This window comes from Populus nigra, chromosome 11 (genome assembly GCF_951802175.1).
Source record: "Populus nigra chromosome 11, ddPopNigr1.1, whole genome shotgun sequence".
Taxonomy (NCBI): domain Eukaryota; kingdom Viridiplantae; phylum Streptophyta; class Magnoliopsida; order Malpighiales; family Salicaceae; genus Populus; species Populus nigra.
In genome coordinates, this window is record NC_084862.1 from 4,411,302 (window position 1) to 4,480,841 (window position 69,540).

General features: G+C 35.2%; 6 protein-coding genes across 14 annotated transcripts in view; 2 read left to right on the top strand and 4 right to left on the bottom strand.

The window, feature by feature from the left end:
* Nucleotides 1-548: 548 nt before the first annotated feature.
* LOC133706224 (tubulin-folding cofactor E) lies at nucleotides 549-7,759 on the top strand. 2 transcript variants are annotated; one of them, XR_009844468.1, is made up of 16 exons: nucleotides 549-994; nucleotides 1,329-1,499; nucleotides 1,775-1,821; nucleotides 2,993-3,139; nucleotides 3,224-3,298; nucleotides 3,970-4,079; nucleotides 4,188-4,330; nucleotides 4,416-4,477; nucleotides 5,405-5,512; nucleotides 5,600-5,634; nucleotides 5,807-5,869; nucleotides 6,018-6,109; nucleotides 6,195-6,271; nucleotides 6,353-6,430; nucleotides 7,123-7,286; nucleotides 7,436-7,759. XR_009844468.1 is itself a non-coding variant. In XM_062131709.1 (15 exons), the coding sequence occupies exons 1-15, from the start codon at nucleotides 688-690 to the stop codon at nucleotides 7,219-7,221; spliced, it is 1,614 nt and encodes a 537-aa protein (XP_061987693.1). In that variant the 5' UTR covers nucleotides 549-687; the 3' UTR covers nucleotides 7,222-7,287. The 2 variants fall into 2 exon arrangements, 1 of the variants encoding a protein (XP_061987693.1); XM_062131709.1 differs by lacking the exon at nucleotides 7,436-7,759 and having other exon boundaries at nucleotides 7,123-7,287.
* A 2,264-nt stretch (nucleotides 7,760-10,023) lies between these two features.
* Nucleotides 10,024-16,568, bottom strand: LOC133668308 (uncharacterized). Of its 3 annotated transcripts, XM_062088086.1 has the most exons (8): nucleotides 16,483-16,561; nucleotides 16,118-16,370; nucleotides 15,468-15,799; nucleotides 14,636-14,821; nucleotides 14,447-14,551; nucleotides 14,298-14,369; nucleotides 14,096-14,212; nucleotides 10,024-11,495 (listed from the first exon to the last, which is right to left on the bottom strand). In XM_062088086.1, exons 2-8 carry the CDS (start codon nucleotides 16,335-16,337, stop codon nucleotides 10,242-10,244), a joined length of 2,286 nt encoding a protein of 761 aa, XP_061944070.1. In that variant the 5' UTR covers nucleotides 16,338-16,370; nucleotides 16,483-16,561; the 3' UTR covers nucleotides 10,024-10,241. The 3 variants fall into 3 exon arrangements, with proteins under 3 accessions (XP_061944070.1, XP_061944068.1, XP_061944071.1); XM_062088084.1 differs by having other exon boundaries at nucleotides 16,118-16,568; XM_062088087.1 differs by having other exon boundaries at nucleotides 15,468-15,793; nucleotides 16,118-16,566.
* A 3,023-nt stretch (nucleotides 16,569-19,591) lies between these two features.
* LOC133668425 (phospholipase SGR2-like) lies at nucleotides 19,592-33,037 on the top strand. Of its 4 annotated transcripts, none has more exons than XM_062088268.1 (22): nucleotides 19,592-19,683; nucleotides 20,052-20,253; nucleotides 20,699-20,799; nucleotides 21,199-21,393; nucleotides 22,662-22,817; nucleotides 23,070-23,141; nucleotides 23,247-23,399; nucleotides 24,243-24,293; nucleotides 24,734-24,904; nucleotides 25,995-26,144; nucleotides 27,342-27,407; nucleotides 27,502-28,038; nucleotides 28,122-28,185; nucleotides 28,273-28,394; nucleotides 28,624-28,696; nucleotides 28,818-28,920; nucleotides 29,276-29,369; nucleotides 29,475-29,537; nucleotides 30,289-30,337; nucleotides 30,555-30,652; nucleotides 31,771-31,817; nucleotides 32,322-33,037. In XM_062088268.1, exons 2-22 carry the CDS (start codon nucleotides 20,052-20,054, stop codon nucleotides 32,563-32,565), a joined length of 2,811 nt encoding a protein of 936 aa, XP_061944252.1. In that variant the 5' UTR covers nucleotides 19,592-19,683; the 3' UTR covers nucleotides 32,566-33,037. The 4 variants fall into 4 exon arrangements, with proteins under 4 accessions (XP_061944252.1, XP_061944250.1, XP_061944253.1 ...); XM_062088266.1 differs by lacking the exon at nucleotides 19,592-19,683 and adding an exon at nucleotides 19,690-19,971; XM_062088269.1 differs by lacking the exon at nucleotides 19,592-19,683 and adding an exon at nucleotides 19,690-19,971 and having other exon boundaries at nucleotides 30,558-30,652.
* Nucleotides 33,038-45,462: 12,425 nt separating this feature from the next.
* LOC133668795 (uncharacterized) lies at nucleotides 45,463-56,041 on the bottom strand. The gene is made up of 7 exons (XM_062088801.1): nucleotides 55,523-56,041; nucleotides 52,605-52,657; nucleotides 52,133-52,225; nucleotides 51,822-52,045; nucleotides 50,813-50,879; nucleotides 46,665-46,775; nucleotides 45,463-45,638 (listed from the first exon to the last, which is right to left on the bottom strand). Exons 1-7 carry the CDS (start codon nucleotides 55,941-55,943, stop codon nucleotides 45,615-45,617), a joined length of 993 nt encoding a protein of 330 aa, XP_061944785.1. The 5' UTR covers nucleotides 55,944-56,041; the 3' UTR covers nucleotides 45,463-45,614.
* Nucleotides 56,042-56,814: 773 nt separating this feature from the next.
* On the bottom strand, nucleotides 56,815-59,508 carry LOC133667846 (uncharacterized). 3 transcript variants are annotated; one of them, XM_062087525.1, is made up of 4 exons: nucleotides 59,341-59,507; nucleotides 59,191-59,244; nucleotides 59,051-59,102; nucleotides 56,815-57,234 (listed from the first exon to the last, which is right to left on the bottom strand). In XM_062087525.1, exons 1-4 carry the CDS (start codon nucleotides 59,427-59,429, stop codon nucleotides 57,154-57,156), a joined length of 276 nt encoding a protein of 91 aa, XP_061943509.1. In that variant the 5' UTR covers nucleotides 59,430-59,507; the 3' UTR covers nucleotides 56,815-57,153. The 3 variants fall into 3 exon arrangements, with proteins under 3 accessions (XP_061943509.1, XP_061943508.1, XP_061943510.1); XM_062087524.1 differs by having other exon boundaries at nucleotides 56,815-57,247; nucleotides 59,341-59,501; XM_062087526.1 differs by having other exon boundaries at nucleotides 57,019-57,234; nucleotides 59,046-59,102; nucleotides 59,341-59,508.
* A 1,771-nt stretch (nucleotides 59,509-61,279) lies between these two features.
* The window catches only part of LOC133668461 (bifunctional aspartokinase/homoserine dehydrogenase 1, chloroplastic-like), a 9,812-nt gene continuing 1,551 nt past the window's right edge, over nucleotides 61,280-69,540 (bottom strand). The window contains exons 5-18 of the mRNA XM_062088326.1: nucleotides 69,289-69,540; nucleotides 69,060-69,112; nucleotides 68,767-68,975; nucleotides 68,593-68,680; nucleotides 68,403-68,516; nucleotides 67,781-67,879; nucleotides 67,453-67,647; nucleotides 66,368-66,450; nucleotides 64,610-64,835; nucleotides 64,241-64,386; nucleotides 63,915-64,050; nucleotides 63,447-63,530; nucleotides 63,236-63,328; nucleotides 61,280-61,827 (exon numbers count right to left, since the gene is read on the bottom strand). The exon at nucleotides 69,289-69,540 is cut by the window's right edge and continues 52 nt beyond it. Coding sequence (XP_061944310.1) covers nucleotides 61,582-61,827; nucleotides 63,236-63,328; nucleotides 63,447-63,530; nucleotides 63,915-64,050; nucleotides 64,241-64,386; nucleotides 64,610-64,835; nucleotides 66,368-66,450; nucleotides 67,453-67,647; nucleotides 67,781-67,879; nucleotides 68,403-68,516; nucleotides 68,593-68,680; nucleotides 68,767-68,975; nucleotides 69,060-69,112; nucleotides 69,289-69,540 — 2,024 coding nt within the window. The 3' untranslated portion in view covers nucleotides 61,280-61,581. The remainder of the gene's footprint in view (nucleotides 61,828-63,235; nucleotides 63,329-63,446; nucleotides 63,531-63,914; nucleotides 64,051-64,240; nucleotides 64,387-64,609; nucleotides 64,836-66,367; nucleotides 66,451-67,452; nucleotides 67,648-67,780; nucleotides 67,880-68,402; nucleotides 68,517-68,592; nucleotides 68,681-68,766; nucleotides 68,976-69,059; nucleotides 69,113-69,288) is intronic.

The window sequence follows — 69,540 nt, forward strand, 5'->3', positions numbered from 1 at the left end:
ATAGCTTTATCATGAACTCAAACAAATGCTACAATATTTTTGTTATTTTATAATTAAATAAAAAATAAATTTAATTGAGTTTATAATTTAAATTATAGGTTTAGTTGATTTATTAGAAATCAGATTTTATAATTTATTTTAATTGTAAGTATATTTTTTTAATTTATTTAATTAAATACATAAATTAATTTTTTAATTTATAATTATGATTGTTTATATAAAAAAAGTTCAAAAAAACTACAACATAAAAATATATTATATTCTTGGTTTCTACTATATTTTTTATTATTATTAATATGAATATCTAGATTAAATTGTATATATCTAGACTAATTTTATAAATTTTAAAATTAATAATTATATAAATTTTCAATAACCTTAAGTTTGTAAGTTTATAAAATTTAAACGGAGAATATTTAGGAAATAAATTCAGAACGTATCAAGTTAAACTCCTTCAAAATTAATTAAATGCAGGATATTCTTTCTAAATTTTAAATTTTATTTTTAATTTCACCAGCATAGCCACACAAGTTTCAGTTTTTTTGTTTTAGGAAAAATAGAAAACGGAAACAGAAAAAGAAACTGGCAAAGATATCAAATGACTCCTTAATAAGCTCGCTGCAACATTAGATGCTGCCGTGCGAACTGCGAAGCAAACAGTAGTTAGTCACTCACACCGAAAGAATAATGCAAAGCTCCTCTGATTCGAGCACCTTCAAACTTGACCAGCGAGTCCATTCAACCAATGATCCACGCCGAATCGGTACCGTCAAGTACATAGGACCCGTGGAAGGCCATCCTGGCACATGGGTCGGTGTCGATTGGGACAATGGAGAAGCCAAACACGACGGGTCATTGAATGGAGTCCGTTACTTCGAAGCAAGGTCTCAACTTTCTGGGTCATTCGTTCGGGCCCAGAATTTGACTGCGGGCATTTCGTTTATAGAAGCTCTCTATATCAGATACAGAGACCAACCAACTCAAGAAGATGAGGGTATGCCTGCTTCTTCTTTGGTTTTTCTTTATGTAATTATCACTTTTAGTTTCGTTTTAAGTTTTGGGTATTGTAGTATTGCTTAGCTAAGAATGAGAACGGGTAGTGAAGTTTGAATTCTTTTCACTTACAAGAAGAGGGTATGTGTTCTTTTTATGTAATATCCCAGTTTTGTGTCGTTTTTAGTTTTGAAAGTTGTCGTTTTGCTTGACAAATAATGTCAATGGATTCTAAAGTTTGAATCTTTTTGTACTTGGATAAAGAGGGTAAGTGTTTTGTGTGTTTGATAAAGAAACGAATGCTAATGGATACTAAAGTTTGGATTTGTGTGCAGATGAAATGTATGTGCTTTCAGCTAGTAACAAAAGGGTATCTGTACAACTTGTTGGTAAAGAGAAGATTCAAGATAAGCTAAGTAGATTAGAAGAATTGACTGGTGCTTCCCTTTCTTATTTGGGTGTTAGCAATCCGGGATCCCCTAATGAAATCAGAAATATAGTGCCAAGTAAGTTGGTTTCTCAGATTCCCAGTTGCTGCCTTTATGATTTTTTATTTATCCATTACTAGCTTAGGTGCCATTGTTTAGTGAATGCTAAAAGTCTTGGCCTCATCCAAGTCCAGAGAGCAACCACTTTATGTAAAAATGTTGAATGTAAGAACTGCTTTCAAATTTGCAATGCATCATATTTGGGTGGGGTTGTCAATTCATAATTCAGTAGAATGATTAATAATGCAATTGTTTATGTTACATCTTATATTTTTTTAATGGTTCTCTTCCAGATCTAAAGGAACTGGACTTGACTGGAAATTTACTTTCAGAATGGAAGGTATATTTTGCATCCTATCTGATGCTACTTTCTTTTTCTACAGAAGAGATTTTAAATCCAGAAACTTGCATTTCCTGTACTGCTTTCTGCTTTTTGAATTTTAGATTGTTCTAATCCAATTTGCTGCTAATGTCTTTTGAGCTAATTATAGATTGTGCTAATAAGTAATTTTAGATGCCATCTGTACATGCATAATACTTTGGTTTCTATCAAAGAGTACTTGTTCAGGTCACAATTATTGATTAAAAAAATAGAATTAAAATCATCTTATTATCATACTTATTTTGTCACATGACAGTATATTTGCTTGTAACTGAATATCCTCACTTCTGTGATATCTATTAGTTGTTTCTTTTATGGTTAAGATATTAATTTTATTCTCTGAATTGCTTAGGTTATTTGAGTTTGCATGTAGTATGCTATATAGTGTAATGTGTTCTGCTATGCGTTGCAAACAATCAGAAACTAAAAATCAATAATGATAAACCATTTCTACTGTATTTTTTCATTTAATAAGTTGAAGGAAGGTCGTTAAACACTTTGGAAGCAAAAACCAAGCAACTAAGGAGAAAGGAAATTACAATGGACAAGAGAACATAATCATACAAAATGAAATGGAAACTGGAAACAAACAACTGAAACTGTAAACAGGAAGCAAAACAAACCACTACCAAACTAGCGGACCACATCAAGATACTAGACTCGGAGACAAAACTAAGCAAACTAAGGGGATAAACCTGCAGAAGAGTGAAGAGACAGCTTTGCAATGCAGGAGAGAAAAGGCAACAAAAGGAAGAACAACACTTTTGACTTCAAGGGTGCTACAATCAAGGATGGGGGAAGACTGGAAGAGAAACCATTTCTACTGTATGTGATGGAAAAATAAACCATTTGATGAACTTGACTCTTCATTATTGAGTCTTTAATAGCTAAATGTTCCACTACATTTGGAAGTGCTCAAAAACATGATTCTTTTATTATATTGAATTAGTTTGAAAATTTCATTTCTGAATTGAATGATGACTTTGATTTATATTTTTTCCAACTCTAAGATTGACCTAGTGTTAGGAATTTCTATGTGTTTGCTGGATCCTTTTTCTGCATGACTGTTCAATAATTGTGAAGCTTTTGCTGAATAACCATCATCTCTTGTTTGGATTAATCCTTGCAGGATGTTGGCATTATATGTGAACAATTACCTTCTCTTGCAGCACTCAATTTGTCTAACAACTCAATGTCCCATGAGATTGTTGGTCTACCACCACTAAAAAGCATCCACATTTTAGTTTTAAACAATACTGGCATAAATTGGACACAGGTGAATCAGTTTTTTTGTTCAATTTTTTCCCTATATATGAATTTAAGAAAAACTCTCAAGCTAAGTGTAATTTTGTTGTTGCAGATTGAAGTGCTTAAAGATTTATTGCCAGTAATTGAGGAGCTACATCTGATGGGAAATGGCATAAATGCAATAAAGGTAGTATTTATTGAATATCCTACTTTGTTTCTTAAGCGGATGGATAATATGTTTCAACTTTGGGTTTGTTGAATATCCTACTTTGTTTCTTAAGCGGATGGATAATATGTTTCAACTCTGGCTCATATAAGACTGCTATTTTATTAACCAATATAAGAATTCAATCAAGCTTTTCTTTGACAGGAGTTTGCTCACTCATACTCTACCTTTTAATTTGTCTGATCATCCATGTTCAGAAACTGCCCCTATTAATTCCCATTAGAATGAAATAAGGACATAATTCATACATGCAATGATAAACTGACCAATCAAGCCCAAAAACTTCCTGAAGGAAATCCTATAAGTCCCACCCCATATCACTATCGGTCACTCCCACCGAGTCTGGATTTCTACCGCTGTTCTCAGATGTAGAATCCTGTTAGCCTCATTCTCTGTTGCAAGAGTGAAGAAAAAGAGAGCAACAATCTTTGGAGAGACTTAACATTGTATCCCTCTAATTCTTCGTACTAATGACTAAAAGTTACATCTGGAGAATTGTTTAGATTAGCAGCTTAACAAGACTTACATATACCTTCAAAATTATAACAAGCTGTGAAGCTCTTTTATACACTAGAAACCTCTAATCGTTGATTTTGCAACATCATGCTTATATTTGATTTTCCATTTTCTAGACAGCATCTTCATCCATTGTTCATGGATTTGATTCTTTGCGGCTACTGAATTTGGAAGAGAATTGTATAGCTGAATGGAATGAAATTGTAAAGCTTTCTCAATTAAGAAGGTGAGAAAGGTTATGTTAGTCCATCTGCAATTTTAGCATATGATTTTCAATTTGGGCTTGCTGAAGGACTTGATTGTGGTCACAAGTTACAACATGGTTTATGTGCAGTTTGGAGGAACTTCATTTAAACAAGAACAATTTGAACCATATCTTTTATCCTGATCATGATACGATAGACAAATTGGTTGGTGGTGATGAATCTCATGATCAAAGCTGTATACCTTTTCAAAATTTACGTTGCCTTCTTCTTGGTAATTAGTTAAAACTTTTTGATGCTATGATGCTTCCTTTATCTAATGTGCAAAATTTTCTGATCTTACTCATTTTTTGCTTCAGGAGGTAACAACATTGATGATCTGGCTTCTGTGGACTCATTGAACTCATTTCCTAAATTGATTGTAAGACTATGATGCGAATCTTTATTATTTGCTGTATACAAGATTAGGAAGCATGTAACATAGTACTGCTATTGACGAGCTACATGTGTATTGGTAATGTTCATGTAGAGCTGGAGTGTTAGAACATGAAACCTAGTTCAACAAAAATGTAGGTTCCAAAAGAGTACCCATCCCTATTTCATATAAATGTCTTACACTTGAAGGCAATATTAAACATCCACGGAGGCACACCTTTATCACCTACAGTTTGATGATATTATCTTATTTGGGTAAGTGATGGTTTTACAGCGCAGAACTTTAGTCCAACAGTGCTAATTTATAGAATACTTTGCAAAATTTTATTTAGTTCTGGATGATGTGAATCTTTATTATCTGCTCTATATCAGATTAGGAAGGATATAACACAGTACTGCTATGTTTTATGAATTCAGTCTAGTAGCTCCTAAAACAGATGATTCATAGAAATATCACTGTTATTCGATATGTTTTCTTTTGGTCTGTGCATTGTTATGATATTTCCAAGTTGTGGAGAAAAATTTGGAAATTCTCCCTCCCTTTTATCCATTTATGGTTTGGCAAAGTGGATAGTTCTATCTGAGAGAACAAGTTGATAGAATGCAGGACCAATGTATAGGCAAGCATGTTTCTCCCTCCTCCTCATGTTTCCTGGTCGTGCCCTTTTTTTCTACTCCCATCTTGCAATTACTTATTGATTAACCAAAATGATGATGATGATTTCATTTTTCTGTTTTTTTTTTTAAAAAAAAACCTACTGGTGCTTTCTACTCTTGGATTTTTTGAGGAATGGAAAAATGGGCAACATAGAAAAAGTACATTCCAAAATATGATTGTGAATTTTAAGACTCGTCCGCTGTATTCTATGGTGATAATTAGCCTTTGCTCTCATACGTCTTGTTTACGGTACAGGACATCAGGCTTTCTGAAAACCCAATTGCTGATCCTGGAAGAGGTGGTATCCCAAGATTTGTTTTGGTTGCACGATTAGCAAAAGTTGAAATCTTGAATGGAAGTGAGGTAAACTCCAGAGTACTATGTAACCATTTTTTTTTCTTGGTGAGGTTGTTGTGGGTCTGACATAGTATCATCCACCATGCCTCTCAGGTAAGCACTCGTGAAAGGAAGGAGTCTGAGATCCGGTATATTCTCCTGTGCACCAATGTGTTATTTTCCTTTAATAAGAATTGTGTGGTGCTTTTACATAGCAAATTGTCTTACCATTTTGGCTTTTTCTTGCATGTTGATGATTTCAATTCTTAGTTTTTCATCTTTTACTAAGGTTTTCTTATTTGTTCTGAATATTTATTGCAGGTATGTCCGCTTAGTTATTTCAAAGTTGCATGGAAATCCAGATGAAATCAAACAGCATCCCAGGTAGTCTTAGTTCTGTAAGCTTTCGTCCAAATAGATGTTGTCAGTTCATCTGAAAAGCAACTGCCACTAAACTTCTCAATGGACATGATGGTTATTATTTCAGTAACACCTTACTTCCTGCTGATAATCAGCCTCAACTTGATTATAGGTTTGTTGAGCTGAAGAATTTTCATGGCATTGAAGATGAAAGGTCATCGGTTGGAACAACAGGCCCTCAGAAGATGGCTTCTGGACTCCTGTGTATGTATCCTTATGTTTTCTCATCCAATAGTTTCATCGAATGCACTGACTGTATACATGTTTAAATAATATAATAAAAGTGCAGCTGTCACCCTTAAATCTGTGGCTCCATCTATTGGCGAGAAACCTCCACTAACAAAGAAACTGCCAGCTGCTACTACGGTGATGTTCTCGTCCTTTTATATAAAGTAACGTGTTTGAGTAGATATTTTAAGACTAATTGAAGTATGTAAATCATTTTAGATTGGGAAGCTAAAGATTCTTTGTGAAACGTTTTTCAAGCTTGGGTCCATTAGGCCAAAATTGTTTCTTCAAGAAGAGGTTTGTCTCTACACTCCTTGTTCTTGATCACAATCTCTGTTCATGATGATAAACACCCTTGGAATATTGGTCATTGAGTAGAGTAGCTTAGATTCTCATTGTATTTGGTCATTCTTTATCACAAGTTCTCAACCTTTAAGAGGCTTATAGATTGTATTTTTCAATCTTACCCTGTTTCCATATTTCTTCTAGAGAAGATTGACAAGGATTTATTGCATTTATAAAGAAGAAAGATGCACCTTTTGTGTGAGCTTCTTTCCTTTTCCTTGGGTTGCACTCCCTCTGTCCCTTTAAACATTTTTCTTATCAGGGAAAAAACGAAGGAACCAAGAGGGAAAGGAGAACATAGAAAATATGTGTTTGCTCGGTTACTTGTTACTTTTTGCCCCCCACCATATTTTTGAGATACCATGCCTTCAAATTTTGAGGGAGGAAGGAAGCCAATTATTCTCTTTCTAGAAAGCTGCAATAAGAAAATAGAAGTGGGAGCGCATAATGTCTCAAACAATGTCTTGAGTCTAGACCCTACTTTCAGTATGGAGAACCAATGGAATTGTTTTTTTTCAAAAAAGTGAAGGCAATAAATATTCTTCTTTGTAGTTCTTTTTTTCCATGGAACTTGCCACTAGCTTTTAGAAACAAAAACGTCAAGTACTAATTGACATATATATATATATAAAAAAAAAAAGCAGGGTTCCCCTCTGCCGATATTGCTTGATGATGAGATGGCAACTTTGATGGATGTTGGAATTGGCAACGAATCAACTGTTCTTGTAGACGAAGAGAGTTAGTACAATTTGCAAAGGAGTTCATAACAGTCTACTGGTTTAATGTTTCGAAGGTCAAGGTATACAAGGTACTACTAAACTTTGTTCTACAAAATGCTTCAATTTTGCTTAGTCTTCTGATCCTGACCTGCTATACATATATTGGTTTTTGCCTAGTGAAGTTTCTTTTGTCTCTTGCTTTTGATTATGCACTTTACAATTGAGTTTTCCCTCGTAGGTATTTACATTTCAAATCTTCTGGGATTGTTTGTATTGAGACCTCAAGAAAGCTGCAAAGCTTGACTTCACACATTGTTCAAATTTCCTTTGCTGAAAAACCAATGATGGAGATGGCTAGGGATACTTGGGCCGTCTTAGGTGGTGAATTCTTTGCTCTGTCATCACCGGTGAAGGAAGGCCTGAGAACAAACCCTGTAAAACGTTGTGGTGTCTTTCTTCTCATAATGTTCTCATTTCTTCTATTTGCACAATTTTGAGAATGTGTTTGAATCTATTTTCCCAGCACTAGCAATGATCATTTCTGCTCTTAGAATGTTCGAAAGTCTGGTCATAGCAAAACACAAAATAAGCCAAGTGAAGATTCAAGAAAGATCAGATTGTTGGGATTGGCAGGACTACGAAAGAAATCTATCATACATGATAGATAGAGTACTTGAACTAAAAGAATAAGAAATAAATATAAATTAGTACCTGAAACTAATTAACTAATCCTTATATTACAAAATAATAATAATAATAATAATAATAATAAAATATCCATTCACCAATCAATCAATTGCCAGCGTTGAACATGTCAATATTGTAATTTTTTTCCATATTTTTTTTCTTTCAAATATCTCATTTTATCCTTTTAATTTGCTTACTATTTTTACTACTAAGAAGTTATAAACGAATTTAAAGACATTTAGGTCCTTATTATCTTTTTTTCACATTTTCAAACTTCCTTTTCCTTTCATTGATGTTCTATAGTCTAATTAGAAGAAATTAAACTTTAAAAATAGATGAAAATATAAAAATAAAAAGAATTAAAACTACTTTCACATTAGCGTTTTGGTCAAAAAGTTTTTATTCTTTTTTCAGTCTGAGTTTGAGTTAGAGAGAGGAGAGAAATTTGCCTGGAAACATTGAAGAGAAAAGGTGATCCGTTTAGCTATTTTTTTGTAATAAAACTCGTTGCTTTTAGTATTAAAAGGTTTTATTCAACAAAAGGAATTTGATGGTTGTGTGTTTTGTCAATAAACATGTCTTATAAAGGAGATTGTTCCGTCTTAATTTTTTAATTTGATTAATTTTTATTTTTTTAGATGATTTTGGGTTTTTAGATAGTTTAGGGTTGAGGGTGGTTTATATAGTGTTTTTTTAAGTAAAAATTGATTAAAAGATGAATTTTCAACCTTCAAAACCCATCATTGTGGTGTTTGAAGGCAGCAAAAAATGTGTTGTTTGTTTTTTAAAATAAAAAAATAAATATGAGTGGACTCCAAGAACAAAGGAATAAACAAAATCTAGGGGCTTGTTCCAAGCCTGCAAGAGTAGGCTTTTGCAAAAAGTCAGGTAACTTGGGATTGTGCGCCTGAGATTTTTTATTCTCATATTTTATTTTATTTTATTTTATATTTTAATGTTGTGTTTTTATTTATTTATTTATTTTATTTTTTAATATATGATTAATTTTTAATTGGTTTTTGTGATTTTTGTGATTTATATTTTTATGTAATTATTGTGATCTTATAAATAAAGATCACGATATTTGATTGGTACATAATTATTATTATTTTCAATTTTATTTTTCAATGTTAGGTTTTAGTAGATTTTTTAATTTATTTTTAATTTCATCATTTCATATTTGGTTGATTTTGATTGGTTTTCATGATTTGTTTCGATTTGTTTTTTATAAGGTTATTATGGTTTTAAATAAATGTTATAATATTTGATTAGTGCTTGATTTTATAAACGTTTATTGTTTTAATCATATAATTAAGTAAAAAGTAATTTAAAAAAATATTAAACTCAGTAAAGTCTATTATCTGGATGATAGATTTAATAGGTTAAGTCACAAAGGACAAGTCAATATAATATATCGATATCTCAATATATTTTAAAAAAAACTATCATCTTGAAAAAAAAATCAAATCATACTTTTATCAATTTATTTTTAAACTCAATAAATCAACTAAATGATAACTTCTCCATATATTTTTGTAAGGAGTTATATTTCACATGCAGACCATGCCAAAAAAAGAGGACAATCTTTTATGGTAAGAAAAATATTGGCATGACCCGCAGCAAATCACATGCTTGCAATAACCTAGTTTTTATTACTAAAAGTAAGTTAAAAACGGATTTGAAGACAATTAGATCTTGAGAAAAAACACTATGAGAAGCTAATATTGGACAAATAATTTGAAGTAAAATTTTAGCTAAATCTCTCGACTAGAGGCTCGGTATGGGAACTATGTGAACCATACATGGAGGCTTGCCACCTCCAATCCGTAATTCTTACGTGTTTATTCAGGAAATACATCCTCCCAACTCTTCGAAACGCAGAAAAGAAACCGAACCATCCTGCCCTGAACACCCAGTCAGAGCCTGCAGGTATAAGAGAGCTTATGAACATTCACTTCCAGCCCCCAAAATGAGGAATTTCTGCACATTGCTAACATATATTTAAAGCTCTTCTTTGTTGATTGGTTTCTCCTAGCAGCAGCAATGTCTCCCGCTGTGCTTATGATTGGTTTCAAAACGCGTGCATTGATAATAAATCAATGCATGCGTTTTGAAACAAGGGAAAGAGCACCAAACAGGTAACCAAGAAATTTGAACTTGAGCTGCATTAAATAGTAGCATCATCTTGTTACAAACTAAGATGAGCGAAGGCTTGAAGTTCATTCTACTATCAGAAACAGAAATTGAACTAAATGTCCAAAAGCTAAATCTAACGGACAATCTAGAACATTAATCGCAAATGCCCAGCACATGTCACCAACGCAAATCCACCTACAAGGAAGCTACAAAATATCATTTCAGCGTGGCGCGGCATACATCTGGGTTGAGTCATATTGAGGATAGCCAGGCTGTGGAGACACAGTTTTCCCATAACCAACTTGAGCAGTTGCCGGAGCAGCTCCATAACCAGCAGATTGTGGGACTGACTGATCATAGCTTGGTTGAGTTGGTGTTGGTTGAGCATAACCCTGCTGGCTGGCTGGTGCACCATATGCAGGGGCACTACCATAAGCAGGATCTTGAGACCCTTGATAGCCATAACCTGCATTGTTTGCAGCTTGCTGCTCAGGATAACCTTGTTGTGCAGATGGATATGACCCATAGCCCCCAGCAGGACCTTGCGCATAGCCAGCTGCTGCTTGTCCACCAGGCTGTCCAGGTGTAGGAACAGGCTGGCCACCTTGCTGAGGATAGCCTGGGCCAGATGCAGTTTGTGCCTGATTATACCCATCGGAACCTGATCCGGACCCATAAGAAGGATAGGGTTGCTGCATGGGCCCACTCGATGCATATGGATACTGCTGTTGCAGTGGTGGTGGTGCATTTGGACCATACAGTTGACTTGATTGCATAGGACCTTGATAAGACATATCTCCTGGTTGACCAGGCCTAGGAGGACCATATGACTGGGGAGGTGGTCCCTGTGATGGCATTCCAAATGATGGCTGCTTGCCATATTCCTGCTGTGCACCATAGCCTGGTTGGTTGCCAGCCTGCGAATAAGCTGGCTGTGAACTTCCATACCCATAAGGATACTTCGGTTCATCATATCCATGCCCGTAGCTCTGGTGAGAAGGGGCTGCCTGGGAATAGGGAGCTTGGTGCCCATAATCTGGACCATGGGACTGTCCATAGCTGTAATTTACCTGGGATGGAGGTCCACCCATAACAGGGGCAGGGGAATGACGAGAAGCAGGCCCAGGAATGCGAGTAGGCATTGGGCCAGAAACTGGATGATCAGATGCATGACCTCCTTGACTATAGTAATCATAGCCACTGGTATGTGTGTGAGGGCCCTGCACATTAGCAGGTCTTTGCTCCCAACCAGAACTGTAGTTACTTCTTGGGGCCATATGTTGAGGATAATCACCATAAGCTGGAGGATACTGCGAACCATGGGATGGATATGGACCCCGATGCTGATAATCATATGGCATTTTCTGGTTTGAATGAGGACCACGAGGACCCCAGTGAGCTGGGCCCGTGGGTCCACAGGGTCGATAGGACTGCTGCTGGTTAAAGCTGCTAGAGAGAGTTGATGGCCTCACAGTCTATCAAAGCAAATGACAAATAAGAAATTAGTGAACAGAACCAACTTCAATTACACGAGAAAAAGACTACAGAGAAGGCTTTTGAGTCTCTACGGAGAAAACCACATCAACTTTTGAAAGCAAAACACCACAAAGACCCAGTCACAATTCATAAGAATATTAAAAGGCATGCAAGTTTGACAGAATAAAAAATAATCTACGTAAAATATAAGGGAATTAAAAATAAAAGCAGGGAGAATCATGCTTCAATTCCTTTTTTTCTTGAAGTCAATTCAATTCAAATTGAATAACAACCCAGTAGCCAGTAACATAAACAAAGCAAAGCATCATCATAAAAAGAAAACATGGTAATATAGATGTGAACAAGTGCACAAAACATGCTGAATTTATAGAATCCAAGGGCCCTTGAGTGGTAATGAAGTCCAAGCTGGAGAAGAAGGCCCAATGAGAACCATGAAACATTATTCGATGTCACATGAACCAATTTTGTGCGAGTTTCTGAATATGTATGGGAGCAAGGATATTCCAATTAACATTTCTTTTCTACCACTGAAGGACATTTCTATCTAACAAAATCAAATAAAGAAATTTTTTAATAGATAAACTGAGCAGTCAATGGACCACCTCCTTCCATGCATTGCAGCTTCTTACATTCCCTTGAATTAAATCATTTCAGATACCCTTTTACCGTAGATTGACATGAATTCCAGTCATATTATATGATTAAATGAGAATTTACATATTCAAATATATTCTACTGAAGAAAAGATTAAGAATGACAAAATGGCATGGTTTGTTTGGAAGTTAATGTGGACAGAGATTTATATGCTAGCAGTTTACAGTTGAAAATGAAAATGAAACCACAACTTGCAAAAACAAAATCCGATTACAAAATGAGAAGCTTGTGTAGTCAGCAAAACTGGTGCAAAAATTGCATGGTTAAGATAACATCATATCAAGTTCTATTCTACACACTCATGATGATCAAGACATGCACTCAGACATCATATAAACTAGGAATAACAATTCAATGTATATTATCAGAACTCATGCAGATCCTAAAATCCTAGAGATACCACTAAACGATCAAATCATGTCAGGTAAATCAGTAGAGTAGATTGTTGAAAATACAAGGCATATTCCCAGTGATCTTTACTAGCTGAAAATGCTTTTGTAGCCACTCCAATGCAGCTTATGGAAAATCATAGAGCATATAAAACATTCCTCAAATGTTTCAGCACAGAAGCAGATGTGGATTGATAAGTGTCGTTGCAATGAAAATTTCACATACAAGGACTTCACCAGGCATTATACTTTCTTCCAACATGTGTCTCATGCATAGAACATGGGGTACTGATGAGTGGTAAGGTTATGTAATTATTATTGTGTAACTTCGAAATCTCAAAGCAATCTTACCAACTATTACCATCCTGCAATTGCGAAATTTAATGCCTGATATCTCTCTTCAGTGGATGACAGTGAATAGTGGCTGTCTATTGCTACACCAAAAAAGCAATGCTGACCCCATGGGAAAGGCAAAAGCCAAATCTGCATTTTAAAGTCAACCAGTTCGAAATCGGCACCTTGAACACAAATAAATCATGGCAACCGACATCTTGGATGGAATATACATCTTCCTAAGAGCATTCAAGTGACCTTGGAATGGATCATTCATCAATACCACAAACTCTATCTGTCATGTAATTAAAGCTCTAGCTCTCATAGAAAACTATAGAACAGTTCTTCTTGACATGGATGAATACTGACTCGAACATACAAACAAAAGAAATCATGACTGCAATTGCATCTGGCTTTGGAAAAGCAAAACATACAATCCTCAGCTCCAAGAATTTAGTTCAAACTAATTCATGCATAATCGAATAAAAGATGAACTTGAATCAGCCCAGAACTCGATTTCCTAAACAAAAGCTGAATAAACATCTCCCTATATAAAGGAATAGTCTGGTATAGAATTTATATTCTATAAAAAAAATTCTTGGACAGGATGTTGTCAAATGATTATTCACGACTACAATGTCTTCCATATATTCGCACAGGCAGCAAATCTAGGTAGACATTGAACCTTCAAATAACAAATCAGGGACTGGGCAGCCCAGGTACAGTAAAATAATCCACACAAACAAAGTAACTATTAATACATCAAATTGGCAAGTTATTAAGAGAGAAAACGTATTAGGCAATTAGACAGCAACAGATCAGAGTGCAAACATTTAGACCCATTGTTGACACAGTGCCTACACGGAATATTTCAAGATAGAACAAATCCTAAATTAGTATTAGGTTATACTTCTGAAATGGATTCACAAAATCAGCTCATGAGATCCCAGCCATGAATTGATGCCTCGAGGAACCAAAGAAAGCAGTATTTGGTGCATGCAATGATACAGATCCGAAGCTCAACCATCAAAAAGGTTCCGATACAAAATTAGATATAGGCCCATCAAATTCTCTTAATTTAATGGAATCAACACAACAATTCAGAAAAAGATGCCAACATAACAATCCTCTTGAAGCAACCAAAATTACAGAGAATTTGCAGCATATTCTACATAGGAGAAAAAGGAAATGTGAAAACAAACCTGATTCATGACATCCATTATCATTTCTCTGGCCATCTCAACTTGCCTCTTATCTCCAGTTACACGTACTGTTCTTTCTTTAGACCCATCCCCTTCTGGAAGGTGTTGAGGTATCAACTGAAGAAAACAAGGTTGTAAGGGACCAGTCATATTGATATTTTATGGGGATGATGTAAAGGTCAAGGCCAGTAACATCAACTACCTGAATACGAGCCCCAGATTTGGCTTGAAGACCTTTGATGGTTTCCCCACCCCGTCCTATAATTAGACCAACCTGGAAACAAGTTTACATCAGCATAGTTGAAAAACACAGCTAACAAGATATGCATCCAACAAAAATCATAAATTAACCTTCTCATTGGGAACTGGAATCTCCAGCTGATCTCCCACTCCAGCAGTTTGTGCACTACTAGCAAGGCCCATAGCTACAAGAGATGGGGAACCCCCAGCATCAGCCTGCAACATGATATCCAAAGTAAGAGAATAAAAAAACAGCATTTAATCGTCGAAAACAATGCCAAGTTAACTCCATTTCAGTACCTCTGCAATGACTGCATTGATGAGCTTCTCAGCACTTCTTATACTGCTTAAAGTCCCTATTAATTCCACTGGCCTTGTTGTGGATTGTGAATCAGCTTCAGAATCCCTTGTGATTTGAATTTTTGCTCCAGAATTATACTGCAGGTAACGTATAGTATCTCCACCTTTACCAATTAGAACCCCAACCTGCCCCAGCATTCACATACGTATCATAAACCTTTGTTTCAGAATAATCTTTGAGAGAGAACCCAATAATATATAAAGGGAAACAAAAACAAAGCAACTGTATCACCTACATATCACACTCATAAACTGTTTAATAAAATGGGGCAGTATATTATCCAATTGCCCCAACTTAAGCAGCATGAACAAATGATGTGCTAGAATTATCATGCCACTCTCTTAAGTTAGAGATAGCGCTAATGAGCAATTAAACTATGCCCAAACCCACTCATTTAGGAAAGTTTACTATATGTCAACCTAAATAAGCCTTAGGCTTATTCTGTTAATGGAGGAATTTTGTTGGATTTCATGTGATACGTTGAAGTTTGGCCACTCTGGGTGACTGTATGGTTTTCCAAATGAAGCACCATGCTATTTTATCACAATTTATTGTAGCAGAAATAACTTTTTTGCGCTTTCTACAATGGTCCTTCCCTACCTTCTACAGATAGGTCAACATCTCCTGTTCTTTAGAAACAATGACTGCATTATCATAAAACAAAATTCATTCCATTCACTCACATATCATTACCAATTCCCCAGCATTTTACCTGAACAAGCTTGACCAGATATCATTACACTATTACAAGAAAAAGCTTGGTTAGCACACCTTGTCATTCGGAACCTCAATTTTGCGCGATGTTGTTTGATCCTCAGATAGATGTTCCTCAGCATCCTCTAAAGACGGTTTCTCAGCATCCTCTAAAGACGGTTTCTCAGCATCCTCATCCTTGGAACCATCAACTGTAGCTTGGTCGGTATTATCAGTCTCCGGATTAACTGCATTTGTTTCTTCTTTATCAGTTGTTTCCAGTAGCTCCTCAGATGGAGGCTCAACATTATCATCCTTCTCTTGCTCATTCTCAACACTCTGCTCTTCAGTTTCTTCCCTTGCACGTTCATCTGACTTGTCTCCTTTGAAACCATTTTCGCTGGCTATTACTAATAAAAACAAAGCCATTAGAACCCACCCCCACTCTTTTTTTATAGCATTTTCAACAAAATAAAAAAAAATCAAGATTTAAACAAAACCCATTATTGATAAGAAAAAAAAAATCGAACCAACCAAAATTACATTTTTTTTCTTGATAGAATATTTCTTTTTCTTAAGAAATTAATTTATTGACGTAAAAAAAACATGAATAATATAATTCATTTCCAAATAAAATCATAAAAATAAAATAAATAAGAAATGACTGAATAATTTCGAAGAATAAATGCATATTCATAAACAGACCTAAAAACAAAAACTTCAATTACCTAACCCATCGGTTTTGCTTTCATCAGTCCTTAGCCGTTTAGTCTCAGGCGAACCACCATCCTCCACGTCATCATCTTTCTCAGTCACTTCAGGCTCCTGTTCGTCGACCGGACTTGGCTCAGCTTGTTCAAGAACTTCCGGCTCTAAATCTCCCAGCTTTCTCTTGTGATCCGACGCCACTGGAATCACAGCAGGTGCCACAACCTCCTCTGCCGCCATTACTTCAGTAGGTTGCAAGAAGATTTGAAACAACTGTCGGTAAGAATTAAGATCAGAAAATGAAGATTTGAAGAAAAAAGAATTAATTAGATCAGAGAAGTCAGTAGTAAAATAATCAGAGTGATGGGATATGGTCACTGTTTACGGGATAGAGTGTGGTGAGGTTGCGCGTATAGGATAGCTATCATCAAGAGAGTGAAGAGAGGGTTTAAGCCTAAGGCTTTTTATATAAAAATAGAGTGGTGGATAGGTAAATGTTTGCGTGAAGGAAGAGAGAGATCCATTGGTTTTCAAGGGTTTGAATGTTTATGGGCCCATGTTTTTGCATTGGGTCTTGGGCTTTTTTGATTTTTAGTTTGTGACATTGTTTCATTGGTATTAGTATTTTTAAAAATGTTTTTTTAATTAAAAATATATTAAATTTTATTTTTTATTTTTTTACATGATTATATAAATATTATTAAAATATACTTAAAAAATATTAATTTAATTTTTATTCAAATAAAAACAATTTAAAAAATCTTTGAAAAACAAAAACAAATATCAAATATTAAATATGTATAAATTAGAAAAGGGTGTCCTTTGTCCAATTTTTTTATTTGTAGGGGGGTTACTTTTTCATTTTTATTTATTTATTGGGGGAGGGGTTTTTTTTCATTTTTATTTATTTATTGTTGAATGGATTGCTTATAAGGTTTGGGTTGAAATATTTGGTTCTAAATTTTAGTGTTGACTTTTTAATTAAAACGAAGGATTGTGATGTTATTTAATTAAAAAGAGAATTTCATATAAATTAATATGGATTCCGTACTGAAACTTGTTAATAAAATTTCTTTTAATCTCTCTAATTAATTGTAGTTGAAGATGAAATTAATTGAAATCAAATACGATAAGAGTTATTATATATATAAAAAAGTTAATATAATGGTTGTGTTTTGAAATACGGGTTAACCTACGTTCTCAAGAAATTTAAAATTAATTTTGTAAAAAATTAATTATTTTATATGTTTTATATCATTTTGATGCGCATATCTCAAAAATTATTTTAAAAAAATAAATAAAATATCATTTTGATGCATTTCGGAAAAGTACTTTAAAAAACAATTATAACCACACTTTCCATAACATATGTATTTCGTCTTTTTTTTATTATTGTTAATTTATATATATATATATATATCCATTTTTTAGATGATAATCGGTTTTTTTTTTGGGTTTTGTGATTAATTAATGAAGAATAGATTGTGATTATGAAAGAAATAAAAAAGTGTTTGATATAAAATCTAAAATCCTCACTTGTGTGTATTTTTTTTTCTCTCATTTTTGCCCCTTTCTTTCACTGGTGTTGTCATTTATGTTGACGTTTCTTCTTCTTCTTCTGTTTTTCAATCAATAATCCCTAATATAATATTGTTTTTACTATATTTGATATTTTTCTTGTGTTTATCCAGTATTTATTTTCAGATTAAGACTTGATCTTATTTTATTTTATTTTTTGTTTTTTCTTGCGTCTGCTAGCATGTATAAGTCTTTGTACTTGTAGAAGTTTTTAATATATTGCTAATATTTCTATTTTCATATCATTTAGCCAAAAAATACATGCCAAGTGGAAGATAAGGTCATCAAAATCCAATATGTAAACGGGTAAATTCATAAGGATTGCAAAAACTATGAAAAATAAAATGCTAAACAAGTAAATTATAGAAATGGTAATTTAAAATAAAATTGCTCGTGGGTTAAGTTAAAAATAAAACTATAAAAAGTAACAGAAAAATAAAAATTAAAGAAATGCGAATAAAAACTAAACAAAAGTAATATATTAAAAAATAAATATTGTGGGATAAAATCTAATGAATCTCAATATCACTTAGGTTAAATCTAGTATAAATAGATTTTAAAATTTAAAAAATATTATCTGAAAAATATAGAAAGTATAGAAATATGGATACAATGGGAATATATATATATATATATATATATATGGCTGACCATTTGGGGAAGAAAAAGAAGGAAGAAATTTGTGAGGAACAAACAAAAAAAAAAACCTTGTGAGATTATATCAATTTTTATATCATCTCTAAAGAAAATTATATTTTAGGATTGATTAAGTGAGATTAAAGAAGACAAAGGCAAGGTTTTAAAGAGTTTAAAGAAAATAATAATAATTTTTAATTTTACTTTTCAAATCAAATCAATTTTCTTTAATAGTAATAATATTTTTTTAAAATTTAATAATAATAATAATAATAGTAGTAAGCTTGGAAAACTAGTCTCATCTTCTTCTGCAAAAGACGATCTAAAAAAAAAAAAAACATAGGGAGACCTAAAAGAAAGGCATGAAAGAAAACTAATAAAAAATATAAATGAACCCATCCATATCTTTTAATCCAAAAAATAATGTGGAAGTATGACAATATAAACTCAAGAATAACAATAGTAGCTTAAAATAAAATAATATAATATAAATTATAAATTTTTATTAATATTATTGTGATTCAAATATTACAATCCATAGTGAAATGTTTTTATCTTCTCTACCTGTACAATAATATAATAAAAGTTTTAATTTTCTTTATAATAATTTTTTTAGGAAGCATTAACTTTTAGCTTAATTCAATAAGTATTAAAATCCATTTACAATTTCCTTTTCAAAAAACAAAATGACACTTAATGATGTAAACTTTCATAGTTTCTACTAAATATTTTAATTTTAATGATACTAAAACATGTACAAAATCATTTTAAAACATAAATAATTATAATTAAAAATTAAAAATTTTGTGGAGTATAGTTTATTGGTCATGTTATAAATTTGTTTACTAAAAATTATCAATTCGAGTTTTACAAATCTTAAAGTTATTGAAAGGTTATATAATTATTAATTTTAGATTTCATGAAATTAGTTAAAATATGCGTAAGATAAATCAAACATTCTAATTAATAAAAATAATAATAAAAATTAAAATTTAAAAAGTGTAATTTGCATTGTATTTTTCACTTAAGAAATCACGAAGTGAGATCAAGTAGCATACGGGGCATAAATATTAAGGCACCGTTTCGGAATGTGGTTGCGACTGTATTTTTAAAAATTTGAATTTTTTTTATTAAAATTTAATATGGTTTGTATATTTTGGATCGTTTTGATGTGCTGATATCAAAAATGATTTTTAAAAAATAAAAAAACATCGTTGACATGTATTTTGGCACGAAAAATTATTTGAAAAGCACCCGCAACCACACTGCCAAACACGCTCTAAATAGCACCGCCAAAAAATTAAGGAAAAGAAAAAAAAAGAGGAAACTGGAAGGTAAAACGGCACGCAACCGCCATTTCCTTTGAGTCCAGGTTGTTCTTCTTACCTGCCATTCAAGACCCAGCTACCTTTCTGCTTCTTCTTCAGGATTTTCCACTCTTCACCATTTTGCTTCTCAGTTCTTACATGCAATACATTTTCCACTTCCTCTAAACATTTGAACCATTTATTTTTCTGTCAATATTTTATCATTTTCCTTGTGGGTATTTGTTAAAATACCCATTTGCATTCATATTGTTTTTTCTCTTTGGTAAATATCATCTTTCGCCATTTTGAACAAAAACCATTTGGTTATTTTCCCAAAGAATTGCAATAGTGAGGTGAAGTTTGATCCTTTTGTGTGAATTTTTTGTGGGTTTCTTTTATTGAAGTGTGCCCGTTTTGATAATTTGGTGTTTAGATGGCGGATTCCAAGGCAAACCCGGCGATTTCAGAGCAAGTACTGCCTGATTTGCTAAAGAATACGCCTTCGAATATTGCAAGATTGGAGGATGTGATTGAGCATTGTAAAGGTCGTCAAAAGTATCTTGCTCAGACTGGAAGTCCATCTGATGGTGGTGATGTTAAGTGGTATTTCTGTAAGGTGCCTTTGGTAGAGAATGGTTAGCTTTTTTTTCTTTCTTTCTCCGTTTTTAGTCAGTTTATTCATATCTTGTTGTTTGCTAGTGCTTTCTTTGTTTAAAATAAATTAATTTGCTTTACCAGGTTTATGATAACATCAGAAAAGGGTAATGACTTTTAGAGTTGAAATTTTCCATTTTCAGAGTATTTAACTTCTATGAATTTACTTGTATGTAGGGGGGAAAACAAGAAGAACTTGGGAACTTAGTTGTGATTATTTTTTGCTTGATTTTGCTTTACAATTTTTTTTATTTGCTTTGCTTGGTTCTGAAATGTTTTTTTGGCTTAAACACATGGAATTGGGTGCTTGGCTTAATGTTTTGTCATTCATATTAGTTTGTGCTAATGCATGAAGAGAAAGAACTAACTTGCTAAATTATGAAGGGAAAGAAAAAAAAACCTCATTTTTTTTTGGTGTTTCTGCAGAGTTAGCTGCCTCAGTCCCACGCACTGAGATTGTGGGAAAGAGCGACTATTTTCGTTTTGGTATGAGGGATTCTCTTGCAATAGAGGCATCTTTCTTGCAGGTTATTTTAAAGACTTATTTGTTGATTTGTTGTTCAACCACCCGCATTTTATGTGTATCTTCTTCTTATTCGAAAACTTTTTCTTGAATGCAAAATGAGCGTCTATCCACTCATTTATGATGTTGTGTATATTCAGTTCAAAAGTTAAAATGTTATATTGACGTTCATTGGCATAGTTCCAGTAGGTTTTATTTTGGATATCATGTGTACAAAGCTATGAAACCTGATTGTTTACGGCAGAGATTAGAGAGTGACCTGGAAAGACCTTATGGAGAAACTAGACATATCTTCACTTCGACATATGTCAATCCTTTGGCCCTGGAATCAACCCAAGAACTTAAAAAAAAAATCAATCATTTTTACCTTTTTTGTTTCCAATTTGGATTTCATGATTCACAGAGAGAAGAAGAATTGCTCTCTAGTTGGTGGAAAGAGTATGCAGAATGTAGTGAAGGCCCAAATGGCTGGCCTACTACTAGCAAGAAGATTGATACCCAAGAAAATGCTGATTCTCCAGCGGGTGGACGAGCAGCTCAACTGCATGAAGTGGAAGAGGAGAGAGTTGGCGTGCCTGTAAAGGGAGGACTCTATGAGGTATGTAAGGCCCTTTGTTTTCATGGAAGTTTTAACTATGAAATTTCCAACCTTATTTTCAACATCTCTGTGGCCCTGTCTGTTTTTCTGTCTTCTACATCTTAATCATTTATTTTAAAAAAGGAGATCATATTGGAATTTCTTCCCAGATCAGTTTGGAAAAGAGCATCAATAATTGACAGGAAAATTTTAGCAAACATGTTGCCTTCAAGGTGGACAAGAAAGGACTTCGATTAAGAGCTGCTTGTTCATCTCTCCCTATTTGGTTATGTTAGCATATACATGGGCACAACTGTAAAGAGTTATATGTTTATGATAGGTGATGATATGCTCTGGACTCCAATTTAAATTCAGGGCTTTACAGGATCGGGCATTTGATTTTGTAGATAATGCTCCTATCTTCATGGTGCTTAGTTTGGACGGGTTAATGATAGGTTCTGTTGTAGGCTGATTGGAAACAAGTGTACAGAATAATTATGCAGCCTACCCCAATGAGAATGAGTTCCCATGCCAGAGGTTGTGAAAGTTCAGGAGTTCAAATTAAGTTTGTTTCTTTCAAGTGGATGATGGAGCTTTCTCATAGTTACTGAAATATTGATATGATGGTGAAGAGGATGAAGTTTATATCAAATGATGTTTCATGCTTGTAAAGGCTATGAAATCTGTGGACCACCTTCTTTTACATAATTCTATTGCTGCTGAGTTATGATGCCTGATTTTGTCTTCCTTTGTGCACTAGGGATAGCCAGAGGTAGTTGAGTTGATGAGTTGGTAATATTAATGATAGAGGTTAACATGTTTTCTTGGAGAATGGTCTGATCTTGTTTGATTGGAGCTTGTGGGATAGGAGATACGGTCAGGTGTTTGAGGGAGTGGAGCAATCTACTGATAGATGAAGTTTGATCATAGAGAAAAATATCCTTTGGCATTATGGGTGGTTATTTGGATTTTAAGCTGTTGCTGTGTGCCACCCGACACCGTTTGCATCATGGCTTGCATTTTTTTTACATGTTGTCACATGGATTTGCTTGCATTTTAAAATTTTACATTTACTGCCACATTGATTTATGTGTAAGAACTAATGGTGTAAAAGGAATTCAGTTCCAGTCAATCCATCTTTGCTGAGACTTGTGCTGCTAACATGCATTTGAGTATGTATGAATGATTTTCTGTTGCAATTTTTTCTTGCGCTTGGTATGATATTCAACAATTTTTGGAGATTTTTTCCTGTAAACATTTTCTAAAACTGGCCTGATGTCAATATGCAGGTAGATCTGGTGAAGAGACATTGTTTTCCTGTTTACTGGAATGGAGAAAATCGGCGTGTTTTGAGAGGTCATTGGTTTGCTCGTAAAGGAGGCTTGGGTTGGCTCCCTCTTCGAGAGGACGTAGCTGAGCAGTTGGAGATTGCATACCAGAGCCAGGTTTGCTTTCTTACTAACATCTACTCCTTCAATCCATGCTGTTTAACATACTGGATATCAATTCCTTGTCACAAATTGTTGGTTATGTCAATTAGAGGTTTGCATGAGTTTGAAAAGTGCATCGGTTAAAATCATAGTGGAGTAGCATTATTTTCTTTTAAAATGTATAGTTTAGGCGTCCAGTCTTCTTGCATTTTACTTCTGTTTCCATGATGAAGTTCTTTCTTTCTTCAACTTTGAATTTGTCTTTAGGTTTGGCATCGAAGGACCTTTCAACCATCTGGCCTTTTTGCAGCTCGTGTTGATCTGCAAGGCTCTACCCCTGTATGTATACCATTTTCTGAGAAGGGAGATTTCATTTTTTTTGGGGTTCTTATTATCCAGTGAAGTATATGGTGCACATCAGTATATGATTGAATGTGAATATAGGGACTCCATGCACTTTTTACCGGAGAAGACAATACCTGGGAGGCTTGGCTCAACATTGATGCTTCTGGCTTTTCTAGTATCATTACCTTGAGTTGGAATGGAATCAAGTTAAGGCGTGGCTACTCTGCATCTCTCTCAGAAAAACCAACCCAGGTTTATTTCTTACTTTGCTCTGACACTAGTTTATATGTTACTGTATGTATCTGTTGTCTGTGTGTGCAGTCAATGTCAGGTAAGAGGTGGTCTTTGTAGATGACCCTTGTAACTTTTGCAGGATTGCATCTTTGGCTAAGTCAACCTTCAGGTTGATGTTTAACCATGCACATCATGTTTACCATATTCTAAAACCATCGTGGTTTTGTAGTTAACGCTGAAAACAACATTTCTTACTTGCTTATGGTTCCTGCTTGGATATGGTGGAAGTGGATCCTCATGCTCTCTCTCCTCCTGTGTGTGAAGGGGAGAGTTGATATTGTATCTTCTGGTTATTGGGCCACTATTAATTAATTAATTTGATTGATGCTAATTAAAGCATACATGTCAGAATCAACTCACCAAAACTTATGGAACGCCTGTTAGGTATTTGATTCATCTTCTTGTTTCTGAAACAGTTCCTGAAAATTGTGGGAAAAAAATTCTGAAAAATTTAGAAACAGGAAGGAACCTGCAATATTCATTTCAACTGTTTAACCATCATTATAACCAACCTTTTGTGATAACCAGCAATGATCGCAATTTCCATCTAACCACCAATGACACTGCCGCCATTACGTCTCTTGCAGCCATCACTGATTACCTTCATTAGCTCACATTCATTATTCTTGTGCTTCTTGTTTTATAAACTTGGCTAACGACCCAGCTTACTTTACTATGACATGATGCTTGATATATGAATAATTTATAATTGATAAGATGAATGCACTGAAATTTCTTATGGCTGATGGAAGTTAAAAACAAATTGTCGCTTCCATTAACAGCCATTTTCTTTTACTTTAGGATGAACTACGACAAAAGAAGGAGGAGGAAATGGATGATTACTGTTCCAAGGTATGCACTATTTTGTTCTGCATGTGTATTGGACCATTTAATCTATATATCAAAAAAATGTGATGACATGATCTTTTCTTTGTAGATCTCAATTTCTCTCTTGATGTGCTTTTCAATTTTGCATCTTAATCTACAAATTACAAACATTAGGATTAGGAGAATGGCTACAAATGGCTTGTTCCCAGTCCCTCTTTTTAGTTATATATTTGCTGTTTTATGTTAACGTGAAAATAAAAATGTGGTGGCAAAAAGCTTGTAGACATACCTAGTTAAATATGCATCTTGTTCAGATTTTCCTTTTCTTTTCATAATTTGCTATAAAATAATTACTGCTTGTAATGTTGGACCCTGAATTTGTTACCTTTTTGTATATCTTTCTGCAATAAGTTTTGATAACTTTGTTAATAGCATAGGGTTTTAATCTTGTATTCTTGGTCTAGGTTCCTGTTCAGCATGTGGTTTTTATGGTTCATGGTATTGGCCAAAGGTTGGAGAAGTCTAATTTGGTTGATGATGTTAGCAGTTTCCGCCATATCACTACGAGTCTCTCTGAACAACATCTTACTTCATACCAACGAGGTGTTCAACGAGTTCTTTTTATCCCATGCCAGGTAAATTAAATACCACTGCCATTGCAAATTCAGTCTGTCTGAGAAGGTCCTAACTTTGGGACATCACTTATATTTTTGTGTTTGTTGAATATTATTGATCTCAAGAATTGTTTTCAAGGAGACATCTATTAATATGCTTACATCCAAGTTAATTATGGACAATTTCCAAAAATATTACTCCCCAAGAACTTTAATTTGTGATGTTCAAACAGTTGGCATTCTCCATGCATAAAAGATCTTTCTGACAATCTCTTATATCTTGCACCACTTTTCAAAATGGACAACTAAAATGACCTGCTCAAAAAAGAAAAATTAAATTGTCCTTCTGGGATGACATACTTTTGTGTTGAGCCCTTGATGTTCAAACTGTTGGCAATTCTCTGTGCATAAAAAGATCTTTCTGGCAATCTCTTATATTTTGCACCACCTTTCAAAGTGGACAACTAAAATTACCTGCTCAAAAAAGAAAAATTAAATTGTCCTTCTGGGATGACATACTTTTGTGTTGAGCCCTTGATTAATTGTTTATCTATTTGTATTGGTTGACTCCCTTGGGAGCTTGTGATGAATGGAGACTCCTGCCTCATTTTGTTTGCTTAATAAATTCATCAATTTTTATGTGATTTTGAGGAGCATAAGCTCTATTGATTTAATATGAATTGACAGATGTTGGACAAGGACGTCTGTAAAGGTATTTTTAACATCCCCCCTCTCCTTGAAGAAAATAAAGTGAATATGATGATTGCATTGGAACATTTTTATTGCATTACTTTAGTTGCATGGTGTGCACTCAAACCATATGGAAAAAGAAAGGGAGAGAGAGAGGAAGCAATAAAAATAATATTGCAGCTTACTTTATGGATTTATAGTGTTTATGGTTTTATGGATGGATGTTGCAGCTTACTTTCTGTACAAATAATATGCTGTAATTCCAGATTTACCAAAAAATCGGCAAGTTATGTTAGAAGTGGACATTTATATTCTGGACAATCTGTTTTAACATTAGAATCTTTGCAAACTTCTTTACTGATTCTGATTGCATGTCTTCGTGTTTGCTTCTCATATTTCACCCTCCTCTTTTCTTTCGCAGTGGAGAAAGGGTTTGAAGCTGAGTGGTGAAGCTGCGGTTGAAAAGATTACTTTAGATGGTGTACGTGGTTTGCGTGTTATGCTGAGTGCAACAGTTCATGATGTATTGTACTACATGAGCCCCATCTATCGTCAAGACATTATTAATGCGGTACTGCATACTTGATCCTTCTATTATATTTTCTTCCTTTTAATTATTAATTATCCTGCAAAGAAGGCTCATTTAAAGAATCATCCTTGGATGCTGTCATGAGATGGAGATTCCATCTTCACATATATCTACTGGAATGGATATTCAAAATCTATCAATTACTTTTCCAAACTGGAAGTTTTCTCCTTCCAACCAAAAAAATAAGAAATAGAAAATAAAAAAGGAATTAGTGAAAACAAACAAAAGCACCTCATATTGACACTACTTTTTCTGGATTGCTAGTAAAATAATTTTATGCATGTGACGAGTGGATGCTTATGGGAAAGAGCTACCTTAAGAGAACCCTGACTTAACAATGTACTTCAAAAGCCTTTTCATCTGTCATGGGTCTCTAATGCTATGATCTCAATTTTCATGGTCTTGGACTTGCAACAGAAGTTCAAATTTAACAATTTGGTAAATTGGTTTTTTTCCCTGAAACAAAAGAAGTCTCAACATTTTCAAGGCGACCATGAGAAATGCTAGTTTACATTATCTGGCATTATCTAGTCTATATTAAGTTGGAAGAACTAAGTTGGAATAACAATCATCCTAAATAGTTGATTTCCAAATTAGAACTATGGGTAACTAAATAATTATGATATAGTCATTTTTTCTTGTATGCTAGCGGTTCTACACAAGGTATACTTTTCTAATAAAATATATGAAAAAAAAAAGGAGTGGAGGGAATAAGTCAGGAGAATAAAAATTTTGAAGGAGAAATGGTGTGTGCTGTGAGGCTCATATTCAAGAATTCCTGACAATTAACAAGTAGGAAACTGGTTTCCTAACAGAGAAGCATGGCAAATAGAAGAAAATGGCAACACAGGATAAATTTATAAAGTTTTGCAGCTACCCTAAATATTGTTTGTGGATATTTTAAGCCATGTCTTAGCTTGTGAGCAGTAGATAGTCTTGATACCTGATTGATGCTAGCAACACTTCATGATAATAGCTCAAGTTCTTTCAGCAAGTGTATGTTGTGTAATGTTGTTTTATATTCCTTGTTGTATTTTATTCTTTTCATCTCTTCAACCAATTTGTTTGCAAAAAATTATAATTTTATTTGACGGGGACTAAAGTTGAAAGTTTAAAGCAATTCGGTTTCCCTTGCAAACATTTTTGGAGTTCAAGTTGATCGGTATCACTTTGCTTCAGGTATCAAACCAATTAAACCGCTTGTATTTGAAGTTCCTTAAGAGGAATCCTGGTTATGATGGAAAGGTATAAGCTCATTGTGCAATTGCTCCGTTTCTTCATCAAACTATACTCTTGATTTCTACTGAACAGTCTCAATATTATGTGAAAATTCATCAAGGTTTCATTATATGGTCATTCATTGGGAAGTGTCCTCTCATACGACATCCTCTGCCATCAAGAGAATCTGACTTCTCCATTCCCAATGGATTGGATGTATAAAGAATACTCTAGGAGTGAAGAATCTTCCCTTGATACGAAGCGTGGCACGTCAACCAACCTGGAGGATAACATCTCCAATGTAGTCAAAGAAGACAAGAAAATAGTGGATCCTGTTGAGGAAAAAATGATGAGTGGACGATCAACTTTAGTACATGAGAATGGACTTTCTGATGAATTTTCCACAATCTTGAGTCCCATTGCATCAGAGTTGGTTGGAGCTGCATCAGATTCAAATTTTAAGCAAATACGTGGAATACAAAGTCCCCATGAGTTTGTTTGTGGCTCCAGTGAAGTGTTTTCTCAGGAAAGAGATCACTTATGTGAAGCTAAAGAGATGAAGTTAGATGACCCAATGAGTGGTGTGGAGAACAGGGCAGTGGAAGGCAGTGAAAATGCCGGCAACAAGGAAAAAGAAATTAATATGCTCATGAAAGAGGTCTGCATTTTAGGTTATTTATGTTCTTTAGAATTTATTCAGATTGGTTTTCAATATGTGACTCTTTATGTTCTCGATTGCAGATTGATTCCCTAAAAGCTAAAATAGCAGAGTTGGAATTCAAGTGTGGTGGTGGAGATGCAAGTGGTGGGTTGCATCAAATCACATAATTTACTTGCATATTAGCTGAAAGAACTCATGTTTTGGTATCTCTGGGTTTTATGTGTGAAACAGAAAATGGAAAGGCAACTGAAAGCATGACAAAGCAACCCATATCCAAGAAATTGGCAGTTGGACTAGATGAAGCATCAAAGAGTTATACCCCTTATATCAAGTATACAAAACTTGAATTCAAGGTACATAAGTTCTTTTTCCTTTAATTTGTAATTTTCTTCTATCTCTATGTTGTGGTGGTATGCTAGCTTTCACCAACTCTGTGTGCGATTGCATTTCAAATTAAGACTGCAGAAGGGAGAGGAAACTTTTTTGAAACTTTATTCATTACGAATTTCACATTGTAGCTGAGACTACACAAAGTATCTGATAGATCTTGCCATTATTTTTATTTGAATGCTTATATATCAGGTTGACACATTCTATGCTGTTGGATCACCTCTTGGAGTCTTTCTTTCTCTTCATAATGTTCGGATTGGACTCGGTAATACTTGAAATGGCATGTCTTATTTGAACATTTCCTTTGCATTTATTTTTAATACTTGAAACAGCATGTCTCATTTTCAAAATCTAGTTTTAACAGTTGCTTTTCATCAATATTCCAGGGAAAGGGAAAGAATATTGGGCAGAGGAAAATATCAGTGAAGAAATGCCAGCATGTCGTCAAATGCTCAACATTTTTCACCCATTTGATCCTGTAGCATATAGGTTTGCCATTGCTGATCGATTCTCATGTGTTAAAACATTTATAATTTGCTTTTCCGCTTGTGAATAGTGGTCATCTTATTGCTATGAAAAAAGATGGAGAATGGTCTTGGGATGAACTTTTGATCTGTTTATATTTCTTCCAAACTGGGAGAAGTGTCAAACACCCCTCCCTCTGCTCTTCACTTATCACTCACAAAATCCAAGTTCCCTGTGTGTTACATTTCCTATACCTTTTTGTGTGTTTGAGCCTGGTCTCATACTCCTTTTTTTTTCTGTTTGTTTTCCTATTTAGTCGTGGTGGTCTTTCCTTAATTTGGTACAATTTATAAAAGCTATTTCAATATTTTTTATACAGAATAGAACCTCTTGTCTGTAAAGAATTTATCAGCAAGCGCCCAGTTATTATTCCTTACCACAAAGGTGGAAGAAGGTTGCATATTGGGTTTCAGGTGAGGCTCTTCAAGAAAAATAGATTGCGCATATAAGGGACTTCCACCATCCTAGGTTTTTATCTCCCTATATTCTTCCTGATTTGTTCACACTCTGTTATGCAGGAGTTCACTGAAGATTTGGCTGCTCGTTCTCAAGCAATAATAAATCATCTAAACGTTGTGAAGGTAATAAGCTCCATAAGATTTCCCAAGGTTATTCTTTCTTTTGTTTGCATGAAGTAAGCTAATCTTTGTGCAAAGTGGTACATGCTTCTTTCAATAATGTTATTTACTTAAGTGGGAAAAAGGTTAAAGATGAATTGTTAAATGCTAGCTGGTGTTGAGTATTCTTAAATCTGCAAATCTCTTGGTTTGCAAGTCTTCTCTTTACCTTTGAATCTGTGTATTCTAAATTTCCCACTCTAAACTTCACCCTGAGCTTAAATATCCCATATTGAAGGATTTTTGATTTAGAAGAGGTAAGATGGAAGGTATAAATATCCTGAACTGATTTATTTTGAGCCTTCCCAGACACTCCTTCTCTCCCAAGGCCTTGCAGTGAACCTACTACATGCCCTTTGGTGATATGTTAAAATGATAGGGTCTACTGACACAACAAGACCTACGCAAGTGACAGCACTCATGCATCAGAACAGATGTGCACATCTATACTTAGAGGGAAGATTAGGGGATGCATAAATAGACATGTGCATGCTCAATATTTAGCTAGCTATTCAGGACTACTTGAGAATTGAATTGATTCTTTATCTGTTAATCCATGTTGGAATCACTGTTCAGCTTGCGTTTGTGCTGGCTGAGTTGGTCCATGTTTTACAAGAAACATAGTTACCAATGCCTTATATATACACGCCTGGTTTCTCTTCATGTTAGAGGAGATTTTATAGGCATTGTACTAAAAGTTTTGGTATTTAAACAGGTCAAGGTGCTTACAGTTTGCCAATCAAAAATTGCTGATAGCGAAGAAGGTAGAGAAATTTAAATTTTCTTTGTTTTCATTGTGTTGCTTTTCTTTCAGTTTCTTCATACCATCGCCCCCCCCCCCCCCCCCCCCCCCCCCCCCCCAACACACACCAGCCCCCCTAGAAAACAGGAAAGAAAAGATCTCCTTTCCTCCTATAAAAACTATTTATAATCTCATCAACATTTTTTTTATCATTAATCTTTTTGTTATTTGTGTTTAAGAAGCAGAAAATGTCAATGAAAAAGAAGAGAGAACATATGGCTCAATAATGATGGAGAGGTTAACTGGAAGTGAAGGAAGAATAGACCACATGCTTCAAGTGCGTAGCAGTATATTTTCATGGTTTTGTTTAAAGCTGTACTATTATTTCACTCTGTTGAAATTGCTTAGCGCTTATGGGACATTTCTTTGACCACAACTTTGTTGTGCAGTTGGCACATGTGAGTGCATGCATGTGCATGTGGATGCACTTGAATATGTGGGTCAGCATCATTAATGCAGATGCTTTCTGAAAAATACAGGGACACAATTTTTTCTGCTTTTACTACTCTGATGAATAAAAAGAAAACGGAACAAAATTCTGCATGGGAATGTGGTTATCTACTTTTAACATCCACTGGTGTATAGATTCCCTTAATATTCACCATTTGGCTTCCAGTTTTGCATAAATGTTTATTTCATTGGTATTGGTGACAGCCTAGGTGTTTTTTTTTTCTGTTGATTTTCTATATCAATTACATTTGTTTGTTATTCTGAAATTCACCAATATAATAGGTCTAGAAATGCTTTCTTTTTAGCTTTTTTTAACAACAAAATTATTTGCATCTCATTCTGACATTTGCTGATATGATAGGTTTAGAGAAGCATTCACTACTGTCTATTTGCTGTTGTGATAACTTGACTAATTTTATACTACAGATGGAATCTGTATAGCTTAATCCCCAGATAATCTGAATTACTAAAAGCAATATTAATGATGTTTGCATTTTGGGAGGGATTTAACGTTTTTGTTTATGGTTCCACGGATCTGTCATACCACCGCTAATATGATTTGGTAGAACTGCTGTATTGCATTGGTACTAGTGATAGAATGTGAGGTGGTGTCATCTTGGCACTTCAACAATGGAAATTGATCATGGGCAGCTCCTTTCCAGATCATATATGTAATTCCATGGATGTCTAGGGATCTGGGGAACTAGGTTTGTGCTTGTGTCAGTTTGTGACATGGCCAGTTCAGAAATTGTGATGAAACAGATGCCCAAAATTTTTGCCGTACCTGATAATTTTTTTGGGGTAGGGATACAATTTAATCCAAACAAAGAAAAGTTATGTCCTGGTTGCTTCACTTTGTACAAGACTTTTAGTTTTCCTATATATCATAATTGTCAGCACATATCTGATTCCACTCCCTAACCCGTGTTTGTGTTAACCATGCAGGATAAAACATTTGAACATCCATATCTGCAAGCCATTGGAGCGCACACGTAAGTTCCTTTAACTTTGAGATCAAGAAATTTATTAAATCAAGATTTGGGATCCCTTTGGTTTCCATGTACCGGAGTATGACAAATTTTCTTACAAAATTGGTCACGATTGTTGAACTTAATGGGGATATATTTGAATATTAAGCCTTTGCTAGAAGCTTAGGACTGTTTAACTGGTTATGTTCACAAGAAGACCCTGAGTTGTTAATTAAAATGCGTAACATGTTGTGCATGTATCATTGAAATGTGTTGCAGCCATATCCCCGTAGAGAATATAATGCCTTTGGATGGGATGCATTACTTGCATGTAGGTTGTTTTATCTCTCCAAGGAGGTTTCTTGAAGGAAGTTGCATGGCTTTTGCTTGCTGTTCCCAAGTCAATTCATGTCTGTCTCTTTTTTTTTTTTCTTTTTTATAATTTGTTAGCACTGCTAGTCTGCTCTCCATTTTGTTCCTGGAAGAAAATGCAAGTGCTTTTTTTAATTGGTGAATCACGATGAACAGGAACTATTGGAGGGATCAAGACACAGCTCTCTTCATTTTAAAACACTTGTATAGGGAGATACCTGAAGAACCCAACTTACCTGCAGAATCTAGTGGAGGCACCTCAAAAGATGAGATTGGTTCCACAGGATGGTATGATCAAAGTGAAACTAATGAGGAACTCCCTTTGACATTCTCTGACAGAATGATGGCTAAAAACTTCTCAAAGAAAGCCAATAAATATATGAAAAGCCCCAAGTGCTGACTGAAGTTCTTGCTGTATGCCAGATTTAGATGCAGCTGCAGCTGCATTTAACAGGGCTTGGCCTTATTGTTTATCTTAAATGATCTTGCGCTAAATGCATCATCAGACTGGGGGCGGGTCACCAATTCTAGTGCAGCCTCAAAGATTTTAGAACGAAGTTGATATGGAATTTGAGGCGGTTGCATGTAGATGATAGTTATAGGGTAGTTACTCAACCATAGTTTCACACAGTAGATGTCTTGTTTTATGTTCTGTGCATAAAAAGAAATGCAGGTCTGTGAAAATGTAGGTTGCAAAAACTGTAAAAATGTACAGTACGAATGCCAGAACTAGAACTCTGTACCACTGGTTATAACTACTGTAACATGTTAATACGAACTAGAACTCTGTACCACTGGTTATAACCACTGTAACATGTTTATACGAATGGAAGGTTCACTGTCAACTTTCTTACTGACAGAAAGAGTGTCAATCAAGGCGTCTTTGTATCATATCAGGGTTCGTTTTATATCGTGTGCATGCTTTCTGTCTGCTTACCTCAAAAGGTAATTTCAAATTTCTGGTATAACAATTCCTGTGTGGGTTTTGAATACTTGTATCAATTTTAGTTTCATCAAGGTAAACACTATCCTGGCTACATTTGCAGCCTAGCTTCACCTTCTGGTGCAAAATCATCGAGCAATGGAAGAGATTTTTGGATGCCAGAACTGAATTTTGAGGGTAAGGTTTATTTCTGCACAAGGAACGGTAGAAATTCCTTCGGATGGTTAATTTTACTGGCAACTAGAGCATTCTTGCTGGAGGATTAATTGAAGGACTGGACCTTTAAAGACTAGATCAATAGTACTATAATTGCAGGTGTCCATCTTCTATACGTCAAGAAAGTTAATGAGTCCACTCAGTAAAATTCAGTCGTTGTTCAATTGTTCTGATTTTTAAGTCCATCACTGATTGCTGAAACATTACTTTTCTAAGTTCCTTATGAACCCCTAGTACTCTGCCAGCCAAACACTAGAGACATTATGACGCGGGACAACAAGCAAAAGAATTAAAGCCGGGAAAAGAAAGAAGCCTAGAGGAAGAAGAGGAGAAGAAGAAAGCCAAAGAAGAGAGAGGAGGAGAGTAGGGAGATGCAAAAATCTGCAATTTTCATTAATTATCAATAGTTGTTCCTGTCTCAAGATGATAGAACATATAAATAGTAAATCTTAGAACATCCCACTGGGCTCGGCCCATCAAATTAAACTGTTTAACATAAATAATAAAATAACAATGAGCATGCCCAAATTGGCTACATAAATAAAATTACAATGAAATAGACCCAAATGGGCTTAGTCCCCCAACCAAAGCGCGACGGGCTGGGCCATCCTACGTCGCCTCCGTCCATATACTCGTGTAGTTTGTGGTGTGGGTCTGGTGTCCCCACCAACTCTCCCAGGGTTAGAGAAACTCGACCCCGTCGAGTGTAATACTAGCCGACTCTGATAGTACTCCCAAAGATCTGGGTCAAGCTGCTGCAAAGTATCTCTAGTAATCCAAGTGCAATCGGAGTCAGGTCGACCCACCCAACGAACTAGAAACCGTTGAACCTCACCATTCCTGTTAAAAACAACTTGTTCATCCAGAATAGCATCAATATTATCTTTTTGTGCTGATGTTAAGGTGAAAGGGATAGAGGTTTCAATAGGTTCATTAGGAGGGGAGTTAAGTGGTAGCTCAAATGGATCATCTGGGATAGGAAGTGGTTTGTGGTAGGCAACTAGATCCTCAATATTAAATGTAGAGCTAATGCCAAAATCATGTGGTAAATCAAGAACATAAGCATTTGGACCAACTCGTTGTAGCACTTTGAAAGGCCTGGCACTGCGCGCATGTAATTTTCGATTGGCTCCCGGAGGAAACCGCTCGGGTCTAACCCGTATCATAACATAGTCTCCCACATTAAACTCATTATGTCGTCTATGTAAATCAGCTTGAATTTTATAATGCGCATTACTTGCTTGAATCTGTTTAGTGATCTCAATATGCAAATCCTGAATTCTACGTGCAAAAGACTCGGCTGACTCAGACACTCTAGCATGAAGGGACATAGGAAGAAGGTCTAAAGGTTTCCTAGGCTTGTAACCATGTACAACTTCAAAGGGACTCATGCCTATCGACCTATTGATAGAGCTATTATAGGCAAACTGGGCCGTAGGAAGAATCAGATCCCAATTCCGATTATGATCATTCACTAGACACCTTAAAAGGTTGCCCAAACTCCTGTTAACCACCTCGGTTTGACCATCAGTTTGGGGGTGGTAAGCAGTAGAAAACTTCAATTTGGTACCCACCATATGCCAAAGGGTTTTCCAAAAATAGCTTGTGAATCTAACATCCCTATCTGACACTATGGTTTGAGGGAGACCATACAATTTGACAATCTCGTCAAAATAGAGTTTTGCAACTTTGGAGGCATCTGTGGTCTTAGTACAAGGAATAAAATGGGCCATCTTAGAGAAGCGGTCGACAACCACGAAAATAGAATCATGTTTCTTTACAGTACGTGGAAGCCCAAGCACAAAATCCATGCTCACATCTTGCCAAGGGCAAGTAGGAACGGGCAATGGGGTGTAAAGACCAGTATTTTGTTTTCTATGCTTAGCTAGTTGGCAAGTTCGACATTGACCTACCAATTTGGCGACATCTCTCTTCAAGCTAGACCAAAAAAACTGGCGTTCCACTTCTGCGATGGTTTTATTCCTTCCAAAATGTCCTAAGAGACCTCCAGCATGAATCTCCCATATCAAAAAGTCACGCACAGATGTTTTCGGGATACAAAGCTTATTATCCTGAAATAAGTACCCATCTTGGAGGTGATAACCATTTATAGCACGGTGACTCTCATCCTTCAATGTCAAATATATTTCTCCAAATTCTAAACAAGATTCATACTCCTCTTTGAGTCTCTCAAATCCTGTGACTTCAACACTCATTCCGGATAACAGCGCAACCCGACGACTCAAAGCATCTGCAGCCTTATTCTCTATTCCAGATTTATGTTTCAAAACAAATGAGTATGCCTGCAAATATTCAACCCAATGACCATGCCTATGATTAAGCTTCTTTTGGGAGTTAAGGTAGCGGAGGGCCTCATGGTCGGAGTAAAGAACAAACTCTTGTGATAGCAAGTAATGGCGCCAATAACGCAAGGCCTGAACCACCGCATAAAACTCCTTATCATAAGTTGAGTACTTTTGTTTTGCCTCATTAAGTTTCTCACTAAAGTAGGCTACAGGGTGACGTTCCTGACTAAGTACTCCACCTATACCGACTCCCGAAGCATCACATTCTACTTCAAACACTTTAGTAAAATCAGGTAGTCGCATTACTGGGGCCTCCGTCATTTTTTTCTTAACCTCCTCAAATGCTCTAGTAGCCCCTTTACTCCATTTAAACTCACCTTGTTTCAAACAATCTGTAATAGGCGACATGATGGTGCTAAATCCCTTAATAAAACGACGATAGAAAGTCGCAAGCCCATGAAAACTACGAACCTCATGAATAGTCTTAGGCTCAGGCCAATCTATTATCGCTTGGACTTTCTGGGGGTCAGCAGAGACTCCTTTCCATGACACTATAAACCCTAAGAAGACCACTTGATCTGTAAAGAAAGAACACTTTTTGACATTTGCAAACAAACTTGCCTTTCTTAGGGTGGTACAAACTTGGATAAGATGATCGAAATGTTCTTCCTTGGTTTTGCTATAAATAAGAATATCATCAAAGTATACCACCAAGAACTTTCCCATAAATGGTCGAAGCACTTGTGTCATTACTCTCATAAAAGTGCTAGGTGCATTGGAAAGGCCAAAAGGCATAACTAACCATTCATATAAACCATCTTTAGTCTTAAATGCCGTTTTCCATTCATCGCCCGGACGGATCCTAATCTGATGATACCCACTCTTCAAGTCAATCTTAGAAAAGATCTGGGCTCCTGCCATCATATCTAGCATGTCATCCAATCGAGGAATTGGAAAACGATACTTGATTGTAATCCTATTGATGGCTCGACTGTCAACACACATTCTCCATGACCCATCTTTCTTGGGTGTTAACAGTGCAGGTACCGCACAAGGGCTCAAACTCTCTCGTATAAATCCCTTTTGTAACAACTCACCTATTTGCCTTTGCAATTCAGCATGTTCACTCGGGTTCATCCTATAGTGAGGCAAGTTCGGTAGTGTGGCCCAGGGACAAAATCTATGGCATGTTGAACATCACGCATAGGGGGTAAAACATCAGGTAGTTCAGAAGGGAAAACATCTAGAAATTCTTTCAACACTTCTCTTACCTCTTCAGGGGGCTCCTCTAAAAAGTCTTCGACAATCTCTTTAGCCACTACAGCAAACACAACAGCCTCCTTACAAATCTCCTTATCAAACTCCCTAGGACTTATTATGTTAAGCCCTCCTTCTTTCACTTTATTCTTCTTCTGACTATTATCATTAGACCTTGGAGGTAGCCCAATAAGTTGGATTTTTTTACCTTGAAAAGTGAATGAACAAGAATTTGATCGTCCAAAGATTGTAACGTCCAAATCATACAACCAAGGCCTACCCAAAATGACGTGCCCTACATCCATGGGGATGACATCACACCAAATTTCATCATGATAGTCAAAAATCTTAATGGGAAAAAGACATCTTTCTTTGACCGCTATAGCTGTATCATTGACCCAAGACACACTATAGGGTTTAGGGTGTGGAACAGACTTTAAGCCTAAGCGGGATACACTACTCAAGGAAACTGCATTGATACAACTACCACTGTCTATGATGATCTTACATCCTTTATCTCCACATTTAATGTAAGTGTAAAAAATAGCAGTCCTTCTCCAATCCTCAGTTCCTTTAGGTTGTGTTAAAGCACATCTAACCACACCTAACCTAGTTGTCTTGGTTTGAGTGGATATAGACCTAACACAACCTAGCAAGTTAGACTCATCATCCTCGTCATTTAGGTCTTGAAAATCATCGAGATTGGGCTCATATATCTTATCATCACAATTATCTTCTTCGACCATATCCTCTTGCCCCTTGATGAACAAAGTCTTATTAGGGCAGCTAGAGGAGATATGACCAAAACCCTGACACTTAAAGCACTGAATTCTGGAAGTTTTAGGTGCTTCATGAAAAATACCCTTACCCTTGTCTTCTCTAGGTATTTGGGAAATCAAAGGATTGGGCTTACGAGGTGGGGCACCTAATATGGAGTTACTACCAGGTTGAGACCTATAAGGGGTATTACGAGTGTCCTGACGTCTTGTCCATTGACTTTTTGTGACCAAATCATAATTTTGTACTAAGGTATAAGCTTCGTCAAGGGTGGAAACACCCCTAAGCACGATCTCTCTCATAAGGTCATCGTTTAAACCTTTTCGAAATCTACTTAGAGTCATCACTTCATCCTCCCTAATTGCGCACCTCATCCTATACTCATCAAATTGTGCCACATAGTCATTAGCAGACTTGCCTCCTTGCCTCAAGTTATTCCACTGGTCCAAAAGATTTCCTCTATAAGAACGAGACAAGTACTTTTCTCCTAACTTAGTCTTCATTTCAACCCAGTCAGTAATAGGGGGTTGACCTCTCCTATTCAAAGACTCTTCTACACTTTCCCAATAGAGCTGAGCGGTCCCACTAAGTTTCATCTTTGCAAATCTTACTCTTCTATTCTCAGACAGATTATACCAGCTAAAGAATTGATCCATGTCACGGATCCATCTGTCAAAAATCCATGGGTCAAGTTGACCCTCAAAAGTTGGGGCTTCCACCTTGATGTGCCTCATGACTCGCTCATCAGGGTCATCATAGTCTTGATAGCCTTGATTGCGGTTGTTTTGACGGTTTCTAGGATGAGCTGGTCTTTGACGATAATCATTGGAATGCTCACTATCATGAGGGTCATCAAAGTCATTGTGGCCCTGGTGTTGGTTATGGTGGCGGTTCCTACGAGGAACTGGTCTTTGAGGATTCCTATGGTTGTCACTAGAATGCTCACTCTCACTAGACGGTCTTATTTGCAAAGTTTCTATGGACTCCACCCTCCCAGAAAGGTTGTTCATTTGATTGGACAAGTTGCTCATTTCCGTTCGCATAAGTTGTAATTGTTCTTGAATATCTCTAAGAACATTACTAGAGTTCGGGTCCATGGTAGCTATGACTTCTAGATTGTGTACTAGACGACCACTACGTAAATGCATGCGAAACTAATCCTAAAACTGAGATCACCAACTAACACTTGCAAGTAAAACGCAAAATAAAATTATAGCTAGTAACATAGAAAATTAAAAATTAAAATAAAATAAAATAAAAAGAAAAATAAAATTAGAATAAAGAAAAATAATTTTAATTTTTTTTAAATTTTTTTTTATTAATTAACTTGGAGACTAAGTAATAACAGATTAAACCAAGAAAATGTGCAAGCAAGCAGTGTAAGTCCTCTAAATGCACACAAGTAATCCTAACACAATGTTTCAGTTTTCCCACTAATTTACCCAAGCTCCACAATTAATCAAGAGGATCAAATCTTCAATGCTAAACCAGCTCAAAATTAAGGTAATTTAATTTAGTTATGGGCAAGCACAAAAATATAATATTAATGCTAAATCTTGGTTAACAAGTGTTAAAAAAAAACATACCAGGAATGCTGATTTTCAATGGGTAAAAATTCTGACCGTATGATGTGGCAGTGAAGGATTACGTGGCAGCTGACGTGGTAGGATAGGCTGATGGGGACAGATGATGTGGCAGGAAAAGCTGATGTGGCAGAGGCAGTGACGTGGCAAGATCCGCTGATGTGGCAGGTGACACTGATGCTGACGTGGCGATGACGTGTCTAGGTTAATTATATTCTCAGCTGTGGTTTTCTTTCTTTCTTCCTTGCTTCCCTAGCTTCTGCGAACTGTGGCTGCTGCTGTCGGCGATGGTGCACGAAGCGGGGCTTCGTGATTCTGCTTGGGGCCGGCGGTGCGAGGGAAGAGGCGGCGGTGTCTGTGGAGCCTCTGCTGGAAGGGGGCCGTTGATGTATGGATCGGTCGTTGCTGCTGAAGGCAATGGCGCTGTGGATGGCGGGTCGCGGTTGGTGCTGATGCTGGTGTTGTTGCTGCGGTGATGCTTCTGTGGCGTTTGGCCGGCGAAGATGGAGGGTACTGTTGGGTCTGTTCCTTTGTTTCCCTTCTGTTTGCTGTCTTCCTTTTGGGTTCGTTTCTTCTTTGCAGATCCGGCAGTCGGTTCTCAGTTAGGAGTGGGGCTGCTTCTGTGGAGGCTTGTTGTTGGCCGGTGAAGAAGCTGGAAGGCGGAGGCTTGCTCCTGTGGAGGCTGTCGCTGCTAAATAGTCGCCGAAGAACAGGGACTGCTGGTGGCGAAGAACAGTGACGATGAACAGTAGGTTTTTTTGAACAGTGACGATGAACAGTAATTTTGAACAGTGTACAGTAGATCCTTGTAATTGCAAGAACAGAAGGTTTTTTTTTTTTTTGTTTTTCCGGAAGAGTAGGGTTTTACATAAATGTGTAGATCGTTTAATTGTAAGAACAATTAAAAGCCATGCTCTGATACCAAATTTGACGCGGGACAACAAGCAAAAGAATTAAAGCCGGGAAAAGAAAGAAGCCTAGAGGAAGAAGAGGAGAAGAAGAAAGCCAAAGAAGAGAGGGGAGGAGAGTAGGGAGATGCAAAAATCTGCAATTTTCATTAATTATCAATAGTTGTCCCTGTCTCAAGATGATAGAACATATAAATAGTAAATCTTAGAACATCCCACTGGGCTCGGCCCATCAAATTAAACTGTTTAACATAAATAATAAAATAACAATGAGCAAGCCCAAATTGGCTACATAAATAAAATTACAATGAAATAGACCAAAATGGGCTTAGTCCCCCAACCAAAGCGTGACGGGCTGGGCCATCCTACGTCGCCTCCGTCCATATACTCGTGTAGTTTGTGGTGTGGGTCTGGTGTCCCCACCACATTAGACAACCAAAATAAACCAGAAAACTAATCAAGTGCTAAACCATAACATAAAATTTTCTACTGTTTGTCTTCAAGGGCGTTGACGAATCCGTAGATATTTGATGAAGTAAATAATATTAACATAGCGTGACTAGAACCTTAAATCCTCCAAATGATTGGCAAAAAAACAATAAAAAAGAAGTACAAAAGGCTGTTACATCTGCATGAAACTGAATATTCCTTATGCCTCTTGGTTGAAGTCTGCTCATCTAACTAGAGTTTCTGCAGAAAGGTTCTTTTGTTTCACATTTAAAAGAAGCTTTTTTGATATTTTTCAAGAAATGGGATCTCTATTCTGCTTGGAACTAGCCGAGCCAGGTCGTTTCTGCAGAAAAAGAAAAACAGAGTAAACAGACAGGAAAACAGGTGCCCTTGATTCTTTGGACCTATTAGCTTGCAAGTTTTAGAAGTTCTTATTTAACATTCAATTCAATTCAAAGGAAAGGAAAGGAAAGGATACGTGTTCTTTGACAAATGACTTCTGTATTTCTTACTTCCTTTGTCCAGGGAATGTCCAGGCAAAGACATTTTTGTGTGGTTTAAAACTCTGAGGACAAAAGACTAGTTACCAAATATCTGGATGAATATAACTAACATTCTACTGTCTATTTTCTAACGAATTCCTATTCCGAATTGGGTGTGTAAAAGAGATCAAAAGAGGAGAAACTATGGCCACACTTCCCGTAGATTACACTGTAAGCAAAATAGTGCCTCTCCTTGAGAATGAAGTTTCCTTGTTACGAGGAATTTGGTACGAGCTCCACGAAATCAAGCAAGAATTGGCGAGCATGAAATCTTTTATAGTCAATGATGATAATAAAAGGGTGGGATGAAAAGTGAGAAAACTTGGGTGGAAAATGTGAGTGACATATCCTCGGTAGACATCTTTGATTATGAGTTTAGTTAATTGGAATACAATTAAAAAAAAAATCCTGCTGGAAATTGAGCTATCTCTCTCTCTAAGTAGGCTCAATCAAGCTCCACAAAGCTCAATTAGGTCAAGATCCAATTGAATTTGAGCTCCGATCTGATTTAGCTATTTTTATCTTATCGCAGTTTATTATTTATAAATAGTATTTTTCATCTATATTTCTCTAAATATTTTTTTAGATATTTTTTAGATTATTTTCTAAGTTGTATGTTTTCAGGTTTTGAGAGAGAGAAAAAATGACGATTCATCTGAATAATATTACATTACACTTAACATTTCTTTGTTACACATAAAACTCACTTAACAAGACAGAAAACACACATTTTTTCTCTACATATAAAAAACATTATTTTTATCTTCTTGAATTTTTATATGCTTATCACTTGAGAAAAATTTTAAATACTAACTTAAATATCGGAGTGTCATTTGTTCTATGAGGGACTTGTTTTATATGTACAACTTAGGTCTAAAACTCATTAGCCAAGGAAAATAAGCATTTTTTGTGAAGTTTTTTCATGACTTCATCAGTAACGTCATTTATGAAGACTTGAATAAAAAACTTGTTCATTCTCTTTTAATTTCTAAAAATGCTTTTTCTATAGATGACAAGATTCCAATACATGGGAGATTGACTAATCTCTTTACCACAAGAACTTCATCTTCTCTAGGTATCCAACTCCTAAAAGCACAAGTGCTCAACAACGATGTTCTAGCATTAAAAAAAACCTCACTCTCTTCAGTACAACCAATAACAAAGTCAATTTATAATGTTAGATTTACAAAGACAACTTCTATTTCAAGAAGATGTACAAAACAACATGACAAATAGGCACCATACACCAACTCTCCAAATGAGCCAATAGTCTATAGCATATCCAAGTTATAAACATGACTATCCTCATCAATATTTTTCTAAGTCTCGGTCTTCTAGTTCTCATGCTCTCCATCATAAAAAAAAAAACTTAGGTATGATGTGCATGAGATAACCAACCTCAACTCTTGCACGTCATTTCCACCAAGTGAAAGAGTCCATTTTGTTATAGAGTAGTGCTATATACTCACCTCACTAAGGAATGTGACGCTGCTAAACCTAATTTAGATAATTATGATGGCCTTACAGATCCCAGAATATATATATATATATATATATATATCAAAAGCATTATAGAGTTAGTGAAAACAAAGAGTAATGCTATGTGCAAGATTTCCCCTACAACTTTTCATGGATCTATTAGGTGTGGTATCATAACCTTAAACATGGCTTCATCTTAGGTTTTCATAATCTTTTCATGAAGCTCATTTCTCATTTCAGTACCAAAATTTCTACAAAAAAAGCACCATAAAGCTTTTTTCATGTACACAACTAGATGATGAAAGCACGATGGCATATCTCTAGAGATTTAATGAGGAAATGCTAAATATAGAGAATCTACTTGAACCCATTGCCACTGAAGCCCTAATCAATGAAGTGTACAACTATTCTTTATGAGAAAGGTTATACACACTCTCTAGCAAAAGTCTTCTTAGTGTCAAACACATGATGAAAAATTACATCAAGGGAGGAGAAACTAGTATGACCAGACAAGGCCACTTATGCTTCCAAACACAAGAAGATTCTCCATCATACCATTAACCTCTAACAAGAGCATCCAAAAAAAGCATCAAGCACAACCATGATCGTCTAATATTCTTTGAGCTCATGACCATATCTCTCACAATAACACATGTTGTTGTTTTGGCTGCCATAAAAAGAAAAGATTTCCTACAATATCCATTTACAATGAAAAATAGTTCAAACACAGGGAATCCTAACAAGTTCAATCACTTTCACTATAATCATGGGCATGACATGAAAAAGTCATATACACTCTCATAAGAGATAGAAATATTGATCTCCAAAAGGTACCTTAAAAAATTCATGAAATAGAATATACAATATGAGCAAACATGAGACAATCTACGTAGTATACTACCTCAAATAAAATAATTTTTAGAAATTATATTTCCATCATCTTTTGAATTACATATATAAAAATAGTGTATCTCCATGTCTTTAAGCATGAAGGGTCTCTATGAAATCTTCATAGAGAAGTCTTTATTATGTCGTCAGGTCTTCACGACCACTTGTCTCTAAATCCTAGTGACCATTGTCTCTAGGTCCTTGTTACCACTTATCTCCAGGTTCTAGTGACCACTGTCTCAAGTTTCTATAATCACTGTATCCAGACATTGATAAAAATCTCTAATGAATTAAAAAAAAAGGGCAAATATTCAAAGACAAGCACATACAGGTAACATTTTTATGCAAACATACATTGAAAGTGTTTTCTTCTCCTCTATAGCTTATTAAAGTCTTCTAAACATGTAAGTTTACAAGCTTTTAGAGGGGGCAAATTATACAATAAAAAAATGATTATTAAAACTTGGTTGGGTTAGGCATAACCGATCTACTCTCCTCTCTCTCTCTCTCTCTCCTCTTGGCCAAGCTTAGCTAAGCTCCACAAAACTTGGTTATGCTGAGCCCAACCGAGCTCAAGCTCCAATTTAACCAAGCTATTTTTGGCTCCCCTTGGTTTACTATTCATGAATAGTAATATGCATAACAATATTCATGAATATTATTTTTCACTTGTATTTCTTCATATATTTTTTTAGATATTTTTTAAGTAATATATTTTTAGATTTTGAGATAGAAAAAATAATGATTCATCTAAACAACATTACACTACTCTTAATATTTTTTTCATTACACTAAGAATATACTTAAAGAGACAGAGAACACATATCTTTTCTCTACACATGAAAAATATCATTTTTATCTTCTTGGATTTTACCTACTTATCATTTGAAAAAAAGCTTAAATACTAACTTAAGTAAGTGTTCTTTGTTCCACAAGAAACTTGTTTTACAGGTACAACTTAGATCCATAACTCATTAACTAGGAAAAACTAATATTTTTCTGTGAAGTTTTTCCACGAATTCATTAGTTATCCTCTTATTTGTGTCACTAAATTTAGAGGTTAAAGCATTTTAAGTGATGGGTATATTATAATATTTGATGTTATATTTGGTAATCTTGTTATATTTATGTGATGACTATATTGTGTTACCTTTTTTTATATATATAAAAAGACATTTATTTTCATCAATTATTTATTTATTTATTTGAGATGATAAACTATTTCTAAATATTTTTTAGTGTAATAAAATTATTATTCAATAATACTTTATCGATCCATAATCATTTGAGAAATCAATTGCATGTATCTAAAGATAACAAAGCGGCTAACACGCATATCTGCAAAAAAATTTAAAATATCTTTAATTTATTAAAAACAAAACTACCTCTCACTTTAATCAATAATAAAAAAATAAAAAAACTAATAGGATAATGACAAAAATAACCTTAGATCCAATGCATAAAAAATAAAACCCTAAAGGCAATGATATATTTTTACTATGTAATAAAAAGAGACAAGACTAAAACATCCATATTTGGCTGTCAAAGTATTTTTGTATAAGAGCAAACAAGTTATTTTACCGTGCATCTTACAATTAAAAACACAAATCTACTTCAATAGCATCCACCAATGTATTACTCTGAAGACATTTGTGTGATTTTACTATACAATTTAAAAAGAAAATATCCATTCTGCCATCAATCAATATAAAAATGTCAAAAAGACAGCTTACCGTCAACTATTAGCTTAGAGTTTTTTTTAAGAGTAAAATGGTAAATTCAGTATTCTCGTTCATAATAAAATATGTCTAGAGAAAGAGTAATATATTTTTTTTAATGATGATAATAATTCTCACGAAAGGGAGACCTCTTTTTTGGTACAGTCACAAATATCATGTAGGAAGGTTTGAGTCTAGGTGGAAAAGAAAAATGAATCCGTCCACAAGAATTTTGAAGCGATGAAAAAACTGTCCAATTTCATTAGCTTGGCTTAGATTATGTACTTGGATTAACAAGATGGTGATGCACCAATCATCTTGCAGTTTCAATTACAGTGTTACACTACTGGCAAGGGCTTTTCTACTCCATGTGTTCTACTTTCTACTCCATATCCTTTACAGCATCCTGCATCATAAACAGAGAAGAAAATCCAACACAAGTAAGAGACACACATGGTAACCAAATACACTAGGCATGAAAAGAACGGAAAAGAAATACCAATTTAACGAAACTCCAAGAAATTGTACTAGTAGCTCATTAAGATTCTATGCACTAGGACTTTTGGAATATTACATAGATCCAAGAATCACACCACGGAGGAACTGACAAAGCATTTTTTTGCAGTGAATGATTCATCAAACATGTTATGCAACCAGCAGCAACAGAATGCAATGGAGAAGAAGAGACAATTAGAGAGTGGACTGGATGGCAATTTTTTGGATTCAGTTATGCAATCCATTCAAACCTGAATTGCAGCAAGTAAGAATTTATCCCAGTTGATCTGCTAGTCGATACCATATATTATTTGTATGGATATAGGTCATTGTAATTTGTCATGCTTTCATTAATCTATTCTTACATTTGAACTTCCAAGTTCAGTAACATATTCTTTTGCCCTTGTCATTCATAACTGGTGTGTAATCTAATTTAAAGAGATATTATTGCAAAAGTCACTTGCACTTTATATACATTTCATTGCTATAACACCTCCATCTGTTTTTTTTTCCATTATAATAATTATGTTTGGCTGAGCAGGATTAAGTTCGGTGGCATGAGTTTCAAAAATTTTGAGAAAATATTGAACCAATTTGGCTTCAGAATGGGTTTTCTCTACTCAAAATCATGCAAGGAATGCATTACACCTGATTCAACCACCATCGAATGTGTGGCCCATATGAGGAGTGCACACAGCCAATTGTTTGTTGGATCCACTCACTACATGAATTCCATGCTATTTACCACTGTTCAGTCAGTTAATCATTTGACATGGACCATCAGCCCAGCATCAAGGAAAATGTATTTGGTAAGCTAGATTTAACTTGCCACCAGAATACACAATGCCACTACCTTCATTACCATTACCTCTACTAATAAAGTATCGCTTAAGAGTAGAAATATATTTCATCAAAGTTCTAATTAATGATATCTTACCTTAGCCAGCCGCGTTACATAAGTTGCAGCAATAGCTGTGACCAATAATCCCAGTCCAAGGGTCCAAAGCCCACCGTTACCTTCCCTTAATCCGAGCTCAGATTCCTCTTGCTGAAACATTACACAGATAACATTTAGAAAAAAAGGCAGAGAAAGAACAGTGGGGGTTGTTTACAGGGAAGCTGACAATATGTACTCTTAAGCCAAAGCTGGCGACCAGAACTGGAAATTTTTTACCATATTTAAGGTGGTATTGAATTTAAGCATGAGAGTGACTGATTAATATTTGATAGTGGACTTTGCAAAATATCCACGCTTCTTTCCAGCTAGGACCATAATAATGTCTCAAACCATCATTACCAATTAAAAAAGCTGTACCCTGTCTCGGTGTAGATATTGTATATACAGATTATTATATATGAGCAAACACAGTTAGCATCTGACAGGAATTTATTCCTTACTTCCTCACCTATGACTTCCATCAGCAGTAGAGGCTGAATTGCATCCAATTAGAAGATGCAAATCAGGTCTTTTTGGAACTAATATGGATGTATCTGTTATTGTTATTGTATCATTGTAGTAATCCTAGTAAGAGAAGACATACTGCTCTTGGAACTAAATTACCAGTTCTCTAGTTGATCATGTTCTCCTCAGTTCTTGTAGCTTGTTCCCATTAGTCCTTAAGGGGCAAGAAGGCTCCTACCAGTTGTGTCATTCTTCATTTCTCAGATAATTAACCTTGTTTCTTGCAAATGACCAAGTATCATAAATCTCTACAGAAATATAAATACACTACATGGAACTACAAATGCTTTGAAAAATGCGCCAACTACCTAACATACAATATTTAACAATCAAATTTCATCAACATACTACTATAATAAATTACAGGCAACTCATTAGCCTCCCGTCATTTTCTTTCCTTTTATTTCCCCCCTTTTTGATGGTTACATAGAACATTTTGATTGATGCCCTCTTTGGGATTTTTACTATTTTTATATTAGGAGGAAAATGCATTGATATCTCATTTTATGTTCTTTTCAATTCTACAGTTTCTTAGGTGCCTATATACAAAGCACCTAGTTATTTTATTGTCAAACAGTTTGGATGATAAATAAAAAGTATTTTCTGTGCCGCTTTCTCTCTGCTACTTGTTTTTGCTTCCCCCTCTCTACCTTCATCTCTTCTTCTTCCCTATTTTCCTTCTCTTTTCTGTTCTACATCACATTTCCTTTCACTTCTTGAAAGTTTCTGCTTCCACTTGCTTACATTAAATTCATGCTGTTTTTGAGAGATTTTGTAATTGGCATTGACACAACATATACCATGGTTAAAGTGAGGGTTCTCAAGCCCTGAAGGTACATAGTTAGCTATAGAGAAATTTAGAGAAAACTCACTAATGTTTTATTAAAATTCTGAATAATAATGTTCTCCTCAAATAAACTAGATACCCCTATTTATATTAGTTGTAAAATCCTTTATAAGAAATGATTCTTAATTAAAACTAAAATTCTTTATAGAAAAAAATTCTTGATTAAAACTTATCTAATTAATAAACATCTAGCATTAGGATTTTTAAAATAGTAAAACACAATTTAACTTAAAGTTCTAATCTAGATAAAATAATAATAAAAAGAATTCAAATACAAGAAGGAAAATAAAAATAATCTTGCATGGTAACTTCCAAGCCTTATTTGAATGCCTTTTCGATTTCTGATCATCATGAAATTTTACCTAATAGGAAACCGAGCCTTCAGAATCTCTTGTTAAAATTTTAGCTCGATCCAACAGTCAAATTAAAAGTTATGCTTGATTTACCAAACTACATCTTGGACTCTTATTAAACTCTTCAAAACCTAAATTTTTTAACCATTAATGAAAAATACAATAAACATTATTATGCCAAGAATATGGAAGAAATTTCTCCAAGTTAGTCATCTCTACTTCTGAAAAACTCATCCATGAGTTATATGCCAAGAATTGAACTTTTCCAACAGTCAAAATTTTAGCTCAATCCAACAGTCAAATTAAAAGTTATGCTTGATTTACCAAACTGCATTTTGGACTCTTATTAAACTCTTCAAAACCTAAATTTTTCAACCATTAATGAAAAATACAATAAACATTATTATGCCAAGAATATGGAAGAAATTTCTCTAAGTTAGTCATCTCTACTCCTGAAAAACTCATCCATGAGTTATATGCCAAGAATTGAGCTTTTCCACTCTAAGTGAACAAATATTTCAAATTGTAGCCAACATTTTCGCGAAGTAGCATGTCCTTGCCCGGTAAACTTCAAAATTTAATTTATGATGTGCGCATGCTAAAGAAAACTCTATATTTAATGTTATATTTTTTGTTCTTATGAAGTTCACTTGTAGTTCCTTCACACATTCTTTTTCTTCAAGCTTGATCTCATCATCATCATCTATTCCAATACTTCAACCTTTGAATATAAAGAAACTTCAAGATAATTTTTTAAAATACTTTTAGGAGAATTGTCAGAAATTACCATGTCTTTTTTTGTAAAAATTTCATCCATGAATGAAAAACCATTGTTTACCACTACCTTTTTCAACTAAGGTCAAAAGACTGAAATTGGTTGTCAATAACCTCTTTGATCACGTTATCTTCAACATGATTAGATAACTTCGAAGTTTTGCTTCACCAAACTCCTCCATGTTTTTCCTCCTTGAAGAAGGTTGAAAAATAATAATAATTTATTTGTTTATCTACATAATATAAAATATATTCATAATCATCTTATATAAACTCCAAAATTAATGATTGTCTCAAATCTTAACAAGATGATATTAAAGGCATACCAATACGAGCTCTAAAGTCTACAAATTCAAACCACCATTCTCTAGCACCACAAGAAAGTTTGTGTACGACAAGTCCTACTTTTTGATGATAAGGAACCTTGATGAAATAAAAGTAAGCTTCCAACTTTACTAACCACTTAATAAATTTTTTCTTCCAAAATCTCTCATCATAGAATGGAATCTCATCAAATTGAGGAATAGGTTTGGGGTTTAGCTTGCCTCGAGGTAAGTCTCCAAGCAAATTCCTCCTTTTCACAATCCTTGTTTGTGTTACTCGTTAGCCGAGCTAGATTTGTTATGATTGGCTCCAAACGATCTAGTTTCTGCTCTTGAGCTCGCACAACGCCTCAAAGGGCCTCCACTCCTGCATCGTGGAGTGGGTTGCTACCATCTTCGTCCATCAAAGAGGCCAGCCTATTTTGATACCAATTGACAGGGCGTATAGCGTGGTTAAAGCTATGATTCTCAAGCCCTAAAGTTACAGACGTAAGTTGTAGAGAAATTTAGAGAAAACTCTCTAGTGTTTTATTCAAAGTATGAATAATAACATTCTCCTCAAAATAAACTAGACATCCCTATTTATATTAGTCTTAAAATCCTTTATGAGAAAAGGTTTTTAATTAAAACTAAAATCTTTTATAGGAAATGATTCATAATTAAAACTCACCTAATTAATAGAATTCATCTAACATTAGGATTTATAAATAGTAAAACACTAATTAACTTCAAGTCCTAATCTAAATAGAAAAAAAATCCAAATACAACAAGGAAAATAAAGACAATCTTGCAAAGTAATTTCAAGCCTTATTTGAATGCCTTCTTAATTTTTTATCATGATGAAATTTTGACTCAAGAGGAAACAGAGCCTTCATAATCTTCTATTAAAATTTCAACTTAATCCAAACGGTCAGATTAAAAGTTATCTTGGACTTTTATTAAACTCCTCAAAACCTAAAAATTTTAACCATTAATAAAATAATGCAATAAACCATTTTGAGACGAGCTTGTCTTGGTCAAGATTATAGGACCTCAAAGATGCTCAGAACATATGATTTCTCCATCCTTATGCCAATGCCATTGTACCAAAGCATTCAATTGTTAATGCTATGGTCAGTGGCAGCCATCGCCACTAAGAGCACATGCTCATTTTCTCTACGATAAAACCATAAGATAATCATTAGCCTATACCAGTTCTAACTTTTTATTTACACTTTCAGTGGCAGAAAATAAGTATCAATTTGAAAGACAAAAACTAAAGCTCAGAAATGTTGCCCAAATATGTATAGAATTCACTGTATAGCCAAGAAGTACGAAGAAACTCACAATGATTGCACGGCCAAATGCACCAGCACTCACATAAGCCCATGTTCCTGGAAGCATCCCCAACCAACTGCATGGCAATTGAATCTCAATTAGAAAGTGTTGACACAATCACATTAATATTAAGCAGCTAAGTTTGTCAGCACTTTTATTTCATCTAATGTACATCTTACACTTACTCTTCCAATATAATATCAGTGTAGAGCAAAAGGACAGTACTTTTCACATCTAAAACTCCTGTTTGAATCTCTCATGTGTTTTTGTTTTACAACTTGGTATCAAAGCACGAAACCCTAATTAATCAAAATCCTTATAAAAAAATTCACAACCCTAGCTTGATGATGTTGAAGATTACTATTACATAGTAGCATACATTCTAGCAAAGTTTTCCCATTATTACATGTGTTTTTATGAATGTTATAAGACACAGCAGAACCAAGAATAAGTTTCAAAACTTTCTCGCAAAAATAAATAAACTTTGAAATTTCAAGCAAGAGAAATATGCAAGGTTAATCATCACATTTACATAATAGCCTCCAAGAAAAAATTTCAGACACCTTCAGCAATTTTGTTGAAGATAACTACAACTTCAAAAATATTGTTATTCTATTAGATGTTTCAATTGAAAAAAAAAAAATACTACATGACCATAAATCTTGAATTCTATATCAGCAAAAAATGCATGCTTTGTCAATAAGAATACTGTTCAAAACTGGAATCAAGCTACCATCAGGGCAAAGAAGAACAACCCAGACATAGCATGATGCCATTCCAGCCTTCCTAGTACTACTCAATAGAAAACACAATTACACCACCACAAATTTTAAGCAAAACACATGAACCACGGAGGGGTCACTGTTCATTTTAAAAGAAAGCAGGTAACAAAATACAAATAAATGGCAATCAACCTTCAGGCTAGTTGAAACAATTAATTGGCCACCAGATAACAACTCTCATAATGCAGAAAATCAACTTTAAAAGCAAGTATTCTAGAAGATGGAAACATGCAAACCTTCCCAAGACATAGGGGATGAACTTAACAGATGTCAATCCATACAAATAATTCCCGAGAGAAAATGGAAGCAAGGGACTCAAACGTAGAAGGGTGACAACTTTGAAGCCATTTTCCCCAATCGCTTTGTCAATTGCAAGAAATTTTTTATTTCCTTCAACCAGTTTAAGAATACGCTCTCGAGCAAAATATCTAGCTATCAGAAAAGCAATGCTTGCAGCAGCCTGAAAATATAAAAGATTATCAGCTATAGCTTTCAGACACAAGGTCATTTTTACTCATAAATTTGTAATAAAAACAAGCAGGCTTACCGTTCCACTTATAGAGACAATAATGGTGCCAATAAGAGAGCCAAAAAGAAGACCTGCTGACATGGTTAATGGAATCGCTGGAATTGCAAGGATCTAGCAGAGGATGGTACTTCATATCAGTTTCAGTAAATAATAACTATTATTGATCTATTGTTGGACAAAACAATCATGAGGATGTAGGATTCAGAAAACATAGACCCATAAATTGAATATTATCATGTGCTCACAAAGATATATAGTGCTACTTATATCTTCTTCTTCTTTTTTTATTAATACATGTGGGTGTGTGCACACTTGAACAATTATTCAGTTATAATCCCACCATAGTAGACTTTTCCTTAATAGAAGGGCCAAAGAAGCGAGATCTCTTTCACATGCCATGAGAAAAGGATTCTGTATAAATCTTTGAAGTAAAATATATTAAAGACGAGACATCTAGTACTATGGTCAAGGAAGAGGATAGAATGCATACTTCCAATCCTGCATAAACCGCTACAAATAAAGCATATCCAGCAGGTCCATAACCTGTCCACAAAAGAACCGTATGAGACTCCAAATAGTGCGTTAATTAAAATATATTAACCAAAAGCCTGCATTCTTTATCTCTCTTAAAATATAAACAGCAAGAGGCTGGCAGAACTAAACCCTTTCATTTGGATTAGAGCGGAAACTACTCAAAGCAAAGGTCCTGTGAGCAAATATCTAAAAAAATCTCTATTTTGCAAGTTTTTTCCCACATTAGCACAATAGCAAAAAAAAACGTTTCCCAAACTAGCACAGTTGGGAAAATATTTCCTAATCTAGCATAGCCAAGGCAGTTTTGCATGTACTACATGCGCGACCTATATACACATATTTAGTACATGCGCGACAAAAAAAAAATTAAACATGGTCCTCAAAATGACATTAAATTGTTTAATTTTGGAAGCACACTATCCCTTCTCCCCATCATTTTTGGGTCCCATTTCAAAAGCCATCTTTTGTACCAAGTCATCATTTTAATTAAGTTACTCATCCAAGGAGAAATCCACCACACGCCTTACATGGCATTAATGGTGGAAATATTTAATGGTTGAAGAGTTGTTTTCCTTAGGTTGGAAAACAAGACAAGATGAGTATGAATGTCATTCCATTGAAAGATCTAACACTAGATAAGCAAAAGGTTGTGACTCTTGATGTGCTAAAAAATATGGATCCACATGATGTTCAAAATGAGAAACCATGTGGACAGATTGTTGTCGAAGTGGTATACAAACCTTTTTAGGATGACGAGATAGAAAAGGATATAGATGATCCAAAATGTTTTGATAATATTAAATATTTCCACTATCAATGGCATGTGAGGCGAGTAATGGGTTTCTTGGATGAGTAGCTTAACCTCAACCTAGGCATTGGCCGTTAAAATGATAACTTGGTACAGAAGGTGGCTTTTGAAATGGGATTTTGTTGGTCACACTTATATGACATGCCACAAAGAAAGAATAATATGCTTACAAAATTAGACAACTCATTGCCTATTTGAGGCCTATGTTTAATTTTTGTTGGTCGCACATGTACTACATGCACAACTACATGGGTGCGCATGTAGTACATGCACGTATCAATAGGCCATGCATGTAATACATGCGCGACTGCCCTGACTATGCTAGATTGAGAAATATTTTCTCACTTGTGCTAGTTTGGGAAATATTTTTTGCTACTGTGATGATGTGGGAAAAAACTCTCTATTTTGCTCCATCCAAATGCTCTTGCATTAAATACAGTGGCATGGTTTTCCATGACAGACTTCACTTTCCTAGAAAGAATGAACCCGAGATTTCATCAAGTTTGTGAATTTAACTCCAACCTTAGCATCCCAATTGTTTTACTCTAACTTCACAAGCTTCAAATCACCTCAAGCCAAATAAAACATGGTTTTGAAGTAATCATACTAGCCATTTCCCTACCAACATGACGTTGCTAGCCACCAATTTACCAAGGTCAGGCCCCTTTGTCTTAAGCTTACAATTAGTTTCTCAATTCACCACATAATCCCACTCTTATCTTCCATTTTGGACGTTAGAAATCCCCCATTACCCTCTCAGATCTATGGTGATTTGTCAATCTAGGATTGTGTTTTTTTCTTTTTCCTAGTGGCTTTGGTTGCAAATTTTTTGCAGTCAAGGTGTGGCTATTCATGTTCAAGAAAGAAAGCATCTTCACATTCAAAAAAGAAAATTTTTTTTTTTTAGGACCCAAGGCGGTGAAAGTAAATTCATGCTCCTCTCTGGAACATCATTTGCTAAAGCTCCTATAGTAGACCTATAAGATCATCCTTAATAATATCCTGTTTTCTGATGACTCCAAGAAAGGCTAAGTAATCCTTTGCCATTTTCGAACCAGCCAAAAGGAGAGCATGAGTTAATAGTCTCCACCATGGAGCACTTTAACCCAGTGTTTTTTTTAACTCTAAGAAAGAAGAGAAACAAACAAAACAAATATCAGCTCAAAAGGGCTTCAAATCACATTCAATTCAGCTCAATGTTTTTGGAAGTCCTTGGTGAACTACAGCTTGAAGATGTCAAACACCAACCTTATCCTGGAACAGTTCTCTAGAATTCTGCTAAATAATTTCAAAGTCATTTTTCATTTGAAGACTTCTAAATAATTTCTCATTCGAAGTCTCTTTTCACTCTCGTTTCAATTGATGATTTAAAATCTCTTTTTTCTTAACACGGGTATGGCAAACTTTTGACATTCTAAACCATCAAGTCTCTTTACACAGTTAGTTTCTTCATAAATTTAAAGCCTCCACAACCCTCTTGTCACATACTCTTAAGCAACTTTACTGTAAAAGATATTTACCAAAAAAAAAAAGCACTCTGACAGCTGGAGGTTTATCAAAAGACATTTTGAACATCAAACCAAAGATGTTTAACTAAAATTACAAGCTCAAACAAATTCACAGCTCGGAAGAAGTTAGTTCCATGCAAAGATAATAACTTGAAACTGAAAAACACCATTGTAAACTTCAACGCAGAAACTGTTGATCCACATGCCTGAAATTGAATTCTAAGAAATAAAAAAGAAATTCCCATCCACACAAAACTCTCAGCAATCCCAACTCGTTACTCTAATTTAAAGCTACTATAACACACCTTCACCGAGCTTTCAAAAATCACTCAACATTATGGTAATAACTTTGTAGCTGAAACTCATTGCAATTGCAAACAATTCATCGAGAATCCAAAAAACTCCTGGTTGAAGAAACCAGCTTTCTCCTAAAATTTCAAATGGGTCATTGAATTATTAAAAATAACACCTAAATATACAGAATTTCTATCACTAGTTAACAAAATTCAAAGGCAACTAAGTGAAACTAAGAACCCAAATTCACAAAAGAGAAAATACCTTCAATGAACCCAGAAAACTGGTTCAAGAAAGCATTGATCTGGTCCTTGTAGATATACCCAACAGCACCAAACCCACCAACAACACCAACCAACAAGACTCCGGCCAAAAGAGTACCTTTAAATGCAGTGTCTCCTTCCAACCCCTCTTCAGCTTCACTACCATCTCCTTTAACCTTATCATCACTATCATCACCTTTTGTGTTCAAGAACCACCTTACACTTTGTGGGGCATTGGTCTTTCTAAGTGTCTGCTGTTGTTTCTTTTTTTGTTTTAAGGAAGAACAAGGAGATAAGAAATGAAATCTCTTGTTGGTTCTAAGGCTGTAGTGAAACAGAGAGCGAAATGGAGAAGAGTTGAAATTTGAAGCGAGACATGGTGGTAATGGTGTTAGCGGCCTTGAGTTGAGGAGGGTGCGCATTTTAAGCAGGGGGTGTGGTGTAGGATAATATAAGACAGTGGTTCTTGTTTAGGCAGTGGAGAGCTGGCCATGTAAAGTAAGCTAGGGAAAAATGTTTGTTTTGAGATGTTTATTAATTGACATAGTTATCATGGTTTGGTTTAATGGGTTGATTTGCTGGTTTGAGTTAGATTTTTTTTTATCGTTTAGATATTGACTTGGTTAATTTTAAATAAATTAAATGGTAAATTCATAACCTAATTAATTAATTTTAATGAATTTTTAAAAGTAAAGAATGATTTTAAAAAAAATTAACATCATTTCATTAAAAAAAAATATCGTGTAATAATACATGTTTGGCATTTGTACTTTTATTTATATTTAAATATGTTTTTATTGAAAAAAAATCAAATTGATTTGTTTTAATATAATAATATTAAAAATAAAAATATATATATATATATATATCATATAGGCAGTATGGCGATCACTGATTGGTGAATCTATGAATTTTTTTGTGGCCTTGGTTGCAAATTTTGGCGGTCAGGGTGTGGCTGTTGGGTTAGATAAGATTTTTGCTACCTCTTGATTCATAGGTGTTCTGTGCTCTGTGGCATTCTATTGTGCCACGTTTTCTATAATTTCCAATTCAATGGGCAGTAATTTTTCTTTTATTTATGAAAAGAATAAATAATTTTTAATGTAGAATATATATATATATATATATATATATGTAAATAGAATACTAAAAATAAATTATTTGCCTCCCCATTCGACTATATAAGAATAGAAAACTCTTCATACTATATAGAGGATTACAATTGTCATCTCTATTTTAGAATTATTAGGGCAATAACATGCAATTATATCTCACTAAAAGATCTCGGCCAACTATAATAAAGATCGTCAATAAGAAATCAGCTAATGTGAATGTTTCTAAACAATATGATTTCATGATACACAACAAATGGCTGATGAACAAATAAGAGCAGCAATAAATGTTTACACAGCTAATGTGAATGTTTCTAAGCACAAGGTTTCATGAATAGGTCTGAAGCAATACGGAAGAGTAAACAAGAAAACACACGGGGAGAAATTTACACACTTCAATCGATCTGAGATTTTTTATTTTCAAATAACAGACGTGGAGGGGAAATGGGGGCTTGCAATGAATGTTCTTCAAGAGCAAAACGATTGAATTCTGCTTTTTTTATGGAAGACTTGAATTTGTTTAGCTGATTGCTGAGACTGGTCTGCAATGCTTGAGGGGAGAGAAGATCTGGACTGTCAAAAACTTTGACGGCAAAGTTTGCTGCGTGGTCAATCTGTTAGAAAGTAGAAACAAGAAACGAGTAAGACAACTTACAATGGTTTAGTTACTTGATAGCACCAATGAAGGGGAAAAAGAAAAAGTTCAAAATATGGCAACAGTGGACATAATTCATCAGGGGTAAGTTAAAAATAAGGATATCAAAGATCAATTAGAAGTGAGGGGCAAAATGAAGACTAAGCACCCATGCAGTCATATGGTAGCCAAAAAGGAGATGAAAGTCCGTTAGCTGTGTACAGGAAATATACCCACCAGTAAGCTCAGGTCTTCTCTAGGAATGCAATCCATGGGAACTTCAGATAAAGCATGTCAATGCATAATGATCAGAAAACATCTCAACTTTAGTTTCATGTTCTTTTGAACAGCAAAGTAACTGGAATGTGCAAAGGGCACATTTTGCAATACATGATAGAAGTGTTAAAATCCCAGAGGAAGCATCAGTGTTCCACTCACTAATTTGGCAATTAGCAAACTAAATAATTATTTATCTAGTGAAGGAAGCATGGTTAGCACTAACGAGACAGCTTATGTTAAGCCCTAACCAGTAATCACCAGGAAAATCTTTTTGCTCCACTGTCATAACCTGAAGCTGACGAGGGAGGAAATGAGAAAGGGAGCATGATTATAAGATGTATAGTTTTGCATACCCTTGCTCTTTTTTAATCTCCAAATATGCCTGAGCTCTGGCCTCTACCATAACGCTGGGAATCATTTCTTTCACAATCCTAGGCTAGAAACACCTTTTTTTTTTAATTTGCTCAATTACTCTTTTAAATTCAATGAAAAATTCAAGAGGTATCCTTGACTTTTTAACATAGCAAATAAATTGAAATGGCGAGACATTTTTATGAAAGACACATGAGAGACATTTTTTCGAAAGAGAGACGTAAAATGTCTTCCCTTTGTGTTGCAGTTATCCCTGATTTCCCATTTTCGCTAGTTTTGAAGCAGATATACTAAGGGCAGGTGAACATCTGGCCTCAAGTGTTTCAGGTGAGAATAGTGGGGCATCTTACTTGAGCTTTTTTTCTACTATTGTGCAAATTCACTCAGCATCAAGCAGCAAAGATTGATGCCAATTTCTGTTGGTGCAACAACCAAGCACCTTATGTGACGGTATGTTGAATAGATTTTGCTTTCATTAAAAAAGTTAATCTCTAAAAACATCCTTAAAGAGGTTCATTAAGCTTAAAAGTACCCAAGCTCATAATATAATCCACCAACACTTATCAACCCGAAAGAAAAATATCTTACTCTGCAATTAGTTAAAATTTGCAATATGTTTTCCCACAACTATTTACAGGCATAATCCAATCACCAAAATTATGATCCAACCAATAGAAACCTCCAAATGACGTATGAACAGTCAAGAAATTGAAAAGGATTAAACAAAGAATGAAAAGGAATTTAAATACTCAAAAGATAAATAGAATTAATCACATAGAAACAAACTACAAATGCAAAAGGAGGATTAAAAAGAATAATTCAATGAAGTAAGATTAGCAGAAAGAAAAAGCTAACATGCAGACTGTGAAGCTGTACAAAATGATTTACATGATAAAAATTAAACATACATGTAATCCCATCAATGGAAAACAGCCCATAATTTTTCGGTAGTCAGAGAGAAACAAACTAAAAAAAATCTCAACCCATCCATAATTCAGATACATAAATTCGAAATTCAAAAAGGAGAAGTAAATAAGCATAAACAAAAATAATAACAAAAAAAAAGACAAATTCAAAGGAGGATTAAAAAGAAGGAATGAACACAAGGGAAAAGAAAGGAAATTAACTATACCGACTGTGATGCTGTCGTCAAGAAAGCTTTAGCTAGAGGCAGTATGCAAAACCTGTTTTTATAGATGAATTCAAATAAAAAGAATTACAAAAAAAATAACAAAAGCCCATGAGAAGTACAGGTAGCAGGAGTGTACTTACATTCCTCTGCCTCCGGATAAAGCTTCCTCTGATGGGTCTTTCCATTCATCGAATCTGCCACACCACACAGCAGAATTCAGTAACAATTATTCTTTATTGTTTTGAATATTTACTCTACACGTATTTACAGAGAGAGAGGGAGAGAGTTACACCCAACCGTAACGGCGATCAAATAAGAGGCGATGTGAATGTCGTTTTGGCAAAGTAGCAATGCGGATTTTGTTGCTTGCTGACTCCATCTCCTCCCCCGCTCTCTCTAGAGCATGGAATGTATGGCTGCTATGTTTATCTATGGCAAAAGATGGCAAAGATCGAAGTTTTGTGATCAAGGCTTTTAACCCAAAAGATCATGTAACTGGGCTTTACCATTGTCTATAGAAAAATTGTTCAATCTTCAAACTCAAATTAGCCCAACCAGTTTTTTTTTACATTTTCCTTTTTCTTCAACATATAAATAAATAAATTGATACAATTTTTGTGTGGTCATATTCAATCAATTTTTTTCTATTTTACCTGTTTAAAATTCAATTACAAAAATATAGTTTGGATGTCTTGAAGATATGTGAAGTATACCCTCACTATTTATACTCAAAAGAACTTATTTTAAGCATCGGGAAAATTTTTATTTATAAATATTTACGAAAATCATCTTGTAGTTTGATTTAATTTTTACTTGTAATAATTTAAAAAATTACAATTTATATCATGAACCTTATAACACACATAATATTTTACATCTTTCCTAGAACAATCTGATTATTTATAAGATTGTTATTATTTTTTATTTAATGACTAAAGATTCTTTATATTAAGTATTCACCATAATCTTATTATCACAACCCAACCAGCTTCCTAAACAAACCACACTAGCACCCAAATCCCCTCTCTCACATAACTAAAATAGTATTTGGAAACGGGTTAAAATTATATTTTTAAAAAGTTTAAATTTTTTTTATATTTTTAAATTATTTTAATATGTTGATATAAAAATAATTTTAAAAATATAAAAAATATATATTATTTTAATATATTTACAAAAGTAAAAATATATTTTTAACCCCACTTAACCTATTTTAAAATTTGACGGTAAGCTGAACCAGTCTCTTCTCATATCCCACTACCACTAATCTGATCTCACCTTCACTAAAATGACGTAGCCTAGACACGACGACAAACACCATGAATCCCTCCATATCAACCACCAAAGCATGCCTCGGAACCACTCTCACGCAACCAAATTAGCCCGTCCATGCCATCGTTACTCCCTTGTCAGCCTGACCACCTCACCGCAAACTCAACTTGAACCAGCACAACATCAAACACCCACAGACTCACCACCAAAACAATGCTAGCCAATAGCCCATCAGCAACCATAGTAGCCTATAAAGCCATCCACTATTATACATGAATTCTGTGTTCATTTGCCTTTCCTGTCGAATCCATATTAAAGTTAAGTTTTCATGTCAAGATGCTTGAATGCAAAGTTGTGTGCATGTTTGCTTCTTGAATTATTTTTCATGCTTGCGTAAAATTTGTGCTTTTCAACATCAATTGTGTTGCTTGTTTATTTATTCATATTAAATTTTAGTTTTTGTACCAAGATAAATTTATTTCCAAGATTTATAAAAATTGCGTAAATTTATTATGCATGCATTCTGCTGTTTGATGACATGTTAGGAATAATAGCTTGTTCGGCTTAAAGTCCACTGTTTACCACGAGGGAGCTGGGAAAGCTGAGTTCGTAAATGTATTTATGGTGGCATTATGCAGAAAATACCACAGGACTTGAAACAATTCAATGCGCCACCCCTTCTGTCATTGTCTAGTTTCCAATTGCAGATGTGTAGTGACCATTGGGAGTTTCTCGTGGAGACTTCCCTCGAGCCACAACGGGAGAGAAGATGTGATCTTTCAGACCTCAGACAGCCACAAAGCTTGCTACATGGTTAGCACTACGCGCAGTAGAAGCCCTTCTTTTCTTTTTTCGGCACTCCTTTTCAGATCTTGAATTGAGTTCTCTGCAAATTTTGTTTCTCCTCCATTTAGTTCGGAAGGAAGAAGATGAAATAAAAAAGCTGAGATGATGACATTTGCCAGACCAATCGAGAGACTAATACCATGAATTGATACGGACCTACAAGACCTACCATGAATGTTAAAACAGCTTAAATTTAACATTTCCAACTTTCCAGGATCTACAAGACCTGATGCAAGAAATTAGGGAAAGGCCAATCATATGTTTATATGTTGGCAAAACTAAGCTCGCATTTTAAGAGTACAATTACAATGCACGACAACTCGAGCACTAATAGCACTACCTCTGCAGAAAAGCACAACAAGAAAGGAGGCAAAATGAGTCGAGACCAACTCATAACTAAGAAATTGATGCAACTATGATGGAGCACCAAGATAGGAGGCCAGTCGCAATATGTCGCTGAATATTCCACCAGCTGTCACTTGAGCCCCAGCACCAGGCCCTCGGACAATCAGGGGCTGTTCTCTATACCTTTTAGTTGTGAAAGCTATGATGTTATCAGAACCAGAGAGCTGAGCAAATGGGTGATCTTTCTTATATCTTCGCAACTCAACATGCCCTTCTTCACTCACCGCATCGACCACCCCAACGTATCTCAAGACCTTTGGATTACATACAACAGAGAGAATGGAAACAGGTTAAGAATTTAAATGAACAAAAAATTTAAGCGTACAACACCTAAACAAACACAAAGTGGCCATGAAATATTTCTTGCAAACCAATTATGGAAGGAAGACATGCTTACAATTTCTGAGTTCACCATGGTTCATAAGTAGTTGTACTGTTATACAGTATGAATGGATGTTTTGGCCAGTGGCACTGACCCTCACAAAACACGGGGAGGGGAATAACATCTCAATTTCAGGTCTATGCTTGCCACAAAAGAACTAGGAAGTTAATGAAATAAATGTACTCCTTCCCCTGATTTGACATCAATAATGGTCTTCTCTTTACTATTCCATTTTTCTTAAACTTGATTCAGGCTACTACATCACATAAACTGGACCACTTCTGACCTACACATCCCAGTTTAAGGCCATCTGCCGAACAAAAGCCATTTATCACACAAATGGTGATGAAAAGAATACATAGGTCATCCTCTACAAACTAACACACCGTTTGCCAAGAGGGATTGGAGGAAGGATGGGTAAGAGGGGAGGGATCGGGTTTATCCCTTGTTTGCCAAGAAGGATAAGGACTTGAGGCTCCAATCCTTCCTTGTAATTTCCAATCCTCCCAATTTGGATGGATTGCTCATATCCTTCCATTTTTTTTTAATAATTTTTAATGCTTTCAATTGGAAGGATTGACTATCATCCTTCCCCTCCCTTGCTAGCCAAACAAGTGGATGGATAGTAAGGTATCCATCCTTACCTTACTACAATCCATCCCTCATGTCAAACTTAGCATAAGAGTCTTTCAGAATTTGATAGAGTTTTGCGTTTACTGTGGAAAAACATTGTTACTAAGGAAAGAAATTACAAACATGTTTTTGATAGCAAGTGTTGTTGAAAGTGGTTTTGCTATTAGAATGAGGAAATCATAATTTAATCAACAAATACTAGTATGAACGTAATTTATGAAGTCTTGATATTTGTCTTCTAGCAGATAATAACAGAAAACCTCCATAAAGAGATGCCTTTTCCAAATTACTTTTCAAATTCTTTGGTGTTATCAAACAGCACATACACTTGTCCAGCTAATGACCATTTGACATTACAATTGGTGGAAAGCACCCCCAACGACAACGCCAAATGCCCAATAAGACCATATCTATCATTCACCTATGGAAATGGTTTGCATTTACTGTAAATGCAGCTAAACCTATTTAACATTGTTCGCATGATGTTTATATAAATTTATGCACAAGCCTATTATATTCCCTTTTTAAGCTTTTTCATAGAATCCTATGAATTTATGATAACAGACATTTTGCTAAGTTGGCAATTGAAGAATTCTGCTACTTAAAACAGTATTTAGAAACAAGCAGGCATTTCAAGAGATACTCACATCCCCTGCATCCTCAGCCTCTTGTCTCTCCCTAGCCATTTCACTGTCAAATTGTGGCAACCGCTGCATATATTCTTCAACAGATGCACTAGCCTGAAGCAAAAATTGAAACCATCATCTCAAAGAAAAACCAGTATCTTACGCCCAGTTTATGACTGACATAACATGAATCTTTAAGCTCAGTTCATGATTGACATAACATGAGTCTTACTCTCAGTGGTTGAGGGACAAGACTTTGAACAGGGATATCAGAAAGCTCCAACTTTAAACCAGATTCTCGTGCAAGAATGATAACCTGTAAAATGCAGCAGGTTTATGACTGTGCACTTAAGAAACTGATAAGTACAATTCACATGCAATAAAGTTGTAGTTAGTCAACTATCACATGTCATGTCTTCATACTGACAGCAAGTTGATGCCACCAACATCAGCACTTAAGAGAATGCCATCCACTGAATCCAATCAAGGTTTAGTGGAAATGAATCACAAGGGACATACATTGACCCAATATTATATATGAGTAACAACTCAGATTCACAAGACGACTTTCTCAATCATTCATGGGTCAGGAAGTCACCATTATATAGCAATTTCAAAGAACAGAAGTCTAATAGATGCAGATATTTGACAACAAGAGGGCATAAACTTAACAATTTGACAAAGTTATTAAGGACAGAACCTTTCTGGCAACATCTGTTCCAGATAGATCATCCCTTGGATCAGGTTCAGTATATCCTGCCTGCTTTGCCTCCGCCACCACGTCACTAAATGCTCGCGTGCCTATGAAATTGTTGAAAATATAACTCAAAGTTCCACTGTGACAACAAAATTGAGAGAAAACTTGTTTCAAAAGATGCACAGTGAAATTATTTAACATTACTATTTCAGATACTTGGAAAAAAATTAATGGAAATATATAACATAACTGGAAGGCCAGGATATAAATATTACAGGGCTTCTTGAGCTCTCATATTTCCATCTATTAAGCAAAAAACGACGACTAACCTGAAAATCCCTTCAATGCGCAGTATTTTATCCCCAGTTTCAAGGAGACCTCGTAAAGTGCTAATAATTGGAAGGCCAGCTCCAACAGTTGCTTCATAAAAGTAATGCGTATAGGATTGCCTTTGCAGAGCTCTCAATTTTGAATACTGAATTTACATGGTATAAGCGATCAAGAAAAGCACGTAGTAAACAAAGGCAGAAGCAGAGATGATGATGAGGACAAAAGAAAAAACATGGCAGCAACAAAACGTTCAGTGACAAACAAATGGTTGATGACCAGCATCCTTCTCCTCTTAAATTAACAAAAAGAGAAACCAACCAAGAAGTCCTGACTACTACCCAATACTACCCAAACATAATTCATGTTACCTGATCAAGAGGTCCTGAATTTGCCTTTTTGTTTGGGGTGATTACATGAATTCCTCTCCGCAGCCAATCATGATAACAACTTGCAACACTAGAGTCTGCTGTACAGTCTACCAAAACAGTATTTGGAATAAAATTATTTCCATGCACATGTTGAGTGAATTTCTCCAGGTCAGCCACTTCTCCTTTATCCTTTACAAGTTCTCTCCATTTTGACAAGTCAATTTCTCTGCAGCCAGAGATTCACAAGCCAATAGATATAAAGATTACTTTACATGACTGTTATCAACAGAGTAAGATGTTTGCCCAACAGGAAACAAATTAACCATATGTACTGGTGCAAATCAAATCCAATTGGATAAATCTATGGCCTGCAGTTTCAACAACGTTGGATATTTTCACACACAACTTCAATCTGTACATTTATTTCCCAGAAGCTCAGAGGAAGCAAGCATGTAAACTATGAGTCTCAGGTATATGCTTTCAGCAAGGGTTGAGCTCTGCTATGCTCATATAAAGTTTGGGAAATGGGAGTAACCCAAATAAAATGGGTGTAGAAACCAATTCTAAATTATAGGACAGGTCTAGATATTGTTAATAAGGTGTGAGATAGCATGGAAAAAGCACAAAAATATGTCAGGTTTTGTTAAGGTGTGTGAATGCAAACCTAGCCCATTAACAATGCACTAATGCCGACAAATTGAACAAGTACATTAATACCTATGGGCAGATTCTCTTTCAGTAGGAATCATCTAGCCTTTAGTCCCAGGACAGGATTAGAGGCTGTTGGCCTTTCAAGTCTGGGTAGTAGTAAGGGTCAGTCACTTTACCATCTTAAGAAGTGGAAATGACAATTAAATCATCGTGTAAACTGTAATGTGATTCTCAATAATATTAAAGGGTTTTAGCTTACATACAAGCTTCCTAGAAGGGTGCAATTAATTTTCTTTGTTCAGTACTATTTCCATGTTGAATTTTCTACTTAAGCCCAATCCCAGTGGCCTCTAAATATAAAGCTAAGCCACAAAATTCTGAAGAGTAGAAAAGTAATTCAATTAATGTATGTATTTGGTGTTAGCTTTTTTCAATTTAAGCTGCCTAGCATGGTCAATTTTCTTGCTTTAATTGAAAAGTGAGAACTGGATTATTCGGAGTGCACTTCTGACTGATTTTGCAGCTCCATAAAGATCAGCAGATCTTGTTAATATTAGACAATTTTTGGGAGTATATTAGTTAAATATTTTTCTAAATTTTAACATGGCACTTGAAGGGACATTTTCTAAATTTTAACATGGCCCTTGAAGGGACATGCACTATGTAAATCCCAATAGGACACTGATTGAAAGGCCATAATTGGAAATGCTAAATGAATGAGGAGTTAAATCCTGCAGGAAGATATTTGCTAAATGAATGTGTCAGGTCCTGATGGAAGAGAGTTGCACTCCCTCCCATATTAAATTATAAGACAACATTTAAGCCTCTCAAACCTCAGAATTCTTGATGCGTGTTCAAGAGAATGGTCTTTTTTGTTTCAGATAGCTCAGCATTTTGGTGCAATAATTTCAGTTATGCCCTTTGATAAAAATGTGATTGATACTAAGCAATAGTTGTTTATAGGACTTCTGAACATTTTACATCTATAGATTAAGCACATAATTTTTGTATAAAGGCAGTTATGTTGACTTTCAACAGGAACTCAGAAAGCAAAGCTAATAGGTAGTATCATACAAACAGGAACCTGATGTAATTCTTAAGACTTACACATCACTCAAAAGCATTGTTCTTGAGCCAGTGATTCCCATAACGCGCAAATCAATGTTAAAATCTTCCTTAAGGAATGCTGCCTGCCAAAAGAAATTTCAGAACATGTTCAGATTGAATGTAACATTTAGAATAATAAGTTAGACAATACCACTACTTAAAAATGAAGACAGGATATGGATTGCTCCATCAGCTAACATTCTCACTCATGTCTACCCATTCATGAGCCACGGCAGGGCTTCCAACATCAAGGCTGCAAGTATTGGTGGTCAAAAACAGTTCTTGGAACCTGATGCTAATTTATTCAAGCTTAGTGAAATCTTTCAGTCTCTAGTTCAGATTCGAGAAAGAAGGTAAAGGCCATTTATTTCAGAAAAGCGTAACTGGGAATATGTATAGATGTCAGTATGACCTTCCAGGGATTTTCCCTTAGCAGGAACTAAAAGAAAGCTGAATTATAGCACTCATGGTGATATTTAATTTCCAACAACTATCCAACCAAGCAACCACATCAAAATACCAGTAATAATAAATCCTAGTTGCATGCCAGAACCTAAACCATATGTTATGTAAGCAACCACTTTGGGAAAAGAAGGATTTTATGCGAAGAAATAGAAAAGTTTAAGCAACCATCTATACAATGTAGTTATTGTTTAACCAATAGAAGATACAACTGAATACGAGGAATTCATCCAGTGGCCTTAAATATTCTTTGGTAAAAGGCACCACTAGCACACTGCATAGTATTTACTCCTTTATTGGTACTGCGTTTCGTTCACTTCTAAAACATTGACTCATAATTAGTAAGTACTAGCATGAGCAAGAAAACGTAAAAAAACCTTCTAAATGTGGATCAGGCACCACATTCTTATTTAAATAGATAGTGGTTGAAATGACAAGGAACTGCATTCCAATTGTATTTTACCTCAACTATAAAGTCATTTTCTTCAGATCAACAGCTATTAACTTGATTATAGTGGCAAAGGATAATGAATTCGTTAATGTTTGCATTCCAAAGTTAATTATTCCATAATTGCCAACATATGAAAGAATAATAAGAGATATGACAATGTCCCAATACACACCTGATCCCTGAGCTGGTCAAGTAATGTGGCACCGATCAAACCAGGTCCAATAATTCCCATTGCTATCGTGGTCTTTGAGAGATAAAACCTCGAGTGAACAGCTCTTAAAGCCCTTATACAATCTTCACGCTTAATAACAACTGTAATATTGTATTCAGAGCAACCTTGAGCTATGGCACGAACATTAATATTAGCCTGCATTTGCAAAAACATTTCATACTCTAATCAGAACAGAACAGCAAGAAAATAAGAATAGATAATATTAAAATTATAAAGATATTAATCATCCAGAATACCCACTTCAAGAAGTATGTGTAAAGCCTTTTACCTTAGCCAGGGCATTGAAAAGAGTAGCACTGACTCCAGGTGTACTAGCCATTTTCTGGCCAACTGCTGCTAAAATGCTACAATTTTGAATAACTGCAACCTGAAGAGTGATTTTGAGAAAACAACGAAGTGGCTAAATATGATTCCAATACACTAGAAAGTAAAAAGGATAAAATGCACTGTCATTGAGAAAACAAACTACATTAATAGAGCCCCAGACCCAGAGTCCACAAATAAGGGAACGAGGTCAGAAGAATGTTTCTATGACATTTGACTAGAATGGCAAGAAGTACATTATCATTCAGGGAGTGCATATGACAGGAACTACCAAATCATACTCAAAACTAAAAACCCATGTCAGATGCCAAAAGTCCAGGAGCTGAAATTTTGAAACTGAAAAAAGATAATGTTGACGCTTTTTTTACATATGGCTGTTTTCCAGACACCAACAGTTTTAACAAAATAGTCACAAGACATGAACTATCAAAATTCCCACAAAATATGACAACAACAGAGATAAAAAAAAAAATTTAAGGGAAAAAACTCTAAGAAGACAATAATTCATAAAGATTATGTGTACTTGGTAGTGTTTATGTTGAGTTTTAGTTAAATCCAAACAGCACCTGGGAAAGACGCCCAGCATTCAAAGCTTCATCAAATCTAGACTTCAAAGCCTCAGCAACAGCTGTCACTTCTTTCTCTGGCACAGCAAAGCACACAGAATGCTCGCTACTAGCCTACATGAAATTCAGTCACTTAGCATCCACGTTAAATGAGAAAACCATCAAATTGATATAAGAGGATAAAAAGTACCTGTGATATCATAATGACATTAGCTCCCACGTCTTTGACAGCACCAAAAATGGCACTAGCTGTACCAGGAACACCAGCCATTCCAGTTCTGAAAACAAAGGAGTAAACATAAAATGGGAAAAAATGAATTCAACATGAAATACATGACTATGAAATCACCAAGAAATAGCTCACCCCTCAACATTCACAAGAGCCACATTGTCAATAGTTGCAAAACCTTTGACAGGTGACTCCAATTTCTGGCCATCTTCATTCTCAGCAGGCCGGCAGATCATTGTCCCAGGTGCAGAGAGGTTAAAAATATTCCTTATCATAATGGGTATGTCATATCGCATCACAGGCAAAATAGTGCGGGGATGTAAGACATTTGCCCCAAAATAAGACTGCAAATCCACAAATATAATCTTAGAAACATGAAGTTAGATAGTTCAAGCATTGACAGGTACAAAAAGAGTGGTGAAGTTCACCATTTCCCAAGCCTCTTGGTAAGACAATGTCCGTAGTATTACAGCCTCACTAACTGCAAATGAAAAGGAAAAGAATCTTTCAGCAATACTATCTAACCTCATCACTTGTGTCCTCTTGAAAGTTGTAAGAGGCCATTCTCCAGAATATGAATGGTCCCCCAATAGGTAGTACGGCAGAAGAGGTAGAACCTTGTAGAGGCTAAGAAAAAAGTGTAAGCCAAGCACAAACCTTTTCTGGGGTCTGCACTGTATACCCCATCAACGTCTGTCCAAATTGTGACTTGGCGAGCCCTCACCATAGCGCCCATTATAGCTGCGGAGAAGTCACTTCCATCTCGCTTCAAAGTTGTGGGAATATTTTGCGGCGTACTGGCTATGAAACCAGTTGCAACTATTGTCTTTGATGGATGTCGAGAGAACCACTCTTCAAGTCTTTTTTCCGATTCCACAAAATCAGGATCAACTTGATTAGACCCAGACG

What these genes read in the sequence shown, in the direction of transcription:
- LOC133668425 (XM_062088268.1), top strand. Translation starts at nt 20,052, where the DNA reads ATGGCGGATTCCAAGGCAAACCCGGCGATTTCAGAGCAAGTACTGCCT. An exon ending in TAATGTTCGGATTGGACTCG is followed by an intron (nt 28,697 to 28,817) that starts GTAATACTTGAA and finishes TCAATATTCCAG; the next exon opens with GGAAAGGGAAAGAATATTGG. An exon ending in AATTGCTGATAGCGAAGAAG is followed by an intron (nt 30,338 to 30,554) that starts GTAGAGAAATTT and finishes TTTGTGTTTAAG; the next exon opens with AAGCAGAAAATGTCAATGAA.
- LOC133706224 (XM_062131709.1), top strand. Translation starts at nt 688, where the DNA reads ATGCAAAGCTCCTCTGATTCGAGCACCTTCAAACTTGACCAGCGAGTC. An exon ending in GAAATCAAACAGCATCCCAG is followed by an intron (nt 5,870 to 6,017) that starts GTAGTCTTAGTT and finishes ACTTGATTATAG; the next exon opens with GTTTGTTGAGCTGAAGAATT. An exon ending in GATGGCTTCTGGACTCCTGT is followed by an intron (nt 6,110 to 6,194) that starts GTATGTATCCTT and finishes ATAAAAGTGCAG; the next exon opens with CTGTCACCCTTAAATCTGTG.
- LOC133668795 (XM_062088801.1), bottom strand. Translation starts at nt 55,943, where the DNA reads ATGCGCACCCTCCTCAACTCAAGGCCGCTAACACCATTACCACCATGT. An exon ending in TTGTCTCTATAAGTGGAACG is followed by an intron (nt 52,046 to 52,132) that starts GTAAGCCTGCTT and finishes TTATATTTTCAG; the next exon opens with GCTGCTGCAAGCATTGCTTT. An exon ending in ATCCCCTATGTCTTGGGAAG is followed by an intron (nt 50,880 to 51,821) that starts GTTTGCATGTTT and finishes ATTGCCATGCAG; the next exon opens with TTGGTTGGGGATGCTTCCAG.
- LOC133668308 (XM_062088084.1), bottom strand. Translation starts at nt 16,337, where the DNA reads ATGGCGGCAGAGGAGGTTGTGGCACCTGCTGTGATTCCAGTGGCGTCG. An exon ending in TTCCAGTTCCCAATGAGAAG is followed by an intron (nt 14,370 to 14,446) that starts GTTAATTTATGA and finishes ACTTGTTTCCAG; the next exon opens with GTTGGTCTAATTATAGGACG. An exon ending in AATCTGGGGCTCGTATTCAG is followed by an intron (nt 14,213 to 14,297) that starts GTAGTTGATGTT and finishes TGTTTTCTTCAG; the next exon opens with TTGATACCTCAACACCTTCC.
- LOC133667846 (XM_062087524.1), bottom strand. Translation starts at nt 59,429, where the DNA reads ATGGAGTCAGCAAGCAACAAAATCCGCATTGCTACTTTGCCAAAACGA. An exon ending in GATCGCCGTTACGGTTGGGT is followed by an intron (nt 59,245 to 59,340) that starts GTAACTCTCTCC and finishes GTGGTGTGGCAG; the next exon opens with ATTCGATGAATGGAAAGACC. An exon ending in TTATCCGGAGGCAGAGGAAT is followed by an intron (nt 59,103 to 59,190) that starts GTAAGTACACTC and finishes CTATAAAAACAG; the next exon opens with GTTTTGCATACTGCCTCTAG.